At 38.8% G+C, this 72,089-nt stretch overlaps 3 protein-coding genes across 3 annotated transcripts in view; 1 reads left to right on the top strand and 2 right to left on the bottom strand.

Annotated features, from left to right (window-relative positions):
- The first annotated feature begins 24,021 nt into the window (after positions 1 to 24,021).
- On the top strand, positions 24,022 to 66,192 carry LOC110589264 (protein FRA10AC1). The gene is made up of 14 exons (XM_021699779.2): positions 24,022 to 24,092; positions 26,211 to 26,287; positions 27,809 to 27,904; positions 28,028 to 28,073; positions 31,839 to 31,915; positions 33,369 to 33,452; positions 34,044 to 34,128; positions 42,645 to 42,690; positions 44,712 to 44,825; positions 45,964 to 46,006; positions 49,863 to 49,981; positions 55,427 to 55,465; positions 60,790 to 60,868; positions 65,329 to 66,192. The coding sequence occupies exons 2-14, from the start codon at positions 26,211 to 26,213 to the stop codon at positions 65,369 to 65,371; spliced, it is 948 nt and encodes a 315-aa protein (XP_021555454.1). The 5' UTR covers positions 24,022 to 24,092; the 3' UTR covers positions 65,372 to 66,192.
- LOC110589262 (ATP synthase subunit g, mitochondrial-like) lies at positions 30,775 to 31,086 on the bottom strand. Its single transcript, XM_044916553.1, has one exon. It carries the CDS (start codon positions 31,084 to 31,086, stop codon positions 30,775 to 30,777), a length of 312 nt encoding a protein of 103 aa, XP_044772488.1.
- A 4,300-nt stretch (positions 66,193 to 70,492) lies between the features above and the next one.
- PDE6C (phosphodiesterase 6C) overlaps positions 70,493 to 72,089 on the bottom strand; it is a 48,345-nt gene continuing 46,748 nt past the window's right edge. The window contains exon 22 of the mRNA XM_021699800.2: positions 70,493 to 70,554. Within this exon, the coding sequence (XP_021555475.1) occupies positions 70,493 to 70,554 (62 nt within the window). The remainder of the gene's footprint in view (positions 70,555 to 72,089) is intronic.

The raw sequence follows: 72,089 nt of genomic DNA, 5'->3' as shown, positions 1-72,089 counted from the left end.
GTTGTGAAAATATTGGCCTAGTAGCCTCCTGCTTCCCCCTGGCTGCAACCGTTGGACCAGAGATGCCAACATCCTGAAACTCTTGGAACCTCCACACACAATGAAGAATTGTCTTGCCCCCAAGCTCTTAGCATTCCCACTGAAAAGGAATAAAAGAAGTTCTCACAGTGGGAACATAAAAAACTTCTCTGTGCATTTTTCTGAACATTAATCAATAACCCATTAGCCCAGGGAAGCTGAATGCTCTACATACAGAATCCAAAACAAACTGACAGATATCCTCTGGCAAGAACTGTGGAAGTGTTGTGTGGCCATGGACTGGCATTTCATTTCCTCAGGTCTCAGTTTCTCCAGCTTCATAACACTAACATTCTAGAACTTCCAAACTTCTCTCCTCAGGCAGGAGAAATACCTTGTCAAAACAGAGGCTTGAAAAGACTTTGTTTTCCTCATTTTGTGTATAGTAGATGCATGTACTACAGTTAACCAAAATGCACATGGCAAAGTTTATTTTATTTTGTTTTTTTAAAAGATTTTATTTATTTGAGAGAGAGAGAGAAAGCAAGGGACAGAGCGGGGCGGGGGGGGGGGAGGGAGAGGGAGGGGGAGAAGCAGACTCCCCGCTGAGCATGAAGCCTGATGCGGGGCTCAATCCTAGGATCCCGAGATCATGACCTGAACCAAAGGCAGACGCTTAACTGACTCAGCCACCCAGACATCCCACACATGGTGAAGTTTAAATCAAAATACAAAAGCATACTCTACTGAGTATATTGACTGTAGTTAACAATACCATATTGCATATTTGAAAGTTACTGGGAGAGTAGATCTTAAAAGCTCTCATCACAAGAAAAAAACCTCTTTTGTGGCTATATATGGTGACAGATGTTAATTAGATTAATTGTGGTGATCGTTTTGCAAAACTATATATGAATATCATTATGTTGTATGCTGGAAATCGGTGTAATATTATAGGTCAATTTTTAAAATAGTGTACAGAAGCAAGTGATCCAAGAATATTTTTGGTAATGTATGATTTTAATTATTTAGCATTTTCTCTAGAAATATATTTGAATTTTTCAGAGCCAAACACCAAAAATGCAGGGAAGGCCTTGGTAGGCTGCCTTTCAAGTGGCTAGACTTGAATAGCAAAAAAAAAAAAAAGAAGGTTGTTAGTGAATAAAACAAGCATAATTCTCAGTCATGGGCAAGGTGAACATAACTGAGCCAGAAATATGATTTGGGGTGGTCCTAAGGGAAAACAGTGCCTCTGAGAGGTGTTGCCCTAGGGAGGACTTGTTCATTGGAATGCAAAGCTGAAAATATGATTATTCTCCTTTCTTCTTCTTCTTCTACTTTATGCCTGAATCATTCCCACAGTAGTTATTAGCAGTCATTTTTTTCTTAAAAGAGACACTTCTTCACCATTTCAAGGAGACCATTAAGTGCTTTTTTGTTTGGTTATTTTGGTTTAAGATTCTGAAATTGAAGACGAAACCTGCAACTAGACTGTTCTGCTTTGGAAACGTGAACTTCATGATGTTGGATTTCAAGCTTGTTGCTTTTGCCTTATCCCTTTAGAAAGGCCCTGTTTTGTTTTGTTTGGCTTTGTACTCTCATTCTGGAAGAACTAAGAGCTTTCCACTGCTGCCTGTGACTTGTGGCCTGTACTACACCCATTAAGTTTTCATAGGAATGATGATCCCAGAAGCTTGGAATTTAACCCCGGAACATGGCAAGGGAATGATGGAACTGGGTATGACCATAGGATTAGTGCCCTGCTGGTCTGGAGCAGGGAGAAACATGGACAGCAGGGGAGTGTCAGGCCCCTGCACCAGCCCCTCTCTTGGCCACATGCTTGGCACTGCCTCGACTGCTCCCAGCGGTGGAGCCAGGGAGCTGGAAGAACCAATACTTGCTGGACCAATTGATCATCTCACCTGCTCTGCAGGCCAGGCATTAGCATCCTCACCCTGCGGGTGAGGAAACACAAGCTCCGAGAGGTTCAGTGACTTGCCCAAGGCCATTTAGTTTGGCTTCAAACTGACTTCGGTCTGTTTCCAAAATGTTTATCATGTGATTCCTTATTTTTGATGTGTATGAAATTATGGGCAGTTCTTGAGGCCTTGTCTGTATACTGTATGGCATTTGGGGCATGGAAATAACTGAGGCTGATCCAGCCCTGGCTCTGGAGGCTCTCAGGGGAAGCCTGGGGGAACCCTTGGGTCATCCCAATCCAGTAGGATGCAGTATAGCATGATGGTTGTGGCTCAGCTCCTGGCATTGGCATTTACTAGCTGCATGACCTTGGGAAAAATTTTAAACTTTCTTATCCTCAGTTTTCTCACCTGTAAAATGAAGATATCAGTACTCACCTCACAGGATCCTTATGAAGAGGAAATGAGATAAGGTAAGAAAGTGCTTAGCACATAGCAAGCTATTATTATTCGGATCAAGAGTGCCCCTCCTGAAGCCATCAGAATGAGTGAGTGGAGAAGCCAGGCCTGGCCATGGGGGAGAACAGCCTGGATCGGCTGCCTTCCTGGCCCAGACTATACCCTCAACCCCAGGCTTCTGTGATGGGTACCCTCCATCTAGTCTGAGGATAGATCCCAGGACCCTGAAGAAACATAGTCCAGGGGTGGCATTCCCTACTCTCCCCACCCCAGAGAGCAGCCAGATCTCAGAGGGGCTTTCAAAGGACGGCATCAACACTCTAAGATGATTGTTCAGGTTTTTCCAGGAAAACACCACTTTCCCCTTTTGTCACTTTTCTGGACCAACATTGAAGTGAGTTGTGATGGACATAGGCCCTCCTTAAATGGAGTGTTCATCATCTGGCATTTGACTGTAATCATGCCACTCAGATTAGAACTAAGTAAATGCTGGATTTTTATTTATTTATTTATTCATTTTACTTTGAACAGTTTTATCTTAGTTCTTACTCAGCATAGTTATCTAAGTTCATTCATTCAACAAATGTGTGTTTTCCATGTGAGGCACAGCCTAGCACTGGACATTCAGTACAGGGCAAGACCCGCAGAGCTCCTGCCTTTGAGCATCATAGTCTAGAGGAGGAGTCAAGAATTAAATAAGAGGAAGCACAAGGTGGGAGAAGACTGTTAGGGGACAAGCAGGTTGGTGGAGCAGCGATAACAGCACAGAGTCTCAACTGGGGGGTCAGGAAAATTTAAACTAAACCCAGAGGGCTCCATTTCTGTTTCAGTCCATCCTGGCAGCCTCCTCAAGGTCCCCAGATTGCCTGTGGATGTCAGGTGGCTGCACCAGTAGAGAGTGTCCCACTGTAGTCTCTCTGCTCCCCAAGATCTGGGAAACTTCCTCATGCCTTTGCCTCTGACTTCTCCCCACAATAGGCAAGGCTTCTGAGAAATGGTTTCTAGGGTAAACCAGGGAACACAGAGTATAATGTGAAACAAGAAAAAAGTACAAGAAGAAAAAGGTTTTGTGCCTCTGTAGGGAAGGAAAATTTTTTCTCTTCTACTCTTAGATTCCCTGCCTGAGCCCCGCAAATTAAACTGACAAAGGGCAGCTTAACAAGAGTTTTTTAAAAACAGGATTTAATTATATACTTATGCACAGGAGTTCACAAAGAAACATGACTGAAGAAGGTGTTACAATCTGGGCCTCATATATCACCTTAACAAGGGGTGACACTGTGTGGAGAGGAGGCTAGACAAAGGGAAAGGGGTTTGGGGCTTTTGGAATGTGGGTAAGTTATGAGAAGGTGACTAGGAAACATGGTAAATAAGAGTTGTTTAGGGGCGCCTGGGGGGTTCAGTTGGTTAAGTGTCTGCCTTCGGCTCAGGTCATGATCCCAAAGCCCCCCACATTGTTCAGCAGGGAGCCTGCTTCTCCCTCTTCTGCTGCCCCTCCCCCACCTTGTGCTTGCTCTCTCTCTCTCTGTCTCTCTCTCTCTCTCTGGCTCTCTACTCAAATAAATAAATAAAATCTAAAAAAAAGGTTTCTTAAGGTTTATTATGTAGATAAGAGTCCTCTCAGGTGATAAGAATTGTCTCAGAGCAGTTCTTTTCCTGGTACTGGAGAGGTAGGCACATTCACAAATGAAAATTTTATTACATTTACAAAGGGAAAGGTGTGCCCTGCATTTAGACAGGAAGGGAAAGGGCAAAGAACCAATCCCTTTCAGCTCCAAACCACCTTATTCCAAAGTGGCATATTTTGCGGTGACATACTCTGATCTCTTTCACCGGGCCCTGTGTGGGTTTTGAGCACTGGTCTAAGAACCTTTTACATATATTTCATTCTATCATTTATTTCTCATTACAACTCTATGAGGTAGGTGTTCTTATGCCCATTTTTCAGGTCAGGGAACTAAAGCTAGACAGGTGCAATAAATAGGTCATAGAGCCAGCCAACCGCAGAGCTAGGATTTGAGCCCAGGAAAATGAGAAAATTAATTGATCCTTTTTCAGTAAAGGCAAGTTTTTGCAGGAGTGAGGGTGGGAAACACCATTGTTCCTGAAAAGGGGGCATTTAAAAAGAATTAAGGAAGGGATTCTTGGTAGGAACTGTAAATCCTCCAGCACCTGGGAGTGCGGGCCACGAAGAGCTCCATCAGCATGAACTGAGTACAGCAGAGAGGGAAGGCTTGAAGAAGGGAGTAAGGGTAGGAGGGAAGCCCCTCAGTTAGCCTCTCCCAACTTATCAGGACCCATCCAGGCTCTTCTCCCACCAATCCCAATCACAGTCCAGCTGCCTGCACCCTCCTCTCTTGTATCTGCCTGCTCCCAGGAATTTGGAGAGCGTGGGTGGCTGGTTTCTATCACTCTCCCTGGTCCCTAAAATCCTGATTCTCATGGCACTTGACAAAATACAAGGAATACTTTAAAGTATTAGCTTTAAACATCAATGTTCTAAAAGAACAACAATCTATTAGCAGCAGCAGAATTTGATTCCCTCCACAGGCAGAGTAAACCTGAAGCAAAATGTAAAGTTGGTTTTCATCCTTTATTGTATTCCTTCTCTCCTTCCCGCCTGGCCACACACCAACAGGATCCTTCAACCTGGGTTTGCTATTCTATCTCCCTGTCTCAGCTACTAAGAAATTATCTGATAGGATACAATGTATGAATGACACTAAGTGGTTCCTCCAAGGCCATTTGTATCAAAATAGGGCACAGACGCTTTAAGCTAGTGGCTTTTAGACTGTATTTCTTGGACTTTGCATTGAATTCCCTTAACTTTCTCTCTCCCTGCCTCTCCTCCCCATAAATACACTTTGACCAGAACAACTCCACTCGTGCATTAAGATTCAGGTGAGATTTCATTTGAATGATCAGTTACTTAGAAGATGCACCGAGCCCAAAGAAGTGAAGCTTTGACAATGACAGAGGCAGTTTGGTGTCGTGGGAAGAACTCTGAAGCCACCAAACACGTGAAGAGTCCCCATTCTGCTATTTCCAGCTGTGCAGTCTTGTGCAAATCGCTTGCTTTCGTGGAGCCATGGGGTCCATATTTATACCCCGACCTTGCTGGAGAATTGGGAGCAGTAAGAGAGATCCTGTAAAGTGAAATGTAATTGTGAAAAGTTGCTATGAACCACTTTTTAGGCATTGCCGACATGCTACGGAGGAGATGTTTGGGGGCCACAGGGGGAGCCCCTGGAACTCCTCAAATCAAGCTGATTAAGTGGCTACCTAGTCACATGACTATTGATTTTACCCTTAGTGTAGGAGCACTTGCTTCCTCAATAACTTAAACTCCTTATATTTGTCAAAATTCCTTTGCTGCCCATCTGGGTCTCCAGTGTCTAATTAAAATTTGGAAGGTTTGTGAAAACTCAGCAGGAACACTTTTTATGGAATGTTTTCTCCAGTGGAGGCAATAATGCTGCCCCTCTGGGTTAGTCCTCAAACGAATTCAACTCTCGGCCCTGTAGCCTTCACGCGGAAAGGCAGGGAAAGCAGAGCTGAGCTGTGGAGAACGGTGCCAATTGGACTTCCTCATGCTTCTGACTCATTAGCATGTCAACAGAAGCATCTCCTCTCTCCCCATATTTTTTGCAAGGAAATGCTATTAGTGAAGCAAGGTCCAGGCAGAAGTATTGCATTGACATTGTGATCAGGCGTAAAGACAAAGCAGAGAGAGACATCCAGATATGCCTTGGTCACTGGATCAAAGGGAAGAAATAACATTAGAAAAAAAATGGGAAGGGAAAGTCTAGGTACCCAAAGCAGGGCAAATACCACATAATAATAGATAGCTATTACTTACTAAACCTTTGCTGTTCTTGACATTGTGCTTCTAAGGAAATTAACTTGTTTGATCTATGATTACTGTATAAGTCAGGGTAGGCTAATGGCCATCACAAACATTCCCCAAATCTCAGTGACTTAATACAGTAGAGGCTGATTGCTTACTCCTAGCCCACCCTCCTCAGGACCTTGGAGTCCTCCACTGGACTCTGCCTCCCAGCAGCAGATGAGGGGAAAGGGAGAGAGTGCCCATGCGGAGGTTCTCAAGCGAGGTTTTCTTCACTTCTGCCCGCATTCCATTGGTCAGAACTCAATCTCATCGTCCTTTACCAGGAGAAAAAGGAGACAAGATTTGGGGACTACATAGTGTGCCATAATAACCATGGCACCCTTTCTCAAAGATTCTTTAAGATTCCCTTTTTAAATAGCCTCTGCTGTGATAGGGCTACAGCAACATCTACCACATTTTAGACTTGGGGACAGGGAATTAAAACCTACACCATTATTTCCATGTCCCACTGAACAGTGGTGGCCCCAGTGTGTCACCTGATGCTTCATTTCCCTATTCTGTGTTCCAGGCATGTAGACCTGTAAATATCCCCGTAAATTTATCCTGTTCTCCAGGCCTTCCCACTCATTGTTCCTTCAGCTCAGATGGGTCTGGAATCACTGGTATGGGCCTAGACATTGGGAATTTTTTTTAAGGATTTTTATTTATTTATTTGAGAGAGAGAGAGAGACATGGGGAGAGAGAGAGAGTACGATTCAGGGGAGCGGCAGAGGGAGAAGGAGAAGCAGACTCCCCGCTGAGCACAGAGCCTGACATCAGGCTCAGTCCCAGGACCTGAGATCAGGATTTGAGTCAAAGTCAGACGCTGAACCCACTAAACCACCAGGTGCCCCGGGAATTTTTTAAGGCCCCTAGGTGGATCTATTTTATGGCCAGGGAAGAGGACCAATGAAAGGATTTGTTGAATGAATGTACTCCTTACCAATCAAGATTGGTAAGATTTTGAGGAGTCCACTCTCATGACCAGGATTATTTCTCTGATTACTCTAGGCTGACTTGGGTATATTTTCAAGAGCTTTTAACACCTTTAATCTATTCCTCTCATAGAGCTAATTAGTCCATGTTAGGTGATAGGGCCATGTCACCTTAACGATTTGGAAGACTGGCTATTCCCAATGTGCTGTCATAGCTTGTTAGGCCTCCTTGGGGTCACCACTGCTCTACAGGACACTGAAGTGATGGCGGTGGGTTCTGGGTTTTGCCCCAAGTCTAAATGTGGTACAAAGAGCACCTTTCAAGATATCTCTGTATTCCAAAGAAAGAATGAATGCTTCTTTAAATCTTGTTGCCTCTGTACTCCACCACCCTGCAATTGTAGATCCCCAAAACGGCCTTGCCTTCCTATGACATTTCCTACCTCCCTACCCTTGCATGAATTCTGTGTCCAGACACATGAAGGTTGCTTGAGGCTGAGACCACTCAGTTCCTCACCAAGGAGAAGGCCCAGATGGCCGTGGGCAGCCCCCCGCTGCAGCACCATCATGTACATAGGGCTCACAGTTTTCAAGCCTCGCTACCAGATTGGCGCCACCATGATGAGTCACTAGGGGAAAACGATGATAGTGTGATGGAAAACGCTACTGTGAGTGCTGGGCCAGGTACGGCGTCTTCATCAAGCCATCAGTTGTGATAGTGGGGACTTCCCCCAAGGAAGACTATGGGTTGGATGAGATGTGATGCCCAAAGAAGGGCATCCCCCTGCTCCAGATCCTAACTTGTCCACTTCTTGCCCCTCCCTGTGTGTACCCATTGCCCTCTTCCCTGACCCCATTTTTATTTTATTCACCTTTCCTTTGCCATTGAGTTTTGAGTGTTGTGCATTAAATTTGCTAGAAACCTAAGGAAAACAAAAACAAAACAAAACAAAAGACTGCTCTGTTGGTGATACTGTTTGCTTTCCTAGGATGCCTATCTGCTCCTCTCCTTCCCATCCTTGAAGGTTCTGCTCAAGTGTTACCGCCTTGAACTCAAGCTCAGGGTTTCTAGGCTCTCCAGGGGAGAGATCAGTCAAGACAAGGGTTCTCAGCATGGTGTCAGGCTGATGCTGGACTTGCTGGTCCAGCCACCCAGGCACACAGACATACCTAAGGATAGGCTCTGTGTGTATGAGTGTGTATAAACCGGCCAGTGATATAACGCTGGAAGCACAGATCTGTTTGATGCAGAATCTCTTAGGATTGTCAGTGGCTGTCTGTCTTGGTGCTGTAGCAATATCTAAAAAAAAAAAAAAAAATAGAGGTTTGTTCTACACAACTTCATTTCTTTTGTACCAATGTAAATCTGTACCAACAGCAGATGACAGAGCCCTTAGGTAGACTGACCAGACTTTCTGGCTTCTTCTTCTTGGAGGCCATAATAACTAATTAACAATGAACAGGTTGCTCTTGCTCTTAATGATGGGCTGAGCACACTAGTAAGAAGAGTACGGTGGACCCTTGATCAAGAATGAAACTTCAGAATCATTATGTTTCTCTTTTATCGAAGTATAATGGACTAATGACATTGTATTTCTTCCAAGGGCACAACATAATGATTCAATATTTGTACATATTGGGAAATGAACACCACAGTAAGTCTAGCTCCATCCATTACCATGCGGAGTTATGAATTGTTACGGTCTGAGCCCTAACACAAATGTGGCCTCATTCTGAACCAAAGGCTAAGGAAGCAAGGCTACCAATTAAATTGTGGAAACAGAGACCTCTAATCTGATATCTCATTTTCTTCCTCACATCTCTGATGTGCTGAACTCCTTCAGTGAATGTGCCCTGAGGCCTCGTGACATGCTGGGCACTCGTCACGCCAGGTCACGCTGGGTCCGTGGCAGGAAATGGAGCAGGGAGGTCCCTGATCTCAAGGAGCTGCTGGTCTGCAGCCGAAGGTCTTGTCTCATTCTCAGAATCTCTCTTTTGTGGGTGTCTGGCTGTGTTAGAGGGACTTCTTAACCAGCGTTAACATTTCCCCCTGGAGAACAGAGTGGTAATAATCAGTATGGGAAGAAAGGAATTGTTGCTACTCTGGTACGCACGAACTGGAGCATAAACGTCTTGGTTTCATGTCTCTTTTTTCCATGTGAGAAGCAGTTAGCTTCCCTGATTCCATACTGTTGAGGGTGACTTTTCCATTCTTCTTTCTTGGAAACATAATTTAATGGGAAGTGTCTATTGGTGGGCTGCAGGTATGAGGAATTCTCAGGATAATATATCTGATATCCCCCTTGAAATCAAGTCACATTTATTAAGTGTCTTTTTTATATAGGAGGCACGGAGCAAGGTGCTTCCCATACATTATATCACTTAGTCTCCTGTAAGCCTCCCAATCGCCAGGTGAGTGAGGCATCATTAGCCAGCTTTCACAAAGAAGATAAAAGGGGAAGGAGGAAATGGTAGCTCAGGGCTCTGAAAAGTGCTAATTCACTTCCAGGGGATGAATACGCTTAACTGTCTAGTTTCTATTCGATGGATTTCAATAAGCATGTTTAATATTAATACCTGCTGCACATTTGCATAATCTTTTCAACTTTCCAAAGCACCATTACCTCTTTCGTATCTGGTTTGATGCTCATGCTAGCTCTGCGCTGTTATAACAGTCTAGAACTACTTGATGGCGTCTCTTTTCAAGCCTGAATCTCTGCAGAGAAACTTGCTTTTTAAGCCAATAGAAACCTTGCTCCCAGAAATCAAATCTACATCTTCATCTGCAGGGTCTCCCTGGGATGGTGTAGTCGGCTGCTTAGTATAAGCAGAAGACAACAGCACTCATAGCAGGGCTGATTGCTATGGTTACATCTGCCCCCAACATTCTCAAAAACTCCAGATTTTAGAAATTTAAGTACCTTTACTACCCTGCCTTTGTCCAGATCTTCCTGCCACTCAGTTTGCCCCAGTTAATGACAGTCAAAGAAAAAAGAAAGAAAGAAAAAGAAAGGAAAAGCACATTTGTGTGCTTGTGCACTGAGGTGCATTTATTCTCAAAAAAAGCCCCCCAGAAACCAGCCTAAATGAAGCAGGGAGGGGGGTGATGGGAGATGAAACATAAAGCAGGTGCTTACTTAATTGCTGCAGCTGGTGTCAAGTGTTTGACATAATTTTTCTCCTCGTTTTATTGGCTCTAGTGTTCATTTAACTTTTTAGCTGAAGCATCTGAGAGGAGTCTAAGAACTCACTCTGTTCTTGGTTTTACAGAAAAGCAAGCAAGGCGGTTTTCTTTTTAGATTTTATTTATTTATTTGTCAGAGAGAGAGAGAGAGAGCACAAGCAGCGGGAGCAGCAGAGGAAGAGGGAGAAGCAGGCTTCCCACTGAGCAGGGAGCCCGATGCGGGGCTCGATCCCAGAACCCTGGGACCATGACCTGAGCCGAAGGCAGCAGCTCAACTGACTGAGCCACTCAGGCATCCCACAAACCAGTTTTCTTAAAATATTGTAAGTAAACATAATCCTGAGGATTTTTTTTTTTTTTGCTTCAAAACAACTCATTGATTATAGAAAGGGAAATTGGCTTAAATGCCATTTGACATCTTATTTGATTCTGCCCTAATTGCCATGGTCAAAATTTTAATTTGTTACCAAAGACTTGATTCAACTTGTTCAGACTCATCTGTGTGATGTGGATTTCAGAATTGTATGTGTGAGCCCAAAGCTTCCTAAGGTGTTTTCTTTGGAAAGACAAGTTGTTAAATTCTCCAGTTGATGTGGCACATTCATTTTGCTGTTTGACTTTTCTCCTTTACATAGTGAAGGGACAAGTCGCAAAAATATTGGCTGCGAGTTACTTTATGCGCTGTCATTCCACAAATGTTTATAAAACATAAACACCGTGCCAAAACCTTTTGAAGAATAAACACCATGCCAAAAACAATACAAAGAATCATGAGGCATGCAAAGATAAGATCTTTTCCTTTCAGCAGACTGGGTCATGGAAGGAAAGGGAAACAAGTACCAGGAATAACATAATGTAGTTCCAAGGGAAGTAACAGTAACACGCCAAGGAGAAGCACATGTAGACCAGTTACTTCTGATGGCAGATCTAATTTAAAGGAAAAAATTCTTCTTTTTCCTTTCTTAAAGTAATTCAATTTAAAGAATGCTGTTCAATTACTGCATTTAAGGTGATATTTGAATTTCTCCACATTTACCATAACTTTTTTTTAAAGATTCTATTTATTTGACAGAGAGATAGATAGAGCCAGGGAGCACAAGGGGCAGGGGGGTGGGGGAGTGGCAGAGGGAGAAAGAGAAGCAGACTCCCCACTGAGCAGAGAGCCTGATGCGGGGCTCGATCCCAGGACCCTGGGATCAGGGCCTGGGCTGAAGGCAGATGCTTAACTGACTGAGCCACCCAGGCGCCCCCCCATTTACCATAACTTTATTGCCTTCTATTGACTCTAATCTGTATATATATGATATATATTTGTATATTTACATATTTAAATATAAATATATAATTATATTGGGCACCTGGGTATCTCAGTTGGTTGGGCAGCTGCCTTCGGCTCAGGTCATGATCCTGGAGTCCTGGGATCGAGTCCCGCGTCGGGCTCCCTGCTCGGCGGGGCGTCTGCTTCTCCCTCTGACCCTCCCCACTCTCATGTGCTGTCTCTCTCTCTCTCTCAAATAAATAAAATCTTAAAAATATATATATAATTATATTTCATATAAATATATTTGTATTTTATATATTCTATATATATAATTAATACTGAAAAAACTTTTTTATTTTGGAACTTTATTTCAGGGTGCATTTCATGGAGGGGGAAAGACAGGTTGTAGTGCAGAGAGAGCTTTAAGAGACCTGGGCTGGTCTTGTTTTCTCCTTCACCACTTGTGTTCTGAGTCTGTGAGGGCTTATCCCAGAACCTGTCCTTTCAGTCCTAACGTTAGCGTGATGCCTCCCGTTGTCCCATAGCAGTGAAGGAAGCTGGAGGCGTGAGGGAGGAGCAGAGATGCTGGAAGCGGGACAGGAAGTACCGGACTTGGGGGGGAGACATTCCAGTGCCTTTCTGCTCTGTCAGCCTTCTCTTTAAATACCACAGTATTTGTAGAAGGCCACGAGGTCAGGGCCACTTGCAATTTGTGGTGGGTCTGATTCCTTTTAATTATCAGTTGGTATAGCACTGGCTCTGGAAGATGGGGAGCATGGTCTATCGAAAAATATCAGAAAGATCTACAGGGTGGCTAACGTCTGTGCTGAGTTGTGTCCACAAAGCCTTGAAGGCAAAAGAAATGAGTTCTAAGGAACAGACGGAAGGAAATTGGGGACAGTGTGGAGTGAGAGAGGAATGCCGTGTCTCTTTGTGGTTCTTTACTAATGGCATAGCCAGCAATTTGTCCAGGCCCTAGTTAACCACATGCCTAGAGGTTGCTGCTGGTCCCCCAGCGATCCCTACCTTCACACGTCACTGTCCTTCCTCAAACACTCCACTCACCATGTTGCTACCTGGGCCATGATTTCTCATGAATCTCTGTGACCTGTCACATTCATCTCGACTTTTCAGCTTAGGTTTGTTATTTTAGCTCAGGAAGCATGGTAATAAAATAGGAGATCTAGCTTTTGCCTTGGTCTTTGCAGCTTTCAAGCTGTGTGATCCTGGGCATGTCCTTCAACTTCCCTTGCCTTCATTTACCTGATCTATAAAATGACTGGGGACTCCAGATGTAAATGGTCTCCTAGAAATGCTCATCCACCATGACTGCCCTGGTCTTACATTTCCCAGGGATGCCCAGATTCAGATATGCTGGCCCACACTCCCGATAGCATCTATGCTCCCAAGCCAGCCTTGGATCCCAAGTTTGAGTTTTAAAAATGTCATCGCCCTGGCTTGTCAAGACCATCTGCTGTTATTCTCTACGGCATTCTTCTACTCCAGACGCATGGGTAGCCTCAAGGACTCTGAACAAACTCAACTGATTCCGTCCTAGCTGCTCTGGCCCTGAGTGGCTGCAGCTGTCAGAAACCAGCTCCTGGTCCCTGCACCGCCCCCCACCCCCATATGGCTGTTAACTCCCAGATTAAAGCTCATCTTACCCCGAAGCCCTCGCTGACTAACTCTCCCTACCAATGGCCACTGCTTCTGCCATGGCAAGTGTAATAGCCATGTTCTTGGCCCCGGTGGCCTTCGGCAGTCTATTTTAAAATTCCAATCATCCCTTCAAAAGTGCTTTTTTAAAAAAAAAACAAAAAACCATGATCGTTATTATACATATGTACACTATTGGAGGCTTTCCCCCCATTGTATCATAGATGTTTTCTCTCATTGCCTCGAAGTCTGCACCAGGCGTTAATGAATGCCTTGGGACTCTGTTAACGCTTCCCCTCATGTTGGGCAATTAAGTGTTTAGTTTTTCGATATTATACATACCTCAGTACATGTTGCTTTTGAATTATTTTTTTTTTGGTCAACTGAGATGTGTTATTATTGTAGGACAGAAACATTCTTACCTGTTTATGGCATCTTGTAGTTTGGAAACCCCTGCATAGGTCTTACTGACTCTCTAGCATGCACCCAGGACTGTTGTCCCAGCCTCCTTCTCCGCTCCTTCAGCCTCCCCGTGTGCCCACACTCAGTGGATGGCCTGCCCAGGGCACCACATAGCTTGGTCTCAAAGATCCCTGCCTCTTCAGCTCTTGCCTAATCCAGTGGTTCTCCAGCTTCGGGTACATTGGAATCGCCTGGGGGGCTCGTTAAAGCAAAGATTGCCCCATCCTCCAGAGTTTCTGATGGAGTAGGTCTGCAGTGGAGCAGGAAAATTGTGTTTCTAACCCATTCCTAGTGGTACTGATGCTGCTGGGACAGGGTCCACACTTGGCGAACTCGGGCTGTAATTCTTTTCTCTGATGTCAGGGGAAATGGTTCAGCTTCTCTAACTCGTACCCACCCAACTATCCATCCTCTGAAACTCCTTCTCATCTTCTCCGAGACTGGACTCCTATTCTTGTTTTCTTTTAGTGCCTCCTATATCTGTGCCATTGAAACTTTCCTTACTTTGTCCTTCAAGCTCCCTCCCATCCCTGCTCTTTCAATAGTCACCTTTCTCTTACCAACATTACCTGGTTCTAACTACCAACCCCAATGGCTTTCCTTCTGCTGCACGTTTTTTTGAACTTGACCTTGATCTTCACTTGCTACTTCTACTTCTTATCCATGTATTTGCTTTCAAATTACCAGAAATGTCCCAAGCTGCTCTATGGAGACTATCTGGAAAATTGAAAATCACCCTTCTTCCCAAATCCGATGGCCTTTCTTTATTATGTAACAATAGCAATTTACATTCATTGACTTCCGACTGTGTTCCAGGCATTGTGCTAAGCACTGAATATATAGCTTGTATATATAAATATAATCTCATTGTGAAGATTATCCTCATATCAACCCTATGGAGTAGGTATTATTTTATAGATTTAAAAAACTAGGCTCTGAGAAGTTAAATAACTTGCCCAACAGCTTAAGTGAAGGAACCAGAATCAGACCCAGTTCTGATTCCACATCCCATGTATTACACATTACTCCAGAACATGCATCAATGTCCCTGAGCACCTATTAAAATGCCAATTCCTGGTTGCAGGGCCAGAGATTCCAAACCAGGTGTGGCAGAGGCCTGGGAATCTGAATTCTTAATAATGGCCCAAGTGATTCTGATGTGGGCATTCCCAGAACCACACACATTTTGAGAAACAGTCCCTCAGTATTGACATAATTGGCCACTTCCTTTCTTTAAACATTTCCTTTGGTTGCTATGATACAACATTCTTTTTGGTTCTGTGGGCTCTCTGAGTCTGTTGTTCTCCATCTCCTTCTTCCTCTCCTGGCCGGATCAGTGGCCCCAGATTCTGCCCCCACCTTCTCCTCCCTCTGCTGTCTGTCCCCATGCGCCCATCCACTTGCAGCACTCCCAACTCAGGCAGATGGTCCCCAATCCAGCCATTCTGGTGCCAGCATCCTGGTGAGAGTCATGGAGCAGCATGATAGGATTTTGGAACAGCAATGAACTATTGCCCAGGCTCTGGACAAAATCGTGAGGCAGATGATACATTGATTTGGGTGCCCCACCACCACACACAACCCTTGGGTCTTTCCCCTTGCCTATAAGAACCCTGTGCTTGCAGCTTTGTAATCAAATGAGTTCAGCAAAAGGCTGATAATTGTACACAGTCACACTAATGTGTTAATTCTCATTTGCCACTCATTTGCATTTTTAAAAGCCTTTTATCTTTTTTTGTGGGTTCAACCGTTGTTCACAAGTTGAAGACATTTCAGGCTTCATTTAGCAGATGGGGGTAGTTCAGAGGGGAACTGGGTCAGAGGAGGAAGGAGGGCAAGCTGATTTGGGAGGGACCCTTCTCTTCTCCTTGACATTTTTTGAAGCTTAGACTCAAAGACAGCCATTTTACCACCACTGGGAAGGCAAGACCTGGCCTTTGTTGCCTCCTGAGCACTGGGGCAGGGATAAGCAGTAACTATAGCTGCTGCAGACCTGTCACTAGAAGCACAGAGGATGAGCACAGACTGTAGAGTTGGCTGCTCTGCTGGCTTCCTGCCACCCTCCACCTTGGAGTAGCTGGCTCCTCTTCATTTTTCAAGTCTCAGCTGAAATGTTCTCTTCAGTGCAACCATCCTGACCACTCTACTTACCTAAGCCCCTCTTGGTGATTCTCTGTGTTGGCAGCTACTTTCCTTCATTGCATTTATCAGTTTGTAATTATTTTATTTGTCTATTTACTATTCTTCCTGTCCCCATTTGGACAGTAAGGCTCCAAAGGACAGGAATCAGTCCGCCTGATCCCATAGTGCTCATAGCATAGTGCTGGCTCAGGGTAGATAGTATTTGTAGCAGGAATGGCTGGATAGCTGTACCTCCACTACACGGCACCCAATGAGCAGTGCTTGAGCTGAAATAACCGTCGCCAGGAGCCATCACAGTGCTGACGGACTTCAGGCAACCTGAGAGCAGCTGGTGCACTTCACTGGTGGGAGAGTGGTGCTGGGGGTGCTCTGAGAGCGGCATCAGGAAAAATTACGAAAGACATTGAAATAGGCAAAAAAGGGTTTCTAGACTGGCACCCTTTTGAGTTATTGGGACTTTCATCATCTTTGAGCTATTTTACAACTTTTTAGGTTGTATAAAACCGATAGCATACAAATGATTCTTGTCAATAGAGACACAAACTCGTTTTGTCTGGTGGAAGCGCAATTGATTATTGCCCTTGGATACTGACCAGTTTTGCATCTATTTGTAAATTCCTGTTAGCTTTCCTGATTGCCTTTATGTCTGGGTTCTTTGAATTTTTCTTTGAACTGATGGTAAACTCTTGCTGGTTGTCTCATGAATTAGGTAAATAAAATCTCTGATATGTGTTTTTATATTTGTAGAAGAGTCATGATTTTGGCTTTTAAAAAAGTCTAATAGAAAACAAATCAGGGGCGCCTGGGTGGCTCAGTCGTTAAGCGTCTGCCTTTGGCTCAGGTCATGATCCCAGGGTCCTGGGATCGAGTCCCACATCGGGCTCCCTGCTCTGCGGGAAGCCTGCTTCTCCCTCTCCCACTCCCCCTGCTTGTGTTCCTGCTCTCGCTATGTCTCTCTCTGTCAAAAAAAATAAATAAAAAATCTTTAAAAAAAAAAAGAAAGAAAGAAAGAAAGAAAACAAATCAGGATGTAGTTAGGAGAGGCTTTTATTCAAAGATGTTTACAAGGGAGGAAAGGGACTATTGCAAGAGGGGGAACCTGCAAGTGTCTCAGGGGTCAGGGCACATAAAGGTGGTCTTTTGCACAGAGGCATGAGCAGGGCTGGAAAGAACTGAGTGTGGGGAAAATGGAATGAAAGGGTAGCATGATCAGATGGTAGATCAGAGAAGATTTTATGCTAAGGCCAGTCTGTTCTCAGGAGGGGCTCAGTGCTGGCCCAGGCTGTTGGTGGGCCAAAGTTCAGGGGCTTGGAAGACGGAAAGAAGCTTACCCAAAGTTTGGTTAACATTGCGTTCCAATCGATCAGTGGAGTAAGCAGTTCAGCTCATCATTTATGAGGCAAAGAATGGGAATTTGGAAGGTCTGTATGTAGCTTTGTCATTGGTTAAACAGGGGTCATCTGAGTCTTATCTAAGTCTTACGGGAAAGAATGGTTCTTTGCAGTAAGCTGTTTTCCAGAACACAAAAATGAGGGAATTCCTTTAATCATCCCTGTTTTCTAGGAGTGAAGAGCTCAGGTAAAATTCAACATTGTCAGCATGCTCTGGGATGTGAGTTCCATCCCCCCAGTCTGGGGGTCACCCTGATCTTCTCAGTCAGCATAGATATTCCTGCCCAGGAACTTAGGGACCATCCCTGGCTGTGGCCCATGCTGTGACCTCTCTAAGCCCCCTTTCCGGAGTGTTTATTTAAGGCTTTGATTCCTCCTGCTTGACTTGCCAAGAGCCTGTCTTATCCCCAAGAGACAAACCCAAGATAGCTTCATAATCTTTGTTTCCAAATCACCACCTCCAAAGAGGATAATGGACCACCCCTTGGAAATTGGCATCCTTTGGGCTGAATGCAGGTCACAGAAGTGTTTTATTCCAAGTGGTGTTTTGCTCTGATTTTTAAACTTGAATTAGATGCCAATATTAGCAATCAGAATATTGAATCTAAAAATCCAGATTTTCAACTTCTCTGGAAAAATGGATTGCTCTGGCAATTCTGGCCTGCATTTCTATTGTATGCCATCCTACAGTATTTAACAGAATTCCTGACAATAAAGTGTGTCATTGAAAAAGTTCTATTTCTGGATCCAAATATGACTTTGGGTGCTGTTGCTTTTTTACAGCCTGAGGAAGGAGAGGCATGAGCTCTCCATCTCCTGTTTACCGCTGCTCCTCTGAGCCTGCTCAGTCATTTAGGTTATTGTGTGTGTTGAAGTATTTCTATTTCCTTCCACCAATGATCACTTTCAGTACCTGAACAACTAGTCAAAGAGGTTTTACTTTCAAGAGATTATGTAATTAAGGCATCATTTAGGAAAACTGCTTACTATTTACATATAATTGCCTGACCACATAACACTACTGAGATGTGTCCTTAACATGCAGCAGACCTATTTCACTGGACATTTCACTCGGCTACACCAGCATGCTCTCTACATGGTCAACTTGTGTTCATACACTGTGAAATCATGGAATTTGGTCAACTCCTACTTGGTTCTTGCTTATGTCTTATAAAGAAAGAGGCTGTTGGTGGTCACTGGTGAACGTGGGAGGCCTGGAAAGACATACTGACCTTTCCTTTGGATGCAAAGTCAGTGCAGTGTGTAGCATAGAGTTAAATCTGTGGTTTGAGCATTTGGAACATAAACATTAAGTCCTCTGTCTCCTAAGCATTTCCAGTCTTCCTATTCTCAGGACTAGAGGCCCCTCCCTGGTACTTTCCACAGCCTTTTGGGTCTCTCCCTATCACTTCTAATGACCTGTGTCTGTGTCTGTGTCCCACAGAGAGCCTCGGCCTTGATGGGGAAATTATGTATTTTCCATGATGATAGGCCCAGGCCTAGCCAGCCCTTGAGGCAGGATCCAGAGATACGACACCCATCAACCTTCATTAGTCTAGTGAATCTCTCTACTTTGCACGTGCCTGAGTGAGGCATGAAATCTTTAGACACACAGATATTATATGACAAAAAATAAGTGCATCAGTTTTCCGGTGACATTTAGTGTTCCTGGTGTCTGTTTCCCATCTCGTCTGATCTGGTGTCTCCCTATCTCTTAATCACAAGGCTCCCTACCCATGACTGCCTCAGAGAGGGGCTTTATAGACATCCTGTCTCTGTTCTTGCCTCCTGGGAGCAGGCCTAAAGATGACAAACAATTCATTTGGTAATTGGTATATTGCTGTCTCTCCACTTAACTTCCTAACATCCATCCAACCACAGTGTTCATGCTCTGGTAGTTTCCTTTGCACATTTTACAAGCAAGTGCCTGACCTTTGACCAGCTTGCACAAGATACCTATTGGACTGTGTCTGTATTCATGGACTGAACTCTATCATGGAAGTTGTAGAGCTACCTTCTGCCAGATCCTGACTTGTAAATGTTCAGGAAGCACAGGCTGACCTTGCCAAGGGTTCTAGGCCTGGGTGCTTTCCATCCTCTGGGTGCTGACTAAGCACTTACAGAGCACCCCCCCCAACCCCCCAGCTGCCCCCATCTCAGTGCTTAGGAAATTTGTCTTTGACTATGTAGCATTTATATGGCATGATTTCCCAGGAAATCCCATCTCTCTATTCCCCAAACTATTCTGTTATGCCTGACACTGCTTTAATCACCAACACTTCCATTTACCCGTTAGAGCCAAAGTTTTTAAAAACCTCTAGGAATAGTTCAATTTTTTTAATGTAAACTTTTTATTGAAGTGTAACATTCATACATAAAAGTACACAAACCAGGGGCACCTGGGTGGCTCAGTCGGTTAAGTGTCCGACTTTTGATTTCGGCTCAGGTCATGATCTCAGGATCTTGAGATCGAGCCCTGCATCAGGCTCCATGGGGAGTCTGCTTGAGATTCTCTGTCTCCCTCTCCGTCTGCCCCCCCCCCTTGCTCTCTCTCTCTAAAATAAATAAAGCCTTAAAAAAAAAAGTACACAAACCATAGGTGCAAATGAACCACTAATGTAATGAATGCAAGGATCAAGAAATAGAATATTGCCATCTCCCCCAGAAGCCCTCCCCACCACTGCCTTGTGTTCCCTTCCAGTCACCTCCTCTTCACCCACCAGGGAAACCATTATCTTGACTCATAAGAGATTACTTTTGCTTTTGTTCTTTATATAGATGGGATTGTATTATATGTATTCTTTTGCATATACAATGTTTCTTTTGCTCAGTATTATATTTATGAGATTCATCTATGTTGTTGCATATAGTTGTGGTTTATTTGCTTTTATTGGTGTATGATCTCCCATTGTGTGAATAAGCTACAATTTACTTAACTATTCTAATGCTGATGGACATTTGGATTGCTTCCAGTTTTTTACTTATAAATAGTGCTATTATTTGTAAATAGTGTTTCCTAGTTCAGGTCTTTCAATGAACATATGCACACTTTTCTGTTGAAAATACACTGAGGAACGGAATATATGCAACACAGGATATATTCATCAGTACTAGATCCATTCTTTCCATTTAGCCATTCTGGAGGGTGTGTAATGGTGTACATTGTGTTCTTCATTCCCATTTCTCTGATAACTAGTAAAGATGAGCACTTTGTTTTCTATGCATTGGCCATTTGGGTATCTTTTTTTGTGAGTTGTTTGTTTGAGACTTTGGCTAAATTTTCTATTAGGTTTCCACCTTTTACTTAATGGTTTTTAAAGTTCTTTGTATAATCTGATAATTTGTTAAATATGCATACTGCAATATTTTTTCCCACTTCATGAATTAACTTTTCATTGTTTAATTGTCTTCAAAATAAACAGAAGTCTTTATTTTTTTTCCTTTATGGTTAGCCCTTTGTGTGTCCTGTCTAGGAAAATTTTTTATGCCCTAAGGAAGATATCATGAAATATCATGAAGATGTTTTCCTGTTTTCTTTGAAACTGACTTTTATGTAAAGTGTAAAGTGGGAATCAGTATTTTTTTTTTCCATATTATTCAATTGACCCAGAACTACTTATTGAAAAGTCCACACTTAAAACTATGCATTTAATTATGGGATTATGTATGTGTGGATCTGTTTCTGGGCTATATTCAAGAAGCAGTTAATTGTTAAACTTATTCTCAAGAAAGAGTGCCTGTAATCTGCTTCTTTCCTCAAGTAGCATTCATTACATACTCATTATGAACTAGGCATCATGCTAAGAATTTTTGCTGCATCATTTCATTTTAAACCTCATTAACCCTCTGTAAGATAGCTACTAGTGTAATCTCCATTTTGTAGATGAAGAAATTAAGACTCAGAGAATTAAATAATTTGCTCAAGATCTCCCAGCTAGTAAGTGGAAGAAAGTCTAGCTAACTTTGAAATGTGGTTCTTTATTATACTGTCTCCCAAAGCAGCTTTTTGAGTGGGCAATAAGAGTATGTATGTTGACAGTGAAAGGTAATGCAGAGGAGTGAGACCAACTTCCCTCACCTCCACCTATCATAGCATTTTGTTGCTTTATTTGAGTCATATGGCATGTGGCAGTGGTGTACATTTAAATTTTCACATTCATTGAAATAACACATTTTATAGCTTAGGAACCATAGGTTTATGCCATTTACTAGGTACTTGGCGTATGATAGAATATATTGTTCTTTTTTTTAAAGATTTTATTTTTAAAGTAGTCTCTATACCCAATGTGGGGCTCAAACTCACAACCCCAAAATGAAGAGTCACACGCTCTACTGACTGAGCCAGCCAGGCGCCCCCATAGAATATATTGCTGTTATTATACTATTCATTTTTTCTTTATTACTTGTCAACCTTTTACATATTTGTAACCCTGATGAACAGAAGGGTACTCTGCCCAGAGCAAGGACTTAATAAATATTTGTGTTTTTATAGTTGTTGAGCTCTGATTGCTAACTTGAGGTTTTCTGTTCAGGTAGGTTTTCTATCCTGTACAAATTGTTTTTAGTTCAGATCATGTGATCTATCCCTAACATATATTTCCTATTTTTTCTCTTTTTTTTTTTTTAAATATTTTTTCTCTTTCAATAACTGCTGCCTCAAAGGGAAAAAAATGCAGATCTTTGGCTGCATGGTCTGGCAGCAACAGATGTGAAATTCTTAAAACATTAGAACCAGGAACTACTTTCCACACAATCAATGGGTTAAAAAGAGAGGGAGAAATTGACAGAGACACAGAGACAGAGAGAAAATAGAGTCTTGTAGAGAGACAAGCACTCCTAGTTCTAGACCTTTACCAGGTCTGTGGCTTTAAGTTCTGTGCTTTAATTTCTCATGTGCAAAATGGGGCTGATAACAGGACTTGTTTTAAGAGTAAAATGAAGCAGTGGACAAAAACATACCAAGAATGGTAGAAAAATGCTATTAGATGTCAAATACTGGTAGAAAGTAAATTGAATACAAGGTACAGATGTGCTTGGTTTTAGTAATAAAAGAACTAAATATAGATTTTAGATATTTACTAAAAAAGGAACTGCTTGACAAAGTAATTCAGTATAGTATAATGTTAAACTGTGGTGTATTATTACTTTACATTTTTTGAGTTAATGTTTTTATTGAAGTATAATCTGGGGCGCCTGGGTGGCTCGGTCAGTCTAGCATTGGTTTCGATTTCAACTCAGGTCATGATCTCAGGGTCCTGAGATCAAACCCTGCATATGGCTCTGCGCCCTTGTGGAAGCTGCTTAAGACTCTTTCTCTCCTTCCTCCTCTGCCCCTCCCCCTCAAAAAAAAGTATAATCTGAGTGTATTTTGAAATAATCGAATTGACATTAACTTACAGATTTTTAAGATCACATTCACTGCATTCAGTAAAACAGGATTTATCTATAATTTACTGTCAGGAATAGAAGGGGGCCTTGAATATCGTTATCTTCTGTTTAGTGCAAAAGATGTAAAATGATATGCATGTTAAGTGCCAAGGTTTTCTCTAAAATGGGCCCACTGTAAAAGTCAGTGGCGTGCCAGTTCAATTCACCAAATACTTAATTAGCGCTTCTGATTTCCAAGGAATTGTGTTGGGTACTGAGGAAGCAGCAAGGATGAATAGCATCAGATGAAGGCAGACAAGACCTGAACCCAGTAACTAGTCCGCAAAACAGATTGGGGCATCATAACATTGAAAAGGTAAAACACAGGGAGAACCTGGTGGAGCTCAAATAATTTAAAATTTCCTGCCTACGTTTTTTTTTTTTCTTCTTTTTTTAAAAAAGGAAATCTTTTGGATTCCTTTTCACATGTGCCAGGTTGTTGTCTGCAGAGAAGCTGCGACCCTGTTAAATCTCCCCTATTCCGGGTTCTTCCTTTCCTCCCATATTCCATGAGCTCCTCTGCCACCAGCACTGCATTTGGAATGGCATCTATTGTGTGGGTGGTGAAACGATGGAAAGTTATTTTTGTTCTAATTATGAGAACTGTTTTATGGAGGGGGGAGGAGAGGCAGATCACAGACGCTCAACGAGGATGCTCCGAGGAGGCGTTACTAAGGTTACTAGAAAGAGGACGGCAGGTGATATTTAGGCAGGGCTTTTTCTAAAACAAAACATTTTCAAACGATGGGCGTGGGCGTAGTGTGAGCAGTGCCACACGACATTAGATGACGGGCTCCGAGCGGAAGGAAAAAATTGAGGGCTGAGACTTGAGAAAGTAGGAAGCCTCTCCCTCCCCTCCCGGCCCTATTCTCCGCTGCCTTTGTTTCCCGGGGCTGTTCTGGCTGTAGCACAAGGTCGCCGCGCCCGAGGACGGTGTCATTTAAATGTGACACGCGGCTGCGCCGGACCGGAAGCGGCGCCCAGTCGGGACCCGTAGGAAGAGGCGGGAGCGGGCGGCGGCGGTAGTCGCTGTGACTAGGCTGAGCGGCCGGCGCGAACGGGACGAGCCCTGCAGCGGCTCGCTCAGGCCGTGGGTCGTCGCTGCAGCCGCCGGGAAAAAGGAAAAGGACTCTGCGGGCGTACTTGGCAGAGCAGGGAGGAGGAAAGGGGTGTGTCATAAGGGCCTTGAGTGTATTTGGGGTTGGGGAGAACGACTTCCAAACTTGTTCCTCATATGCTACTAGTTGATTACCTTTTTGTTGTTGTTGTTGTTTGGTAGGTTCTAAAGACACCCGGCGTCTCTCTTCTCGAATTTCTCTCGGCCCTTGTCAGTTGATTCGTAGCTCGAAGTGAGTGAGAGCTTTTTATTTTTCTTTTGAGATGGGTATGGGATGGATGAAGACGCCAGAGAGAAAGGGCGAGGGGGAGCAAGGATAGGAGGTGGTGTCGCGGTTTGTGGGAACAAGATGACGTTAATAATAGTCAACATTTACAGGATTTTACCATACTGGACTCCGTCTAAAACTCTTTATATGCTGTAACTCATTTAACGTCCAGTCCTATGAGACCGGTACTTTTATAGCCTGATTTTATAGAAGGGGAAACTGAGACTCAGAGAGAGGTTAAGGAACGTGCACAACGAAGGACAGATGGAAATTTCAGAGCCTGGATTTGCACTCTGGTAGGCTGATGCTAGAATATATCTCTAAGCTCCACACAGTGGTTGACCCCCATCAGGATGTAAAGAAAATGAGGACATAAAGGGTAAGAAGCTGGTATGGCTTGAACAGATGTCATAAGATAGCTGGAGCAAGGAGTTGACATGATAAAGGGTGTGAGATCTGCAGGTGATGACAGATGTAAGAGAGGATAGAGTTGGAACTGTGGCCTTCTAACCTTTACCTCCAACCTAGGCTAGGACCTTCCTCTCTAGAATTCTGTGGGACAGGGAAGAGAGGTGTACACCCACACACTTAAGTTTGAAAAAGATCACAGACTTTATTTATTCAGGGTAGCCAGGACTAGAAACGTACCTTGTCTTAGGTCCAGTGCAATAAAGTTTAGGGAGTTATTTCTTCTTTTTCCTGCTGCACTTGTAATAGTAAATCTAGTTTAAAAATTTGGATATGTCATTTGACTGGGACTAGTTCCTTGTAGCCATATGAATTGAGTATGACTTCAAAAGTCAAATCATCCACTGATTCCCCATTAATGTGTGTCCCAAATTCAGTATAATGCTGTAACCAGAGGCTTCCAACACAACTGAGTGACAACTGAGATCTTTCAGTATTTCTAAGAATTTCAGTTAAAAAAAAATGAATTGGAACAAGATAAAGTTAACTAGGTCAAAGAGCAAGATTGTTTACCTTGAAGAAAGAAGGTTTAAAAGAAAAAGAAAATCTCAGGGCACCTGGGTGGCTCAGTCGTTTAAGTGTCTGCCTTTGGCTCAGATCATGATCCCAGGGTCCTGGGATTAAGCCCCACATCGGGCTCTCTGCTCAGCGGGAAGCCTGCTTCTCTGTCTCCCACTCCCCCTGCTTATGTTCCCTCTTCCCCTGTCTCTCTGTCAAATAAATAAAATCTTTAAAAAAAAGAAAAAGAAAAAGGAAATCTCAACATATGTTAAAGATAGGAAAGTTTTAATGAATTGATAGTGTACTATTCACAAATACAGTAAGTCTAATGGAATATAATTATGTTAGCATATTCCAGAGGCAATTTGGAGTAGTTGAAATCAATGAGCTTAAGAATCAAGTAGTTCAGTTTAGCTGCCTATTTGCTCTATAATTGATTTTTTTTTTTAAGATTTTATTTATTTATTTGACAGAGAGATAGACAGAAGAGCACAAGCAGAGGGAATGGCAGAGGGAGAGGGAGAAGCAGGCTCTGCACTGAGCAGGGAGCCCGATGCGGGACTTGATCCCAGGACCCTGGGATCATGACCTGAGTTGAAGGCAGACGCTTAACCATCTGAGCCACCCAGGCACCCTGCTCTATAATTGATTTACTTAACTTTGTTTGTCCTTGATTTCTTCATCTGTAAAATGGAGATAATAGTTCCTAACTTGCAGAATTAGAAGCGGTGTTTGTTAAGGACCTACCATAATGTCTGGAACAAAGTTGATGATAAATACACAGCAACTTCTAGTAATCTGAGTCAAAAGTGAAGCATCACTGAACCTTATGTGCAGTCACACAGTAGCTTCTAGATCTTGTTTTCAATGAGAAGGTCAAAGAGTATCCTAATAATTAAGGTGGAAAGTGTTGATTCATTTTCTGAAGGGTAAGTCTGTTATTTCAAAGTGAATGAAAGTTTTAGGTGGCTGGATAGCCATGAACAGTGATATACTCACCATGATCCTTTACAATTATTATGGCTCTGAAAGATAATTTATTTTTGAACTATTCTGTTTCCTGAACTATGGGCAACTTAGGTTCTAAGTAACCAATCTTATATTCCTTTACAGATGCATGGTCATGGAGGCTATGACTCTGATTTTAGTGATGATGAACACGGTGGAGAATCTAACAAAAGGAAAAAAAGGTAAGTAATTTTTTATTCATTTGTGTTTCAGATCCTTTCTAGATTGCGATGAGGTATAAATAAATAATATTGAAAGTGTTTGGATTTTGTTTGCATATGAAGACAATGATGCTCTATTGAATGAATTTTCGTTTATTAAACTAGAATGAATTGACTCGAGAATTTGAGAACAGTTATGTGAAAAATAAAATAATGTTTATGCTGTGAAGGGATTTATGGAAAGGGAAGTCGGGGGCAAAAGAAATCAATTAAAACTCTTGGATTTCTCTGATGCATCTATTTTTCATTCAGCTGTTAAGGACTTTACTTGGGAACATCATAGCTAAGAGAAGGGGCTTGGTTGGTGGTCCCTTTGCAAGTACGTGACTTCAAAATGAGGTTAACATGGAGGGTAAAATTGTGATACAGTGCAGTTTTATGGTTTTGTGAGTGAGCAGACTAAGTGCTCAAAGGAAGGAGCTCATAGAATTTTTTATTGAATTGGAAGGGACAAGAACTGTCAGCAAATAAAGTCTGGGCCTTATAAGAAGGTCACATCTTGGTGATGTTGCTGTGTGAAGGGGCATTGTTTTCAGCTCTTAGTGCTTAGAAACTGATTTTATCTGTTAACTTAGGAGTGGTTGACTGATTCATATTAACCAAACTTATAAAAATTGCTTTATTATTTCACACAGAGAGCAATATATTAGGCATACTAAATGGGACTGAACATTTTTGTTGGGTACTTAGTCTTCATGGATAACCAAAAGAATAGAAATAATTATAATAAATTATATTGTTTGGTTCTTTACATTTTCAAGATTTTTCATTCAAAAATACTACTTTATAAGAATAGAATTTGAGCAAATCTAGATGAATAGTTTCTATTCTAGGGTTATATCTATCTTCATAACTAGGGCTGATCATCTATAGTCTGTATCACTTATAGTCAGCCCTTATTTTTTATATTATTGATTACCAAAAGCTTCAATAGCTCTACAAACAGGAAAAGTGTGCAACAGAGAGATTAAGTAAGTTAATCTTACTTAAGGTTAAGATAGTGAATGACAGAGCCCAAGTTTGGATCTCAGAACCTGGGTGGTCTGACACTAGAACCCATTCATTTGTTAGTTTCATTTTCTCCATTTTATAAGTATTAAATAAAGTTCAGATATTAATTAAGCTATTTAAGGAGACATAAAATGTCTTATTAAAGATCAGTGAGTCTTTTTTAAGACTTGAATTTTTTTTTTTTTTTTTAAAGATTTTATTTATTTGAGAGCGAGAATGAGAGCATGAGAGGGAGGAGGGTCAGAGGGAGAAGCAGGCTCCCCGCCGAGCAGGGAGCCCGATGCGGGACTCGATCCCGGGACTCCAGGATCACGACCTGAGCCGAAGGCAGTCGCTTAACCGACTGAGCCACCCAGGCGCCCAAGACTTGAATTTTTAAAAAACATGTTCCAGTTATGAAAATACGAAGAAACAAGAAACATCCTTTGAGAAAAATGAACTCTTTAGTAATTTTTCTTCTTCACAAACCAGGACAGTTGAAGATGATTTATTGCTCAAAAAGCCATTTCAGAAAGAAAAACATGGAAAAGTGGCCCATAAACAAGTTGCAGCAGAATTGCTGGATAGGTATGTACCTCTGTAAATTACTTTTTTTGGTTTAAGATGTTTTTATAAGCTCAGGGACTTGGGGATTTAATTCTATTAATTAGAATAAAGACAGTTGAATTTGCTTAAAATTTGTCTTTACAGGGAAGAAGCAAGAAATAGAAGGTTTCACCTCATAGCCATGGATGCTGTATCCTTTTTATATTTCTAGATTTTTCTAACTAATAGAATAATTTAAAATCTACTTTTTTATTTTAATAAAATCTTGTGAAGTCCGGTAGACCCATATTATATTTTTAAAGGTAACTGTTTATTGATGTGCAGTCTTGTCATTTATACTTTTGAGTACAATTCTCTTTTATTAACACATAAGAAAGACTCAGAGACAGAAATAATAAAACATATTACGAATGATCTATAAATAGGTTTACAAAGTCCATGAACTTGCAGATGTTTTTCCAACGTGTTTTTGCCAAGCTCTCAACATTTCTCATTTTAATACTGCTCTTATCTTTAGTCTGATTTTAACTCTTACTCTCTTACTACCTGGTTCTGGGCTGTTTAAGGTCTTTGTAAAACTTGTATCTAGAAGTAGAATGTGTCTGTGGGCTATCCTCAGGCCTGTTGTGGCTTCATCTCTCAGGCATGACTTGGGGTTGTCGTCAAGCTATATTGTACTTCCCTATTATGGCCACGTCTCATCTCAACTTTTTGGTAAGATTGTGGCTCGTTACACTAACTGTTACCACTGGCCATCCATATTACTGTTGGGAATATTGTAGAATGGAAGAGAAGCCAAGCAAGACCTGAAGTGTTTCTGGGTATTTATTACTACAGTCAGGATTAAGAGAAGGAGACAATGGCAAGTAGATACATCCCCTACCTATTGACATCTGTTTCACTTTGTTATCATTTCCTAATCCTTTTCTTTAAGTTATAGAAATTCTCTTACCACCAATTTATTCCTCTTATCTTCTAACCCAATAGCTGAACTTTCCCATGGATCTCATCTGCCTTGTTCCTTTGGCATTTCAACATCTATTGTGCCTCCTATGACACCACTTATTTGGGGGTGTTGGGGTATCTAGTTACAGCCTGGTGAGGGTGAAAGTGTAGGTCCCCTTTTCTGGCATGGGTGGAGGTGGGGCCACAGTTATTTCTAGAATTTTTGGCTGGAGTAGAGTAGGTATTGTCTAAAGATTACCTGTCTTGTTAGGCTGCCCTCTATCTTGGTTATTCAGTTAGAGAGAGCAGACTTTGTTGGGACTTTTCTTGTCTGTGCTTGTTGGCATTTTCAGCTTGCCAGCTTCTTCATTTTCAAGTCTGAGTTTATGAGTCAAAAAGAAAACCTGAGGAGCTTACCGCCGTGTCATACCATGGGTCTTGAGCTCCCTAGCTGTTAGGACTTCTTCTTCACCTTTCAGAATCTTCTTATATTTGTTTTAGATATAAGTTCCAAGGTTTTTAGTTGTTCTTAGTGGGAAGAATAAGGAGAGGTACATCTTTGTCTACTCCATCTTCCTGGAAGCAAGGTCCCACTCAGTACCTGCTTTTGTAAATAAAGCTTTATTGGCACATACCTGTGCTTACTCATTGAGGTGCTAACTGTGCCTACTTTTGTGCTAAAATGACAGAACTGAGCTGTTGTGACTGGTACCATATTGCCTGCATATTGACCATTGACAGAAGAAGTTTGTTAACCTAAAAGATTGAAGTGACTTGCCATGGTCATATGACCAGTTAGAGATAGACCAAGAACTAGAAAGAACCCAAATCTCTGGATATCCATCTTTTCTCTTTTTTCTTTTCTGAAAGGTTAGCTGCTTTGTTGCCAGTCTTGGAAGTATCATATTCTGATTCAGTATTCTGTTAGAACATACTGTGATGAATTAAGTCATTATTTACCTTTGATATAATAGGGTGTAGTCAGACAGTATTATGGATGAGGTCAGTTATGTTATTTGCATGTTCAGCTCTGGAGAGAATACTGTTGAGCTTTTTAAAACAAAAAGTAAAATGCTCATATATCTTGTTATATTGCATTAAAAATAAACATGACTAAATTCTTAAATATTAAAAGAAAGTAAAATCTGATTTCTTATATTTACAGGTTTGGTTTTTTTTTTTTTGATAGCAAGCATTTCTTTTTATTTCAGGACATAATGTACTATTTAGAACCATGGAGGATACTAAATTTATAACTATTTAAATATCCATAGGGTATTTTATTTTTGTAAAGATAGGCTCTAAAAATCATAAACTGAATAGATTAATAATATAACACACATCAAAATTATATTTAAAAAGGAGGTGGTGGCTCTTAGTAGCTCTGTCCTGGTGTTAAAGATGGTATAAAGATACTTACTTAAAATACTACCAAGTACTCTAACGTTTGTAAATGCAGGTGTTATCAAAGTCTATCTCTGATTCTAGCAAAGAGAAACCATCCAAATTTTATTCTTTATATTACAGACATGATTTAACTATATCACTTTGGCATGTGGTATTACTATTTTTCCTACTGTAGCAAGTCCTAGTTTTCCTAAGACCTTTCCCCTGACTATTCTGGAAATCAAATAAATTTATCATGTATTTCAAACCTTCAAATTAGAATGTTATCCTCATAAATGTATTTGCCAGGTTGGTATATTCACATATATCCTTTCCAATTTTAGGCTAAGCAAAAGACATGCCCTTAGAGCTTTATTAATGTATTAAAGGATGACAACCCATCTTATTATCAAGAGAAACTGTGATCCATGTAGCATCGGATAGAGAAAACATTGATTTTGATACGTTATCTTCTTTTATTCAAATACCAGTCTGATCACACATGGTCCAAGAACACTCAAATAATAAGCCACATATAAACAGATGTTAAAGATTGGTCTTCAAACATTATAGCCAGTGATGCCACGCTTGCCTATGATCTCACCGACATAAAACCACATCCACACCTCGGTGGCCACTAAACCATTCAGCAGAGCTTCCTTAACTGTGAGCTGTTTGAAGCTACCAATTTGAGCACTCTTGACTATTTTTTTCAAGCTCTGAATAGCTGTAGGGATCTCAGCAGGGGTTGGAGGAACCAGCTCAACCTTGGCATAGTGCCAAAATGTGGCCATTCGAGACTTTGAGTAAGTCACAGCAGTGTTCACCAGTGCCAGGGCCTTCTCCGTGAGATTACAGACAAACTGGACCATGGTTCCATGCTGGAAGGTCATATTTACAGGTTTTTGAAAGCCTAACGTTAGGATTTAATATTATAAAAGTTGTATATTCTATTTTAGAGGCTTTATCATTATTGGAATAACTAAATTATATGTTATAGTAATAAAAGGTAAATTATACTCCTTATCTTTAATTTTAGAAACTATAATTTATTTCTCATATTATGATTAAAATGAATATTGGTGTGAGGCTGTTTGTATTTCAGCAATAGAATAGGAAGCTCTCTTTTTCCCCAGGTAGAGCTATATTTTATCACAACAGTAGTATTTGCTTGAAAAATGTTCAAAACAGCAGAAACAGTATTCAGTAGAAAGTGAAAGCCTCTCTGCTCTATAGTATTGACTCCCAACAATTAATATTTACCCTTTTAGATATATTTTTTTAAAGATTTATTTATTTCAGAGAAAGAGCACGTGAGTGGGGGGGGAGGGGCAGAGAGAGAGGGAGACAAGCAGACTCACTACTGGGCATGGAGCCCCACGTGGGGCTCGATCCCAGGACCCTGAGATGGTGACCTGAGCTGAAACCAAGAGTCAGATGGGTGTTCAACCAGTTGAGCCACCGAGGCACCCCCTTTTAGATACTTTTTTAATTCGTAAGCATGTAGAGTAGGTTTTGCATATTTAAAAAACTAAGTAGACTTATACTGTTTTTCTTTACTTACTCATATATCATAGACACAGAACAACTGAGCAAATCAAATCCTTAATTTTTTGCATTTCAGTATCAAAGGCACACAAAGTTTGTAAATGACTATATTTTATACTATGGTGGCAAAAAAGAAGACTTTAGGCGATTGGGGTAAGTGTCATGAAATTTACATAGAATGGGAGGAAATTATGGATGTCTTTAAAGACCCACAGCTACTGTGTCTTCTGATTCTGTCATTCTCTCCTGCTTTCCATTCCAGTTTCCTTATAATATCCTCAAGTGGAGAGGCTATCTATAACTTCTTGCTAAGTACCTCATGAACCCCATTTCTCTGGCAACAGGCCTCAGGTAGCCTGCTGAGCCAGATCTGTGCTTGGTGATACAGGTTATGTGAGGAATATTCATGTGCCTGATTATGCAGTAAATTTTTTTTTTTTTTAATTTTTGGGCAAGGATCTTTGAAATAATTAACTTTTTAGACCTCAGTGTTTGGGATTGCTTTTTAAAAGGTAGGGCAAACAGGAAAAAAGCCAACTCCTTCCTAATATTTGAGGCTCTTCTATCAGAGCCTCTTAGTTATGTGTGGGTTTTTTTCTCTGACTTAATAATTTTCTGAGTTTGGTAGAGCCTTAAAACTTTATATGATCTCATCTACCCCAAATTTATCTCCCCTCTCAATTTAACCTGTATTCTCCAACAAATCCCTTGTTCTACCCCCAAACTGTTAGCATCTTAAAATACCATCCCTTCCCCCCATTCTCTTCTGCCCTTACTTAGTCTTTCTAGGAAGCCGTAGTAAAATGAGGTATGGAAAACTCTTCATACAGGTTTGTTTTTATTTTGTTTTTTTTAAAGATTTTATTTTTTTTTTTGACAGAGAGACACCGAGAGAGAGGGAACACAAGCAGGGGGAGTGGGAGAGGGAGAAGCAGGCTTCCCACGGAGCAGGGGCTCGATCCCAAGACCCTAGGATCATGACCTGAGCCGAAGGCAGACGCTTAATGACTGAGCCACCCAGGCGCCCCTTCATACAGTTTTTAAATGTGATCTCAGTGGGTTGGGGTTACTGACATTTTTTAGATTCTAAAACTTACTTTCATTATTTTTTCTTATCCATTTAGTGTTTATTCAGGTTTCTCATCCTGGCTTTGGTGATTTAGCACCATCTGTATAATTGAAGCCAGTATGAAAGGTGGATGGATGCCTTATCCATTTAACTTGCTTCTGTAGCAGCACTCTTTATAAGTGTCTTTTGAAAATATGGAAATTGTTGTGTTTTTTTTTTTAAAGATTTATTTATTTATTTGAGAGATAGAGAGCGAGAGAGAGCAGGAGTGGAGAGGAGAGGGAGAAGCAGGCTGGATCCCAGAACCCTGGGATCATGACCTGAGCAGAAGGCAAACGCTTAACCAGCTGAGCCACCCAGGTGCCCCAATATGGAAATTGTTTTTATAAGTATATGTACATATGTATATATTCACACATAAAACTATCTTTATTTTCATGTATTTTTTCTCAAATGTTAAAAAGATCTCACAGAACTAACCTCGTAAATTTGACTAATTTTGTGTTCATATGTAATTGAAATAGTTTTATTTTCCAGGGAAAATGACAAGACAGACATGGATGTTATACGAGAAAATCATAGATTCCTATGGAATGAGGAGGATGAAATGGACATGAATTGGTAATTTTCGCCATCTGAGACGTAATGCATAAACAGCTTTAGTCCTGTCTCTCCTGCTCTCTCCATGTTTTCTTACCCTGTCAGCTGTCCGGGGCATTCAGCCCCGGCATGGAGGAGCTCTGAATGGAGGACATAAAAACATGCCTCAGAGTATTTGTGTCTGGTTTGGTTCTTTCGGTAATTCTTAGCAATTCTAACGGACTTCTCGTTGCTTGACTTTGTCTTGAAAAGAAAATGTATTACATTTTTACTGTATTGTTTGTTGTCCTGTTATAGGCTTTTTAAAAAACTTTTAAAATATTTTGGGGAAAAGTAATACCTGAGAGTGGTTTTAAGAATGCAAACCATGCAAAAGGTGAAAAATGAGGAGTAAGACTCCTGTCCTCTGACTGTCAATCTTCCAGTTTCCCTCCCTGAGAAAGCCACTATTAGTAGTTAATATTCAGGTATTCTATGCACATGTAAGTAATAGACCTCTTTTAAAACATTAATATTTATATCATATATGTTATTTATTTGACATTGCTTCCAAGTAGCAAACTGTGGTTGAATTTCTAAATGTAAAAAATTTATGTTTTTTTATGGATCTAGGGAGAAGAAACTTGCAAAGAAATACTATGATAAATTATTCAAGGAATACTGCATAGCAGATCTCAGTAGATACAAAGAAAATAAGGTATGCCTTCCAAATATTTATAGAAGGTTCTTATTTAAGTACAGTATTACTTTTTGTTATACTGTGACACCCCACATTATTCTTTTAAAGGTACTAAATGAGCTAGGTTGTCCTGCATCTATGAAATATCATTTGGACCATTTAACCTCTGCAGCTATGAAATTTACAAAGGGCCCCTTAGTCAGGGGTGCTTTGTGAACTGAGGCATGAATAGTCTAAAATTAAACACAAGTGGCTACTGGATCCTGTTTCCTCCTGACTCTGGCCTAGAGCCCCTACTGACTATAATGAATGATTTGACACTGCAGAATGATGTCTTGTTTCATAGATGGTGTTTGAAAATGATAGGCTTTTTTTTCAAATAAATTACCATCTGTAAAGAGGCAGATGCACATCTTCTTTTATACCATTGTCTATTCTAGTAGAATTAACTCTTATCAGTGCTATTTACTAATGGCAGATTTCCGTTCCTGCGTTACATCTTACTTTAGTTGATACTAAAGTGATTTTTATTTCTATCTCAAATTTCACATTTGCAGCTAGAGAAGGTGACCTTGAACAGATAATCTCAGTTTGAAATTGGGGAGGGAATGTTGCATAAATCTGTATGTTTTGGTTAGTGTACATTTGTATTAAGACAGTCTATTTAAAAAGTTGTCTTAGATTTATTTATTATAAGAATTTCTTTTTCATTTAATTAGTTAAATCTCAGAACCATGATTGGTTTAATATTTTTTTCCGTAGTGCCTTTAATATGTGGGTTGCTTTACAATATTCTTATAGATAAGAGTGTCTAGTTTTACAACCCTATTTACAAACGCATGCACATCATGTATCCCAAAGACTTCCTCGGTTTCTTAGGAGCTAGCTCTCCTCTCTGTACTAGTTATTGATCACATCAAATCCAAAAAGCACCACAAGGAGTTACTTGAAGTTACTACACTGCAAGTTGAGTATGAAATACAGATCTTTCTAGGAGCACATAATAAAGCAGCTTTTTCAATGCTGGCTCATTTGTTGATTGCTTTTCAGTATTAAGGACTGGGCGGGGTGCTGTGAATTAAAACATGACTGCCCTTCAGAAAAAAACAAAACTATAATCTAGTTGAGGGGAGGAAGTGTACATAAAACAATTAAATATTTGTATTCTCCATTCAAAAAACATAATATATTACTGCAAAAAACAAAATATATTAAAGAGGATAATCTTGAAACAAATTATATTTTCTTATTAGAACATGATGAGTAATTAGATACGAGGGTAAATCCAAGTAAGAAATCAGAAATAGGAAATGTGGAATGAGGCAGATGCTTTTTTTGTTTGTTTGTTTTTTGTTTTTTAGGGGTAGTTTTAAGTTCACAGCAAAATTGAGGAGAGGGTACAGAGATTTCCCATATACCCTTTACCCCATACATATGAAGGGTATCGTTTCTAAGGGAAAAGATGACTTTTTTGGCATACCATGTTTGAGTTAAGAATGGTGCCTTTGATTTCCTTGCTAGGATGCATTTTCTCATAGTTTTATTTATACAAAGACAGTGTTTTATTCACTTTTTATTAATCAGCTCCTTGCTCACTGCCTATTACTTGGGGCATTTTTAGTGAATGCCAGCCTTTGTCCCACATACCTATCCCCTTCCTTATTACTTCTTCCCTTTCATCATTGAGAATTTGGTTGAATTGTTGCATCAGTTAGGATTAGAATCAGCTGCAAGAACTGAAGCACTCCTAAATAATACTGACTTAAATGAGCTAGAAGTTTATTTTTCTTCTACATAGAAGTCCGAGTAGATGGTGATGGAACTTTGTGTTTTCAGGAAGTTAGGATCTGTTTGTCTTATTGCTTGAATGTGTGATCTCTGTGCTAGAAGGTAAAGTAAGAGAAGGAGGCTTAGCACCAAATCCTGAGTAACTCCAGTATCTAATCTGGCCTATCAGCAGGAAAATGTATGTCAGGAAAGAATATAAAAACTCACTGAGGCAAAACCTCTATACAACCTTTAACTAGTAGGACATACTGTATTTGTTTGTTATATTTCTTATCCCCTATAAGATTATAACCTTCTTAACAATAGACACTATTTTCACAATCATCTTATATGTGATGTGCCAAGAGTGCCAAGCCCAGTAAGTAGTTGCTTAATACTTATTTGTTGAATAGGTTAATGAATGGAGGAAGAAGTTGGGAAACTATTGCTGTACACATTTGTCTGTGCTTCAGTGGATATCCCAACATATATGTTGGATGGCAAGCAATACTTACAAGTGTAGGCTTAAAAATAGAACTAAACAGAGTTATTTTGGATGTTTTATTTTTTTTTCCTAGACTGGAGGGGGTTTTATTTTTATTGGATTTTAATCATAATATTTTCAAATATTTGAGCCCCCAGTTGCATTTAAACTACAAAATTGCCTAATTCAAATAATAGACGATAAAATAAAAATAGACCATTAACTAGGCATTGAACATTTCATCTGAATTATCTGTCTTAATACAACAACCTTTAAGATTGGGGTTTTTATACATAAAAAGGAAGTAGACTGAGAAGTTATTAAGAGACTTTCCAAGGGCGCAGAGCTAGTTAATGAATGGTAGAGCTTACATTGGTTCTGCATGATTCTAGAGCTGAGCTTTTAACTATTATAATAAACTGAATAGAAAATGAAATCATTTACTAAACCTACAGAAAATTAGCATATGAATATGAAAGATCTTAAAAAGGCAGTGGAGAAAAATTATTTTTGGCCAAAAAACAAAGTTACGTTTAGGAATCTGGAGGGAAGTTTAACAACTTTCCACTTTAGGGCTCCAGAGGGTCCCCTTTCTCTTTCATGTTCATCACTTTGCCAGTGGGGAAAGAGCCATACATGAATGAATGATTGTGGTTGTGTTCCAAGAAAACTTTATAAAATAGGCAGCAGGCCATAGTTTGCTAATCCCTGGGATACTATGTACCGGGTACTATTCTAAGTACTATTCTATTCTCAGGTACTATTCTATTATGTGTATTATCCCATTTGAACCTCTTAGTCCAAAGAAGTAGGTATTGTATTATCTTTACATTACATATGAGGAAACTGAGGCACAAGAACATTAAATACCTTGTCCAGTATTATAGAGCTGTTAAGTGGTGGAGCTAAGATGTAAACCCAGACAATCCAGCTCTTTTGCACTATAGTATATTGCCTCTTTACTGGACCATAACCTCTTTTTTTTTCTGTCAGTATCATAAAACAAGATACATATTTTTTATTAATTTAGGTATTGTGCCCTTGTATCTTTTATTAGGTAGTTTAAAAGTAAAGAAGAGGGGCACCTGGGTGGCTCAGTCGGTTAAGCATCTGCCTTCAGCTCACGTCATGATCCCAGGGTCCTGGGATCGAGCCCTGCATTGGGCTCCCTGCTCAGCAGGGAGCCTGCTTCTCCCTCTCCTCCTGGGCTTGTGCTCTCTGTTGCTCTCTCTGTCTCAATCTCTCGAATAAATAAATAAAAATCTTCAATAAAAAAATAAATAAAAGTAAAGAAGATTATTCCTTAACAGAAAAGTTGGTAATTGTTCAAATGTATTTTTAAATACCTGGAATCCTATAAGGAGAAAAAAAGCCATCACAATGAGAATTAGGTTTGCTTCTTTTTTTTTTTTTAACTTTTTATTTTAATCACCCGGTGCTCATTACAAGTACACTCAAAATCCGCATCACCTATTTAACCATACCCCACCTCACCTCCCTGCTGGTAACCATCAGTTCTCTAAAGAGTCTGTTTTTTAGTTTGTCTTTCTCTTTTTTCCCTTTGCTCATTTGTTTTGTTTCTTAAATTCCACATGTGAGTGAAATCATACAGTATTTGTCTTTCTTTGACTGACTTACTTCACTTAGCATTATACTGTAGCTCCATCCATGTTGTTGCAAATGGCAAGACTTAATTTTTTATGGCTAAATAATACTCCATTGTATGTGTGTGTGTGTGTGTGTGTATTACATCTTTATCCATTCATCAGTTGATGGATACTTGGGTTGCTCTCATATCTTGACTATTGTAAATAATGCTGCTGTAAACCAAGGGGGGCATGTATCCCTTTGAATTAGTGTTTTTGTTTCTTTGGGTAAATACCCAAATAGTGCCATTGCTAGATTGTAGAGTAGTTCTATTTTTAACTTTTTGAGGAACCTCCATACTGTTTTCCAGAGTGGCCATACCAGTTTGCATTCCCACCAATGGTGCGTGAGGGTTCCCCTTTCTCCACATCCTCACTAAAACTTGTGTTGTTTTTAGCCATTCTGACAGGTGTGATATGATATCTCCCTGTAGTTTTATTTGCATTTCCTTCATAATAAATGATGATGAGCATCTTTTCATGTGTCTGTTGCCCATCTGTATGTCTTCTTTAGAGAAATGTTTGTTCGTGTCTTCTGCCCATGTTTTAATTGGATTATTTGTTTTTTGGGTGTTGAGTTGTGTAAGTTCTTTATATATTTCGGATACTAACCCTTTATCAGACATGTCTTTGGCACATATCTTCTCTTGTTCTATAGATTGCCTTTTAGTTTTGTTGATTGTTTCCTTTACTGTGCAAAAGCTTTTTATTTTGATGTAGTCCCAATAGTTTATTTTTGCTTTTGTTTCCCTTGCCTCAAAGGACCTATCTAGAAAAAAGTTGCTATGGCCAATGTTGGAGAAATTATTGCCTGCTTTTTTCTAGGATTTGTATGGTTTCAGGTCTTTAATCCATTTTGAATGTATTTCTGTGTATGATATAGGAAAGTGGCGCGGTTTCATTCTTTGGCTTGTTGCAGGCCAGTTTTCCCAACACCATTTGTTGAAAAGACTGTCTTTTTCCCATTAGGTATTCTTATCTGCTTTTTCAAAGATTAATTTACCATATAATTGTGGGTTCATTTCTGGTTTTCTGTTCTGTTCCGTTGATCTATGTGTCTGTTTTTGTGCCAGTACTGTACTGTTTTGATTACTACAGCTTTGTAATGTACTTGGAAGTGTGGAATTGTGATGCCTCCAGCTTTTCTTTTTCAAGATTGCTTTGGCTAGGGGCGCCTGGGTGGCTCAGTTGGTAAAGCGGCTGCCTTCGGCTCAGGTCATGATCCCAGGGTCCTGGGATCGAGCCCCACATCAGGCTTCTTGCTCCACAGGAAGCCTGCTTCTCCCTCTCCCACTCCTCCTGCTTGTGTTCCCTCTCTTGCTGTGTCTCTCTCTGTCAAATAAATAAATAAAATCTTTAAAAAAAAGAAAAAAAGATTGCTTTGGCTATTCAGGGTCTTTTGCAGTTCCACACAAATTTTAGGATTGTTTGTTCTAGTTCTATGATAAATGCTGTTGGTATTTTGATAGGGATTGCATTAAATGTGTAGATTTCTTTGGGTAGTATAGACATTTTAACAATATTTGTTCTTCCAGTCCATGAGCATGGAATGTCTTTCCATTTCCTTGTGTTTCTTCACTTTATTTCATCAGTGTTTTAGTTTTCAGAGTACAGGTCTTTCACCTCTTTGGTTAGGTTTATTCTTAGGTATCATATTATTTTGGTGCAATTGTAAATGGGATTGCTTTTGTAATATCTCTTTCTCTTGCTTCATTATTGGTGTATAGAAATGCAACAGATTCTGTACTTTGATTTTATATCCTGGGACTTGATTGAATTTGTTGATCAGTTAGTCATTTTTTGGTAAAGTCTTTCAGATTTTCTATATATAGTATCATGTCATTGCAAATAGTGAAAATTTTACTTCTTCCTTACCGATTTGGATGCCTTTTATTTCTTTTTGTCATCTGCTGTGGCTATTTTGTGAGTTGCTTGACTGGTGTTTGACAGAAATAGTCATTTTTACTGCTTTTGTGTTTCCTACCTTCATACTCTCATTTTTGGTTTTTCATTTCCTCTCAAGGAGTCCCCCTTTATTTATTTATTTATTTTTTAAAAGATTTTATTTATTTGACAGAGAGAGAGAGAGAGACAGTGAGAGAGGGAACACAAGCAGGGGGAGTGGGAGAGGGAGAAGCAGGCTTCCCACTGAGCAGGGAGCCCAATGCAGGGCTCGATCCCAGGACCCTGGGATCATGACCTGAGCCGAAGGCAGACGCTTAACAACTGAGCCACCCAGGCGCCTCAAGTCCTCTTTATTTTATTTTATTTTTTTAAACTCTTTTTTTTTCCCCAGATTTTATTTATTTATTTATCAGAGAGAGAGAGAGAGTGCACAAGCAGGGGAATGGCAGGCAGAGGGAGAAGCAGGCTCCCTGCTGAGCAAGGAGTCCGATTTGGGACTCTATCCCAGAACCCCAGGATCATGACCTGAGCCGAAGGCAGACGCTCAACTGACTGAGCCACCAGGCGTCCCTCAAAGAGTCCCCTTTAATATTCCTTGCAGGGCTGATTGAGTGGTCATGAACTCCTTTAGTTTTTGTTTGCCTGGGAAACTCTTTATCTCTCCTTCTATTCTGAATGGTAGCCTTGCTGGATAGAGTATTTTTGGCTGCAGGTTTTTCCTATTCAATACTTTGAATAGATCATGCTATTCCTTTCTGGCTTGGAAAGTTTCTGCTGAAAAATCTGCTGATAGCCTTATGGGGTTTCCTTTGTGTGTAACTGTCTTGTCTTGCTGCTTTTAATATTTTTTCTTTATCAGTCTGTCATTTTAATTATAATATGTCTCGGTGTGGGTTTGCTTTTGTTGATTTTGTTGGGGGTTCTCTTTGCCTCCTGGATGTGGGTAACTGTTTCTTTTCCCAGATTAGGGAAGTTTTCAGATTAGGGAAGTATTATTTCTTCTAATAAATTCTCTGCTCCCTTTTCTCTTCTTCTAGGACTCTACTATAATACAAATGTTACTACATTTGATGGAGTCACTGAGTTCCCTAAGTCTATTATCACTTTGCATAATTTTTTTTCTCTCTTTTGTTCATCTTGATTACCTTCCACTACTCTGTCCTCTAGGTCATTAATTCGTTCCTCTGCTTCTTCTTGCCTGTTGTTTATTCTGTGGAGAATATTTCTCGTTTCATTTATTGAGCCCTTTATCTCTGCTATGTTATTCCTTATCTCTGTGTTAATGGTTTCACTGATGCCTTCCACTCTTTTCTCAAGTCCAGTGACTTTCCTTATGATCATTGCTTTAAATTCTCCATCAGGCATGTTACTTATATCTGTTTTGCTTAGATCTCTAGCCATGACCTTGTCCTGTTCTTTCATTTAGGACAAATTCCTTTGTCTTCTCATTTTGTCTAAGTCTCTGTGCTTGTTTGTGTGTTAGGAAAGTCAGCTTTGTCTCCTGTTCTTGAGGGTACTGGCTTTATGAAGAAGAGGTCCTGTAGTGCCCTGCAGTGTAGTGACCCCTATTCTCCAGGGCTTGGTGCTTCTGGGAGTGTCTCCTATGTGTGTACTACATGCACTCTGCTTTTGTGTCCTGGCCGCTTTATCCTTCAGGCCAGTCGTCTGCAAAGGTTCTCTTTGCCTGTCATAGGCAGTGTTTGGTCTCTGGCCTGAATGTGGTGTGTTTTAACTAGGTGTGCTCTGGTCTGCTTGTGAAATGAGACCTCTCACTGATACTACCAGAACCAAGGCCTTGCAAGACTCCCGGGTAGGGAGACATGGTGTGGAAGGGGTTTGGGCTAGTCGTCTGGGGGAGGGGGCCCACTGTGCTGGGACCAAGGCAAGTGTACCTGGGAAGCAGGGATTCTCTGGAGCATGGGGACGGACAGGGCTTGGTGTAAGCAGGTTAGGTAGTGAGTGTCAGCACTGCGCTGGTTTCCACAGGTGGCCCTGTGTTTATGCTGAGGGGCAGGGAAGGGAAATGGTGCTGGCCAGTTTATCCCCACAGGGGTCTTTCTGTGAACACTGCCTTTCTGGGACATGCTCGGAGATGAGCAACTGACCTCTGCACTGTGTGCCCCAGGCACTCTTCAGATCACTGTTTCTATGCTGTATATCCATGGGGTGTTTGACCTGCCTTTTGTCCAAGAGCAGCCCCAGTGTCCTCCAAGTTGTCCCAGAGCCAAGAATGCTGACCTTTAAAACTCCAGGCTTTTGGAGTTGCAAGAACTCACCAAATTTTGCCTCTCTTGTTTTCCAAGCCAATTGCTATGTGGATTCATTTGCCCCAAGCACTCCCCCGTGGGCTAGTCTGTCTCTCGCCCTTCTCCCTGACCTTAGCTCCCTCCCCACCAGCCACAACCTATTTCTCTCCAAAGCCACATCTCCACACTTTCTACTTACTTTGATGTGGCCTCTTCTCTAACCTTTAGTTGTGAAGTTTGTTCTGCCAGTCTACAGATGGATTTCTGGGGTATTTAGGATACCTTGATAGTTACCTAGTTGTATTCATGAGACAAGTCAAGCCTAGGGTCCTCCTACTGTGCTGCGATCTTCCCTTCCTGGTGAATTAGGTTTGCTTTTTAGATTGGTAAATGTCATGTCAATTGTTGGCTCTATGTTTAGGTGTATATACAGTTTAAATAGTGTTTAAATTTACACTGGCATAAATGTAATTTTTTTCTCATCAGTTTGGATTTAGGTGGCGAATAGAAAAAGAAGTAATTTCAGGAAAAGGTAATTCTTTCTTGAAATTTTACTTTTTAATAGGATAAGGTTATTTTGTTATATTATTGAATTGAAGTCATTGGGTAAGATTATTCCTCATTATACAATAAATGGTTATCTATAAAAGTAAAATTAGAGACAATGTATTCATGATATTTTACTATCAAAAGTCAAAATGTAATGCTTTAGTGATTTTTACCTTTATATTTTTGCTTTTAGAGCATTCAATGGAGATTAAGTAGAAAATGTTTAAAGAGTTAAAGCAAACTAATGAAGAATGAATGCTTGAGTTTTTCTTTTTATCAACTTTTGGAATAATGAGTTGGTATTACTGTATTCCAGTCTAATCACATTTTGAATGTAGAGATTAAATATCACTTTGAACCTAATAGAATTTTTGGACAGGCTAGTTCTTACTTTGGGATGGCATTGAGATTGAGCCCAAATATTTAGTCTTATGGCAAAAGATCAAACATTTGGTAGGCAATCAATAAATGCTTTTTATATGCATTGTTGTAATCTACTCATAAATCTCTGAAAAATTAATATCTTTGTACTGTCTTATGATATAAAAGCTCTTTATTGATAATTGCATTTTAAAGTGTTAATGCTTCTGAAAACTACAAAAGAGCATTTAGGAAATAATTTTAAACTAATAAAGAACCTTTAAACTGAAAATAAAGGCACTTTAAAATGATTAAACATTGAGGCCATCATTGTGGATCATCTACATCTTCCATAAATTGGATGTCTATGTAAAGTATAAAACTGGATTTGCAGTAAAATAAAATTAAGGATTAGGAATTTTTTTTTTTTAGATGAAGGATCAGCCCTGAAGATACTCTAAAGGAGAAGGAAAAAGAATAAATTTAAAGCTAGTTTTAACTTTTCTTAGTATTACATTTTAGTTTGTGTTTTTATCTAAACAATGAGAAATTTTGAAATGTCTCACAGTTTTAAAATTTCATACTTTTATTAAATGGAATTTTCAGGTGATGGTAAGTAATGCTGCCTTTAAAAAAATTGATCAGCATTCTTTAAGTTACTATAACTGAAGAAAGGATTAGTTGGTAAGAGAAAGCTATTGCTCTGATTTAGAATCATAATTTTGTTGCTGTTTTAAAAATAGAGCCGTTACTGAACATGCACAGATTTCATGAACTATTCATTTGGAATGAGTAAAAAAAATGCCAGTTTAGAAAAGTTATAGGCTGTTTGGACTGATAATTTTCAAAATTCATTTTGATGATTTCTTTTTTATGAAAAGTTTAGATTTGTCTCTGTTGGTGCAAATTATTGAGATAAAAATTCTTTTTTGTACAAATACAAGGTTCATCTTCTGTGAAAGTAAATAGTTGTTGAGTAGTTTCTTTTATTTTTTCTCGTAGATCATCAGTGTTAGTCCTTTTTTGCAGAATGTTTTAATATACAGTGGACATGATAATGTGTTGATTTTAGTGTCAGGTAACTCTAAAGTTTAGAGCATTGGGTTTAATTACTTACTCTACTTCATTTCAGAGTGCTACTATTTTAAAATGTGCTTTAAGTGCCATTTTATGCTGGTACTTAAAATAGAAACCATAATGTTAATACTTAAAATAAGAATTTTAATCAATTTAAAAATTATTATTAAATATTAAAAGGATTCACCCAGGTGTAAGTACATGTACTATGGAAATATATTTATTCTTTTTGGGTATTATTGAGTATGTATTTTTAGTACTTCCATTTTCCAAAGTATAAGATTTCCTAACCAGGGAGTCGCTGAAACCCTGATCTATATGGTGTATCTATTGGGCAAGAATTCTGTGACTGATTTTTTTAATAACCTTTTCTTCGGCTCTTTGATTTAATACTTGTATATGCATTTGTTGAGCATACTATAGATATTATGCTCAGTTATTTTTTAATGCTGACTACCTAGAACTAAGAATTTATGTGGTTAAGAGTAAATTTTAGTAGTAACTCCAGATTGTACAGATAAACATTGTCACCAACTATCATAGCTAATATTCCTTTCTTTATTGCAGGCCAGTTTTTCTGTGGAAATAAATGTTGTGATAAAAAAGAAGACTTGAAGAGTTGGGAAGTTAATTTTGGTTATATTGAGCATGGTGAAAAGAGAAATGCACTTGTTAAATTAAGTAAGTTGACTTTAGGTGGGATATAATCGATTTCTTCAAAGTTTATCTAGTAGTTTAGATTTAAAAATATACAGAGTAAAATTTAATTTAAAAAATTTAATGTATCTTTCTGGAAGTGCTCTTTTTTCTGAGAGTTTCCCAAAGTGACAAATGACTTTTTAGCCTACAATTTTTATATTCTCTGAATTATGGTTACATTTAGGTGAAACAGTTCTAATGCCAAACGTAAACCTATAATATGTAAAGTGAAGACCTCTTCCCGCTAACATGGGAATGTCACCAATGCAGAATGAGATGCAGAGTATCAGAAAAGGCAACATAAAATCTCATGTTACCTGGTAGCCATATTGTTGTGGTGTGGACAATAAATATACTCTCTTTGTGTCAATAAAGAAAAAAGTTTTAGGATGGCATAATTGTTCTTGATATCAGTCTTAAAAGCTTATTAAGGTTATACCCCAGAGTGCAGCAGCTTCTGTTAATACGCATGTTTTAGAATCTGTTGTTTCTTTTTTTTTTTTTTTCCATAAATTAAGCTAGTCTTACTGTGTCAGCTTCTTCGGTCCATCATGTTAGCAACCTTCTCTGGGTCCTAAATAAATGTGCTTCAGAGTTTTCTGCCTACTCCCTATAGGAGTCAAGAATTTCCTCATGTGCTCCTTAATGCACACCAATGCAGAAGTTCCTCCTAGAAGTGCTCATGAGGAAAAGTCAATTGGTGTGACTGAGATTAAGGCAAAAGAAGAGGCCACAGCTGTGAAACTTTTTGAAAAGCTCTTTTCTATTTGAAAACTCTGAAAGCACTTCAGAGGAAGTGACTATACCCACACTGTTGTTACTAGATATCTTTGATGTGAGACACACATTAATGCTGTATATGAAAGAGTTTGCTTTTAGGGTAAATTGACAGCACTTTTTTCTAAAGTAATGGTAGAATATTTTTAATTCCTCAAGCGTTCTGTTACCCTTTTTATTATGCATATGCATTTTTTGAGGTGGAGAGAATCAGATTTTTTTTTTTCAGATAATCTGAAAAAGGGATATAAGGAATAATAAGAATGTATGATATTAAAGGTAGAGTAGCAGTACAGTTAATTCAAATTCAGCCTTTAAGTGGTGTCACTTTTTTTTTTTTTAGGGTTATGCCAAGAATGTTCCTTTAAATTAAATTTTCATCACAGGTAATATTATCTTTTAAAATGCTGTTGTTAATGTTTAGTAGTCTTGGACATAGTCACTTACCTGCACTGAATGTCTGCTGAGCAGGGAGCCTGATGCGGGGCTCGATCTCAGGACCCTGGGATCATGACCTGAGCCGAAGGCAGACACTTAACAACTGAGCCACCCAGGCGCCCCCTAGCCAAGCAGTTTTAAATGTGACGGCCTGTGCAGGGTGGTAGATAGATGCTAGAATTTTTAGTTTGGAGTCAATGTTCAGAAGCCATAATATTCTTGGAAATTGTATTGTAAAGCAGATCTTCATAAAGTGATTCTTATGTCTCATTTCTTTTTTTTTAATTTAAATTCAGTTAATTAACATATATTATTTGTTTCAGGGGTACAGGTCTGTGATTCATCAGTCTTATATAATACCCAGTGCTCATTACAACACATACCCTCCCCAATGTCATCACCCAGTTACCCCATCCCTCTAGGCCCCTCCTCTCCAGCAACCCTCAGTTTGTTTCCTAAGATTTGTCTCCCTCGCTGGTTTTGTCTTGTTTCATTTTTTCCTTTCTTCCCCTATGATCCTCTGCCTTGTTTCTTAAATTCCGCATATGAGTAAGATCATAAGATAATTGTCTTTCTCTGATTGACTTACTCCCTTAGCATAATACCCTCTAGTTCCATCCACATTGTTGCAAATGGCAAGATTTCATTTTTTGATGGCTGCATAATATTCCATTGTGTGTGTGTGTGTATATATATATATATATATATATATATATATATATATATATATATATACACACACACCACATCTTCTTTATCCATTCATCTGTCAGTGGACATCTGGGCTCTTTCCATAGTTTGGCTATTGTGGACATGGCTGCTATAAACATTGGGGTGCAGGTGCCCTTTCGGATCACTACATTTGTATCCTTGGGGTAAATACCAGTAGTGCAGTTGCTGGGTCGTAAGGGTAGCTCTACTTTCAACTTTTTGAGGAACCTCCATACTGTTTTCCAGAGTGGCTGCACCAACTTGCATTCCCACCAACAGTGTAGGAGGGTTCCCCTTTCTCTGCATCCTCACCAACATCTGTCGTTTACTGACTTGTTAATTTTAGCCATTCTGGCTGGTGTGAGGTGCTATCTCATTGTGGTTTATTTTTGTATTTCCCTGATGCCAGGTGATGTTGAGCACTTTTTCATGTGTCTGTTGGCCATTTGGATGTCTTCTTTGCAGAAATGTCTGTTCATGTCTTCTGCCCGTTTCTTGATTAGATTATTTGTTCTTTGGGTTTTGAGTTTGTTAAGTTCTTCATAGATTTTGGATACTAGCCCTTTATCTGATATGTCATTTGCAAATACCTTCTCCCATTCTGTCAGTTGTCTTTTGGTTTTGTTGACTGTTTCCTTTGCTGTGCAAAAGCTTTTTATCTTGATGAAGTCCCAAGAGTTCATTTTGCCTTTGTTTCCCTTGCCTTTGGAAACATGTGTAGCAAGAAGTTGCTGTGGCTGAGATCGAAGAGATTGCTGCCTGTGTTCTCCTCAAGGATTTTGATGGATTCCTGTCTCACATTGAGGTCTTGCATCCATTTTGTGTCTAGTTTTGTGTATGGTGTAAGGAAATGGTCCAGTTTCATGCTTCTACATGTGGCTGTCCAATTTTCCCAACACCATTTGTTGAAGAGACTGTCATTTTTCCATTGGATATTCTTTCCTGCTTTGTTGAAGATTAATTGACCATAGATAGAGTTGAGGGTCCATTTCTGGGTTCTCTGTTCTGTTCCATTGATCTATGTGTCTGTTGCCAGTACCATACTGTCTTGATGATGACAGCTTTGTAATAGAGCTTGAAGTCCAGAATTGTGATGCCACCAGCTTTGGTTTTCTTTTTCAACATTCCTTTGGCTATTCAGGGTCTTTTCTGGTTCCATACAAATTTTAGGATTATTTGTTCCAGTTCTGTGAAAAAAGTTGATAGTATTTTAATGGGATTGCTTTGAATGTGTAGATTGCTCTAGGTAGCATAGACATTTTCACAATATTTGTTCTTCTAATCCATGAGCATGGAACGTTTTTCCATTTCTTTGTGCCTTCCTCAATTTCTTTCATGAGTATTCTATAGTTTTCTGAGTACAGATCCTTTGCCTCTTTGGTGAGGTTTATTCCTAGGTATCTTATGGTTTTGGGTGCAATTGTAAATAGGATCGACTCCTTAATTTCTCTTTCTTCTGTCTTGGTGTATAGAAATGCAACTGATTTCTGTGCATTGATTTTATATCCTGCCACGTTGCTGAATTCCTGTTTGAGTTCTAGCAATTTGGGGGTGGAGTCTTCTGGGTTTTCCACATAGAGTATCACTTATGTCTCATTTTAACAGTGTTTTATTTGGAGTTTGTCATTCTTACATGGAATTATATACCTTTATTCTCATTTCAGATGTTAAAATCAGGCTCCTGTCAAGTGAGCTAGAATGTGTCTGTCATGTTGAGTGGGGGAGGAATATCAGTGTTCTGCAATGTGCAGTATATATAAATAAGATCATGGGCTTTGAAACCAGACACCTGTGTGTTCCTCTCAGCTTCACCACTTACTAGTTGTCTTCTTTGGGCAAGGTACTTAAACTCTGTAGAACTCAATTTTATCACCTCTAAAAATGAGGATGCCAAGGTTATCGTGGGGATTAATGAAAGTGCATGTAAAGTGCTTGACATAGTGCCTGGCATATGGGAAGTTAAGCATAATGGGGTCCCTGGCATTGAAGATGTTCAGACAAAATCTGTGACCTGCCATTATTGTGATAACAGTGAGATTCTGCAACTTTATAAAATATGTTTGTCAGTATGTTAATTTTAAAAATCAGCTATGTTATAAATATGCTAGATAAAGTATAAAGTATTTTAGTTATTAAAAATAAAAAGTAATTAATAGTTTTTAAATTCTTGAAACTAGCAAAGTTTTTTAGATTACTTGGATAGCCTAACCTTTATTTCCCCTCTCCATCAGTGATACTGAAAGGTACCAGAGAGTTTTTTTGACCTTGACTTTCAAGCTTCATTTCAAAATTGAAATGATTCTTATGAGAGGCAGAAAGTGGTTACTACCTTAAATAATCTTACAGCATTTGGTATAAGTACCTTAATTTGGGAAGTCTGATGAACAAGTTTCTTGAAACTGAACCTCTTTGTTGTCTCTTCATTCTCTTTCCTGGTCCTAATTTCAGCATTATCACCTTTTCCTATCTAGTATTTCCTTTCTTAACCAGTTAAAATCAATTACTTGCCAACCATGGTACTGGCAGCATTGTAAACCTGGCCTAGAAGAGAAAGCTACAGCAGTAAAAGGACAAATGGTCTAAAGTAGACATTTAACAGTGAGCCCGTCCATCCTCATTCCTTTATGCCTTTTTACTGTATTCTTTTATTCTTAACAGAAGAATTTTCTACTTAGTGGTGGTTTAGAGCTGTTACAGTGTTTCTTCTTATTTTATGTATTTTTTCAAGTATAGGTAGCTATGAATTACATGAAGGGAAATGACATTTGTTTTTGTAATTTAAAAAAATGGCTAAATGATAGAAAATAAAAAGGAGGAAATGAGTAAAACTATGATTTATATTTACTAAGGTTTTATATAGAACTTACAAAAAATAATTTGTCTCAGAATTTTAGGCTTCATTATCTTACAGAATTGTCTTTAATTAATATACTAACCTAAATATTTACAGACTCATTTAAGGCTTTCTTATGTAAATTACATTGTAAAAATGAGGTACTTTAACTGATTTGACTTTTTTGCTTATTGGTTCCTTATTTTTCATAAAGGTCAGTTGAAAAAGTTAACTTTAATTTTATGTTGTTCAACATAAAGGAGAAAAGAAGTCAAGTCAAAAAAAAGAAAGGATAAAACCAAAAAAGATTATGAAGAGTCAACACATAAAAAATCCAGATTATCTTCTGCAGAAGAGACCTCTAAGAAAAAGGAAAAAGGTACAAGGGAATTAAAATATAATAACCTACTCACATTTTTTTTTTTTTTTAAGATCTTATTTACTCATTTGACAGAGAGAGACATAGCAAGAGAGGGAACACGAGCAGGGGGAGTGGGAGAGGGAGAAGCAGGCTTCCTGCTGAGCAGGGAGCCTGATGCGGGGCTCCACCCCAGGACCCTGGGACCATGACCTGAGCCGAAGGCAGACGCTTAATGACTGAGCCACCCAGGCGCCCCCCTAGTCACATTTTTTAACATGAAATGTAATCTGCTATATGTGTCAAATGTAGGATTTAATTGGTGAATGCATTTAGATTTCTGTTTTATACTAGATGAAAGGGGGGGAGCGCCTCGGTGGCTCAGTTGGTTAAGCGTCCAACTTTTGATTTTGGCTCAGGTCATGATCCTGGGGTCGTGAGATTGAACCCCAAGTCAGGCTTGTGCAGGGCATGGAGCCTGCTAAAGTTTCTCTCTCTCCACCCCCCCCCCCCCCCCCCCCCACTCGCTCGTTCTCTCTCTCAAATAAAAAATATATAAATCTCGTAGTAGCTGAAACTGGTTGGGGAATTTTAAAGATTTTTTTTTTAAGAGAAGAGGGGAAGAACAGAGGGAGAGGGAGAGAATCTTAAGCAGGCTCCATGCCCAGCGTGGAGCCGGAGCCCAGCACAGAGCATGATGCAGGGCTTGATCTCAGGATCCTGAGATCATAACCTGAGCCAAAATCAAGAGTTAGACACTTAACCAACTGAGCCACCTGGTTGGGGAATTTAGATATAAATTTACAGCAGCTTATAAGAGTTTCAAGAACAAGGTTGGTTTTAATTCATTTTGGGTAGATAGTAATAATATTGCAAACAACTTTCTCCTTCCTCACTTTGTCTCTTATAGACTCATTACCTTGAGCAAGTCCCTGAACTTCTTCAGTTTTATATTCCTCATATAAGTAGGGGTGATGTGAATATCTGGCTTCTGTACTGTTTGAGCTTATTGTGGAGAACCAAATAAGAATGTGAAAGGCATTTTGAACACTGTAAAACAGTACGTAATCTATAAGTCAGTATGAAATTATAACACTGGGATTTCATTACCATGGCCTATGTGATTTTCTCACTAGCTTATGAGTTTGAAATCATGGAGCTTGATATACATATGTCCTCAGAACCTAGCATGGTGCTGTGCACATACACTTAGTAAATAATTGTTAAATTCAAATCCATCAGTCACTTCTTCAGTAGTGCTTAAGCTCTCTTAAGCCGTAATTTCTTCATGTGTAAAATGTTTATGCTCACATTTCCTAGCTCATAGGATTGCTCAGAAGTTGAAAGGAGATAAAGGATATAAGCAGTTTGCATGGTGCTTGGTGCATAGTTAGCTATTATGAAGGTTACTGCTAGTTTCTTTTTCAGTCCATAATAGAGTCAAATTGGCTATAACTTAGAGTGAATCAAACTTAAATTATGTAATTAATGGTAGATTACATTAGATTCAGCCAAATGTTAACACAGTATTTGGACAGGAGAGGGCTCCCTTGCTCCAGCTATGAAGATTATTAGCTAGGTTTCATTCTTACATATACTTTTTTTCTAGTGAATCAAACCTATTCAAGCATATAGTATCACCAAGTTTTCGACTTGGTGAAACTGATAGATGGTGAGAGGAAAATGCTGTTCTTGTTTATTGAGAAATGGTATTTGAAGCAGAATGCCTTTTTGTGTCTAAATCATTTCCCAACTCTAAAATATATGTTAATTAATAAATGTGAAAATTCCATTCGAGTTTGAAAAATTTTTGTTCTATTTTGTTTTATTTTTTATTTTTTTAAAGATTTTATTTATTTGAGAAAGCGTGAGAGACAGATCACAAGCAGGAGGGAGGGGTAGAGGGAGAACCAGACTCCCCACTGAGCAGGGAGCCTGATGCGGGACTTGATCCCAGGACCCTGGGATCATGACCTGAACTGAAGGCAGAAGCTTAACCGACTGAGCCACCCAGGTGCCCGAAAAATTTTTGTTTTAAAAATGTTTAATGTATCATACTTGAGAGTTTTGTATTCGTTATTGTATTATATAATATTGTATTCTTATAGTATGATACCATGTGAATCATTACATATTCCAAATTAAAGAATAATTCCTACCTTGTAAAATCTTGTTTAGTACCTTCAAAGCAGACAATTAAGTAGCTGGATACTCAGGATTGGGTATGGGGTTGGAACCCTCAGATTATACATACATATGCATGTGATCTTCCTTATAGATGTTTTCCCTGTAGTGTTCCATATTTCAGTAGATGACACCTCTGTCAACCTAAAACCTAATCAGATATCTGGAAATTATCCTTGACGTCTTATTTCTCATTATTTATGTTTAATTTGTCACCAAATCCTGTCAATTTTACCCCCAGAGTATATATTTCTTGAATTCTCTCCACCCTAATTCAAACCACCATGTTTTCTGATCTAGACTACTGCTATATTGTCCTTCTAGTTCTGCCACTGTCTTGTCATCCCACCTACTCTCCCCTTAAGGCATTCTCAATAAAGCGGTGATTGCCTGTTGTTCTTAGGATATTACCAAAATTCGCACAAAGCCCAGGTGCTCTATATGATCTGTCATACAACACTTGTTTCTCACCACACTCCACCTCGCTTTCACACTCCATGCTCACAGCCTTTCAGTATCTAGAAAATGCCAAACTTCTTTCCATTTAGGGACTATGTAGATGCTGCTTCCTCTCTTTCCATCCCCCTCCCCCCACTGCCAGGTTCCAACCTAACTCATCCTCTGGGTCTAAGTTTAAATGTCACTGATCATTTCTTGATTCCATCCCTCACCATGAATTTAAATTAGTACTTCTAATTAGTATCCCCAGCACCCCACTAGCACATGTAAGGTATAAGTAATAAAGAATGAGGAAATGAAAGACTTTGAATGAAGTTTGTTTCAGGACAACTTCAGGGATAGAGAACTAAAGCAGAGTGGAATTGAGATAACTGTTTGTCATTTATTCTTTATTTAGAGCACCTTTGATAGAGAGTACAGGATAAAGTTCTTCTTTTCAACTTCTATGGTGTAAAGCAAATGACATTTTAGCAAACTTAAGAAAACCATGTGGAACTCTGTAATATCTTTGTATCTGGGATCATCTGGAACTAGCTTGATTTTGATGTGATACTTTATAGTCAGACTACCTTAATTTGTCCCAAACTTGAATAGTAATTAATAAATGCTTAATATCTCAGCTGCATTTGAACTGTTGACAAAACTAAAAACAATCTACTTTCTTGATTTCCTTCCTATCTTTGTGGCCTCTCCTCTGCCTCTTGATTACAGGTCCTCCTCAGTCTTACCCTTAGATGCTGGAGTTGCCCAAGGCTCTTACTTAACATCTGTTCTTTCTCTCTGTTCTCCCTGTATGATCCCCCTACTCCTGTAGTGTCAGTTTACAACCATACAAAAAGTAAGTGGGTGGATGGATGGATAATTGGAGAGCTAGATGGCTGAATGAATGGATAGAGAGAAACTGTAAGAAAGACCAATAGCTTGACTTTGAGGACCAGTCTGCTTTGGCAGGTCTGAGCAGAACAAGGTACTTAGGTAACCTGAGTGTCTTGGCCAAAAGTTGAAGATCTTATCACTCCCACCACTACCACTGCATCCCCAAGCTCACTTCCTTGGGAAGGCCTTTGCTGACACCCTTCAGCCCACTCCTCCAGGCAAGGTTAGGTCCCTGTTACACATTCCAGTAGTACCCTGCACTTACTTAGAGATACATAATCAATCACCCTTGGAATAATTTGCTAATTTTCTGTTAAGGAAGGGACTGTGTGACTTATTTAATTCTTTATCTCCAGTTTCTAAGCACAGTGCTTTCTCCACATAGTAGGTGTTCAATAAATGTTAGGTGAGTGAGTGAATCAGTGAAACAACAGTTTCTCAACGTTGAAAGGAACATCAGAGATCAATTCTGGGATCATGATCAAAAAGATATTCTGTGGTTTTGCTTTTCAAAGTATGGTCGTCTGGCATTGTCATCACTTGGGAACTTGTTAGAAATGCACCATCTTAGACCCTTCCCCAATCTCCTGAGTTACAATTGCATTTTAAGTTCTGGGATGATTCATATGCACCATAAAGTTGAGATGTACTGCTCTATATCAGGTACTTGTTCTGCTTTTGCTTCAGCACCTCCAGGGAAGAGGAACTTAACTACCATCCTGAATATTCTTTTACATTTCAGTTAGTTGTAATTGGTAGCAGATGTCTCTTTAATTTAGCCCAAATCTACAATTTCTTCCCTTTGGTTCCAGTTATGTCGTTAGGTCTCCAAAGTAAACCTAACCTCTTTTTTACCTATAGACATTTGGAAACGGGTATTATGTTCCTCATATGACAGAGAAGAATTTGTAACCAGCTTAGCTATATTTTTATTTGCTTTCTGATGAGTAGGAAATTGGAGTGAAGAAACAATAAGCTAAAAACAAAACAAAAAAGAAACAATGACCTAAAGCTGCAGTCCAGGCCCTGGCTTCCTTTACCCTGTGGCTCTGATACCCTCTTCATTGGGCCTGAAAGGGGCCATGTATGCACCAGCTTTGGTTTATGAGATCTCCAGTCCAAGGAAGTTGGAGGAATTGGTACTCTCCATCTGTTATCTGTAATTTTTTTGATTTATTAGCCTTCAAAATCATTTCCCTTGTGGTCTTATTACAGGAGACTCTGTAGAGTGATGATTTTTTAAAATTACGCTAGTAGATTTTTAGTACTTTTTTCTTTTTATCTGACTGGATAACTTGTGGAACTGAAACTTTGTGAAGTAATATTTTGTGTGAATTTTAGTTACTAAGAATTCTCATCTGTATATGAAAAAATATTGTGAAAAATGAGTATTTACAAACTGCTTTCAGATGTTGAACATCTATAGATAAAATATGGTTAAATTGCAACTAATCTATGAGGTTTTTTTTTTTAGCAACGTGAGATTTTTTTTACAGGTGTTCATATTTTTTTTTTTAAGATTTTATTTATTTATTTGAGAGAGAGAGAATGAGAGAGCACATGAGAGGGGGGAGGGTCAGAGGGCAAAGCAGACTCCCTGCTGAGCAGGGAGCCCGATGCGGGACTCGATCCCGGGACTCCAGGATCATGACCTGAGCCGAAGGCAGTCGCTTAACCAACTGAGCCACCCAGGCGCCCCAGGTGTTCATATTTTTTAAGCTGCACGTTGTGCTATGTATTCCAGGCATAAAATACCTCTGCCTAAGAGAACCTAACATTTTAATTAGAGAGGTAAGTCTGAGGAACATGAAAGATTAGAAGACAGTGAGGTGCTTTTCTGTAAGACTATAAAGTAAACTAGACTCTTAGGAAGAATTCTAGTTACAGCTATAACTGTTGCACCATTGCAAAATGATTTTTAACAAAACAATGCTATTTTCTTTTCAGGGCATTCATCCTCAAAGAAATCAGAAAATTCTGTAAACAGTAAGTATCTAGTATTTCTTTAATAAAAATACGTAGATTCAAGTTATTCATAGTTTGGGTTTCCCATCAATTGTGACTTGCTCTGATATATTATTTTTTGGTTTGGTACTATGTAAAAAAATCATAGAAAAAAATACCAAAAGTGTACGATTTCTTTCCCAATTTTGAACATTTTAAACTTTCTTATTTTAAAATAGAAGAGTGTAAAATTTCTTCTTCAGTAAATACAATGGATACACAATTTCACTTTATAGAATATGAAGGACGAAAAGTAGAAGGATGAGGTTGGAATGGGAAAAGAATTGGGGAAGTGGGTTAATATTTAAGTAATGTTGCTTATATTGTATACTGAGTAATCTCTGTTATTTGCTGATCTTGATTGATAAAATGAAATGTGTGGTTTGTATACGAACAATAAAATGTTGGCAACTGGTTATTACTGGTTAGTTTTTTTAATAAGTACTGTGGTTTTCACCAGATTGTATCAAACCAGATTGATTTTATTGGATATTTGCCACAGATTTTATTACTATTTTTTCCCCTGCAACATTCCAAAAAACATTCAAATAACTTATAAATACAATAAAATAAGATTTTAAAAAGTAAAATCAGGATAATGGAAAAATAAGATAGAATAGCAAAGTAAAGCTTGAGGTAAAATTAACACAGACAAATGTTTACTAAAAAGTCCTGCATAGTTACAAAGGTAGATCACACATTTGTCACTGTTCTTCTAAGCAACCAAACCAAAGAGGGAAACCACCAGTAGAATGATTAATTGTACCCATATGATCATATGCAGGGTATTCATCTTTTTCCGGTCAGAGTTCTGAGAGCAGACTCTCCTGTGGGCTCATAAAAGGGGCATCCACCTGTGAGATAACAAACAGTAGCCTTGCATCTCAATAGTAATACAATGTCAAATTTCTTAAAGACCTTGCAGTAGGGTTAGGGCTAATGATAAAGTGTAGTTCAATAGCCTTTCTAATTCATTTTATAATATCTGGACTTATTTTATGAGACTTCTAGGCTTGGAAGTTTGTAAACTTAAGCATTAATTTTTGTTCTGATTTAAAGTAATATACATTTACTGTGGCAAACTCAGGGAAAAAAAATTAGTAATTCCTCTAAATCCCACCATTCAAAGAGAAACATTATTAGCATTTTAATATAATTCTTAAGAAGAATTTCTCAGTAGTCAGTAATCAGAAATTTTGCACTGTGAGAAATAGAAAAAGAGACGTTTTAAGATATTTACTGTTTAAAGATTTAATGGAGAGGGAGGTGTCATTGGAGGCATTCGTCTAGTTTAAGGATACAGCATGTTCCTTATAAATTCTTTTGCTCATACCAATTTTGTTTTCAGCATATTTGAAGTGTCCTAAAGCACTGATACTTTGTTTCTTCCCATGTGAATCCTAATTGATCTGTAGCTCCTTTTCCTAAATTAGGTGAAGTGTAATGACAATTTCTAGAACATAGCCGGAGTCTATCAGTCCCATGCTATCTGGGCTGAAGTTGTGTGTGTGTGTGTGTATATCTTTTTTTTTTTTTTTTAAAGATTTTATTTATTTATTTGAGAGAAAGAATGAGATAGAGAGAGCATGAGAGGGGGGAGGGTCAGAGGGAGAAGCAGACTCCCTGCTGAGCAGGGAGCCTGACGTGGGACTCGATCCCGGGACTCCAGGATCATGACCTGAGCCGAAGGCAGTCGCTTAACCAACTGAGCCACCCAGGCGCCCGTGTGTATATCTTTCATATCACTTGGATAATGTTCGGTTACTCTTTTACCACCATTTAATGTATGGATTATTAAAACTAAATCTATGACGAAAAACCCAGTTTCTGTGGGGAAAAGAATTTTAACTTGGATTTGTTGACTATTTACTCTATCAGCCAAAATGGCAAGTGGTTTACTTGTATTACCTCATTTAGTCTTAATAATGGGCATATAATATCCCATTTTGCAGACAGGAGAACTGAGACCCAGAGAATTTACATAAAATGCCAAAGATCTAGTAGTTGGTTAATAGCAGTGTGTGGATGAAACACAGATTTATAATTCCACAAAGTCTGTGCCCCTTTACCTATATCATCAATAACTGTTCAGTGAATCAAATGTAAGTCTACTCTTTATACCCCAATTTTGGCAGATACATTCTATAAATCTACATTAAATGATTTGATCTGTGTCTCAGTTCTATATGTAAGATAGGTATAAAGAGACTTAACTTTTTTTTATTATCAGAGCCAAATGAGACAATATATATGTATAGCATGTGTCCAACACAAAGTAAGTTCTTGATAACTTGTAACTATTATCATTGTTCCAGAAAGGAAAAAAAAAACCAGACATTAAACAGATTCTGTGTTTTGTTCTCTAGAATTGGTCAAATCAAAAGTTAAGTCTGTAAAAGTTTGGCCCATCCATTTGTAATCATAATTGGAGACTTGCCACTTCTTCAGTAAGCCCAAGTTATTTAGATATCATATAATATCTAGAAAAACCAAGGTGACAGACTGTTTTCATTATTCAAACATATAGGGAAAATTATATGCAGTTTGCATTTTAGAAAGGAACATTGAAAACTTAAAGCAGGTCAAGAATGGAATAACCAAGGCATTGACAGAACTTGAAAATTTGTGTCGTAGGAAGAAGGTAGAAGGAAATACAGGTGTTTAGTTTGGAGAAACTTGTAGGGATGGGAGGGAAGGGATAAGGAGGTAGACATGGAAACTAGATGTTTGTAAGACTGCTTTTGTGTAGGAGACTTATTTTTGATGACTATTTGGCAGAACTAGAGTCTCTGGATAAAAATTGCCCAGAGACAGATTTTTGCCTTAATTTAAGGAAAAACTTGTCACTTAGAACTATCTGAAGAAAAGGATGGCGGAATGGGCTACTTCAGGAAGTAGTGAGGTGTTTAAGCATAGATTGGACAGCCACTTGTCCTGGGAGATGTTGCGGTAAGAGATTTAATCATTGGATAAGGGCTACATTAAAGACCTGCAAGATCCCACACGGAGTCAGTGATGTCCATTCCGATCCCTACTGTCTAATAACTGCTGCGTGGCTTTGACACTGATGCCAGGGCACCCGTTGGTATTGCCTGTTCTGCTTATTGTGATTTCCTTAGCAGTGCCTCCGGCTGGCTGCAGTAGTTACCATAGGAATGGTTTCTCTTCATTGCCGCTCTCAGGGGACTAGGATGCTATAGATTCACAATGTAGTCCAGTCTTCTAGATTTGAATCTCTGACAGTATTTGACTACTTTTTAAGCATATGATCTTTCAAAGAGAGTTATTTTATAATACTCTAAACTGATTCGATCTTTTAGTAAAAGTGGGTTGTCTAGTATCCGAAAACATGTAGGAAAGTTGGCATGTGGGAGGTACTCTTGAAAGGGAACAAGAGGACAGGTGGTTGTAAGGCCTTTTAAAATTAGCTGCCCACTTTCAAGACCTTACAGGTTTTGTTCTTTGACATCATTAACAGGGTAACACTGTCATGTTAACTATTAGGCCTCATTAGTTTTTCCGTGCTTTCTTTAGCTCATGTTAGTGAGTTTTCATAAAAATAAGAGTAGAACACTTTTATTCTCTCTTCTCACACATTCAGTTTGGGACACTGGCAGTTTCAGTGCTGGTTGTGATTGAGTGGGAATCTGGTTCCCAAGTCTTTATAATTTTATCTTTTATTGTCTTTGTATGTAGATCATTATAAATACAACCCTGGGGCGCCTGGGTGGCTCAGTTGGTTAAGTGTCAACTCTCGATTTCAGCTCAGGTCATGATCTTAGGGTTGTGAGATCAAGCCCCGTGTTGGGCTCTGCACTGGGCATGGGACCTGCTTAAGATTCTCTCTCTCCCCCTGTTCCGTCCCCCCGCAAAATACAACCCCTCTCCTTTTTTTTTCCCCCTGCCATTTTTGTTAGTTTTTGTGCCAGAATAGATGCAGTTAGGACCAAAGTTCAGACATGCATATTGATTCAAGGATCAAAGTCTAACGGGTAAAAGGCTAAAAACACTGTGGGCAAATCAATGTTGTTTTATTTTTTGTGTGTGTTTAAGGGACATTCTGTATTGACAGACTGAATTTGTGTCCGTTCTTTTTGAGACTAACTTACTGGAGAGGAACTATTTGCTAATATAATGACTTTATGGCATTTACTTTTATTGCCCTATAATATCTTTTTCAGTATTTGATAATTTTTAGTTCACTAATATAGGGTAATTTTTAAAACACGTCTGTTTTGTTATGTTTTAAAAATAGAAATATCTTTATTGTTTTGACTAATTTTTAAAGGCAATACATGATCATTGTCTAAAATAGAAGAAATTTGGAAATGCTTAAAGTAGAAAGTGAAAGTGTCGCAGGCCACAGGTAATATAATTACTGTTAAGTATGGTTGGTCCTTACAAACTTAACACATATGTAATCATAAATCGGATTATACCATGCATGCTTTCTGTAACTTAAAAAATTTGGAATAGCACAGACATTTTTCCATGGTAATACTATAGACATGCTAAGGTTTTTTTTAACAGCTATATAGTATTAATTTAACCAATCCTTGATCCCTAATTGTGGGGATATAGGTTTTCTTTTGTTGTTGTTGTTGTTATATAATGAACATCTTTGTACATGTATCTCAGGTGCTTATTTATTCTAAGTAAATAATTAAATTCTTAAAAGCAGCATTGCTGGTTAAGGATATGTATATTTTAAACTGATCTTTGTTGCTAGATTTTCCTCAAGAAAAAAGTTTACAGAATTTTTACTCCTCTAACAATGTATGAGTATGCCTATTTCTTTACTGAAATCAGCTTCTTCTGATTAATTTAATCAGCATCAATTTTTAAAAGCATCTGACAATATTTTTTCATGATTTAACTGGTCCTACATACTAGTTCAGTTCTTGAGTTCTTGATCCTAATGTAAATATACTCTACAAAAATCTTAACGTGCATGTCTTTTGTATGCCAACAGAAAGAAGAAACTAAATCAAAGGCAATTATATTGCAAGAGATCATTCCTTTATAAGAGTTAATACTGAAATTGCCACTTTAACTCAGTGTAACTTAGGGGAGTTTCCCATGAGACTCTCTTTGGTCTTTTTGCTGAGACTCTTTGGTATATCTCAACTTACTCATTTATTTTTAAGAAGAATTTATTGGTCTGAAAGAGTGAATTACATTTTTAGAGCCATAAAAGTTGAAACTAAACTGCAGTTAAATCTGAAGTTAATTTAATTGCATTGGTGGGTAGTTCAAAATATGTTTTAAATATAATACATTTTTAAAAATCTCTTTTAAATGAACAGGAAATTCTGATGAAGAAGAAGGTACTTCAGAATCTGAACTTTGGAAGGGCCCCCTACCAGAAACAGATGAAAAATCGCAGTGAGTCCTGATATTACTAGATAGTGCATACCCTTTGCATCAGTAGAGAAGCCACAGCCATTCTTGATAACAATTAATGAAAAAGCTTATCATCATGAATGTCTGTTTAATGCCAAGGACTGCCTAGCCTGGTAAGATCAGAGTTTATTCCCAGTCATTTTTGTGGCCATAAACGGCTAACTCATTCAGCTTCCACTCAGTGAGTAAATCTTTCTTCAGCTCACCTTGACAAGTGACCTTCTGGTCTTTGCTTAGAATCCTTCAGAGAAGGGCTGTTTACTGGTTCCAGAGCAGCCTATTCTTGATATTCTGATTATCATAAACATGTACAGGGAACCTGTTGAGGCTGTCTATGTACGGGTAAAAGTTTGCTTGCCAACAACTACCTTAACCCCGCAAAGACAGATAATTCAGTGTGCACATTGTTATCTGCCTTGGGTTGGAAGAGCTGTCTGGATGTGAGCTGGAATTTTATCAACTCTTGTCATATACTGGGATGTTCAGCACTTGAGCTTTATATGTTAAAAGAGGATAAAATAAATACCTACTGCATAGAGTTTATTGTGAAGAGTTAATGAAATAAAGAATGTAAAGCACTTGGTACAATACCTACAAATATAAGTGCTCAATAAATTTTAGTCCCATTTTGTTAGTCTTTAGGCAAATTGGTTCATAATATTGAATCAACCCTAATTCATTAATTTAGCCTGATTATGAAACATCTTGCTAATTATGGTATGTTCTCAGTGTAATGGAATTCAGGTGTGTTGGAAAGATTTTTTTTTGTGGATATTTTAAAAAGATTATTTGAGAGAGGTAAAGAGAGAGAGGGAGCAAGTGCAGGGTTGGGAAGGAGCAGAGGGAGAGGAAGAGGAAGAAAGAATCCTCAAGCCGACTCTCCACTGAGCACGGAGCCCGATGCAGGGCTCGATCCCACGACCCTGAGATCACGACCTGAGCCAAAATCAAGAGTCAGATGCTTCACTGACTGAGCCACCCAGGCGCCCCTGGATGATTCTTAATGTAGATTCTTTTTTTTTTTAATTTTTATTATGTTATGTTAGTCACCATACAATACATCATTAGTTTTTGATGTGGTGATCCACGATCCATTGTTTTCATATAACACCCAGTGCTCCATGCAGTACGTGCCCTCCTTGATACCCATCACCGGGCTAACCAATCCCCCCTCTCCCCTCTCCCTCTAAAAACCTGTTTGTTTCTCAGAGTCCATAGTCTCTCATGGTTCATCTCTCCCTCCAATTCCCGCCCCCCCCCGCGTTTTTCCCTTCCTTCTCCTAATGTCCTCCATGCTATTCCTTATGTTCCACAAATAAGTGAAACCATATGATAATTGACTTTCTCTGCTCGACTTATTTCACTTAGCATAATCTCCTCCAGTCCCATCCATGTTGATGTAAAAGTTGGGTATTCATCCTTTCTGATGGCTGAGTAATATTCCATTGTATATATGGACCACATCTTCTTTATCCATTCATCTGTTGAAGGGCATCTCGGCTCTTTCCACAGTTTGGCTATTGCGGACATTACTGCTACGAACATTGGGGTGCATATGGCCCTTCTTTGCACTACATCTGTGTCTTTGGGGTAAATACGCAGGAGTGCAATTGCTGGGTCATAGGGTAGCTCTATTTTTAAATTTTTGCGGAACCTCCACACTGTTTTCCAAAGTGGCTGTACCAACTTGCATTCCCACCAACAGTGTAAGAGGGTTCCCCTTTCTCCACAACCTCTCCAACATTTGTTGTTTCTTTCCCTGTCCATTTTTGCCATTCTAACTGATATAAGGTGGTATCTCAATGTGGTTTTGATTTGGATTTCCCTGATGGCTAATGATGATGAACATTTTTTCATGTGTCTGTTAGCCATTTGTATGTCTTCTTCGGAGAAGTGTCTTTTCATATCTTCTGCCCACTTTTTGACTTGATTATTTGTTTTTTGGGTATTGAGTTTGAGAAGTTCTTTATAGATCTTGGATACCAGCCCTTTATCTGTAGTGTCATTTGCAAGTATCTTCTCCCATTCTGTGGGCTGCCTCTTTGTTTTGTTGACTGTTTCCTTTGCTGTGCAGAAGCTTTTTATCTTGGTGAAGTCCCAAAAGTTCATTTCTGCTTTTGTTTCACTAGCTTTTGGAGATGTATCTTGAAAGAAGTTGCTGTGGGCGATGTCCAAGAGGTTACTGCCTATGTTCTCCTCTAGGATTTTGATGGATTCCTATCTCACATTGAGGTCTTTCATCCACTTTGAGTTTATCTTTGTGTAGGGTGTTAGAGAATGGTCGAGTTTCATTCTTCTGCATATGGCTGTCCAATTTTCCCAGCACCATTTATTGAAGAGACTGTCTTTTTTCCATTGCATGTTTTTTCCTGCTTTGTCAAAGATTATTTGACCATAGAGTTGAGGGTCCATATCTGGGTTCTCTCTTCTGTTCCATTGGTCTATATGTCTGTTTTTGTGCCAGTACCATGCTGTCTTGGTGATCACAGCTTTGTAATATAGCTTGAAATTGGGCAACGTGATGCCCCCCGCTTTGTTTTTCTTTTTCAACATTTCCTTGGTGATTCGGGGTCTTTTCTGATTCCATACAAATTTTAGGATTGTTTGTTCCAGCACTTTGAAAAATGTCATTGGAATTTTGATCGGGATGGCATTGAAGGTATAGATTGCTCTGGGTAGCATAGACATTTTAACAGTGTTTATTCTCCCGATCCATGAGCATGGAATATTTTTCCATCTTTTTGTGTGGAAAGAGGTTTTTTAAACAAGATCACTTTTTTTCTGCAACCTTTTTTTTTTTCCAGCCAAGTAAAGAATTCTTAGAAGTGTGGTCATTATAGATCAGATTATAAAAAAGTTATTACTGTAAATAAAGTATTGCTATCCTAGTTAAACTATGGACTAAACTTTTAATGGTATAACTTCCCATTGAAGAGCTTTATAGCTGAAATTGACAGAATAGGTCTTAGGATCAGCTCACCATTTTAGGCAGTGAAGATACTTGAGTAAATCCTTCTAAGAAGACTCTTATCAGGGGCGCCTGGGTGGCTCAGTCATTAAGCGACTGCCTTCAGCTCAGGTCATGATCCCAGGGTCCTGGAATCGAGTCCCACATCAGGCTCCCTGCTTGGCGGGAGGCCTGCTTCTCCCTCTCCCACTCCCCCTGCTTGTGTTCCTGCTCTCGCTGTCTCTCTCTCTGTCGAATAAATAAATAAAATCTTTAAAAAAAAAAGAAGACTCTTATCATCCAGAACTTTTTGTGACCTTATAAATACTTGACATTGATCAAGTGTGGAACATCTAAGCCTACACAGAGATTCAGTTAATTTCTTGTATTTAAGTTCTTACTACAGTTTTAAAAATTTTACTGCATTTCGCTGTCATGCTGGGGGAAAAGGGACAACAGCATGGGGAATACCAAATTGCAGATAATTTTTAAATCAACTTTATCTGATTCTGTAGTTTTGTTTTTTTTTTAATTTGAACATGGGTATAATGGCTTTGTGCATTCACAGTTATTTAAAACCAAGTAATGGAGTCCCATTGTGAATTTCTGATCTAAAAGAACTTTTTCTGAAGAGACTGGTAGACTGGATTTGACTTTTCCGCTTAATTCCCTGTCCCAGAGGAAGAAAAGCAACTGTGTGTGTGTGTGTGTGTGTATTTAATCCTCACAGCACCTGTGTAAGGAAATACAATGTTCTCCTTTGTACAGACAAGGAGACTGAGCCCAGAGAAATTAAGTAACCTGCTCATATAAGCTAATAAGTGACAGAGCTAGAACTTAAACACTGTCTGACTTGAAACCCTGTGGTATTTTTCTTTATCAGTCTGGTTCCTAGTGCTAATATTTATTTAGTACTTGACAGTTTTCATAGTATTTTAACACATTATAATACAATTTAGTATCTTCTTTCAGTCTTTGATTCATTGTTTTAGACATGATATTTACTGCTACAAATATATATTTACTATTCCCAGAGCAATAAAGACCTACAGCCTAAACAGATTTTCCCCATTTCTAGGAGTAGAACTTGTATTTTTCCTGAAAATAGTTTTCTTTTTCATTCATTTCTTGATCAGACTATAATTTGAAATGAGAATGAACAGAGAAGTTATAAAGTCAACCAGAAAAGTAGAGAAGCAGTAACATGTCACAAAGCATGTACTTTAAAGTAAAATCTTAGGTAATAAATACATTTAGGGAGAGGTGGCAACATATAAAACACTTTAAATTTAATCAATTTGGATATAGTTGTGATTATTCCAAAAGCTAAGAATTATTTGATGGCTGAATCATGAAAAATATCAATATATAGAAAAATTAGCAAATTATATTGAGTTAAAATATTTTATTTTCATTAATCACATATAATTGTCACCTAATTTTTTTTCTGTAATTGTTGATTTTAATCAATATATATACCTTTTCTTTTAAATAGAGAAGAAGAATTTGATGACTATTTTCAAGATTTATTTCTGTGAGATGGAAGAGAGAAGCCCACATTCCTTAATGTGAAAGTACACTTTGAAACTCTTCACAAAAATTTTATCTACAAGTTGCAGCTTGAGTGGTTTATCTTCAGAAATAAAAATCCAGCTACTCTCAAGATGTCAGCTGCTTTGGAAGTTTTTCAGTTCTATTGGAGACATGCTTCCCCATCCCTTTATATCTTTTCAGTTGCTTGTCGACGACTGCTCCATCTGTAGCTGCTGGAGGATGAAGCTAGTACACTGTACAGAGAGTCCATTGTGCCTGTATTTTGTAGGGGTTTTTGCTGTTGTTTTTACTCATTCATATTTATCTTCCCTTGCTTCAGTTAGTTTAAGTTATTAGAATTATTGGTGTCTCACAAAAATTATAAAATAGACTCATTATGTCTTTACCTTTCCTTTGATACACTGGCACCCCTCTTTTTAAGCACCTACTTTCCCATTACCACCTCTTGCGAGCTGCCTTTTTTTTCCCCTTTGCTTACCTTTCTCTTCCTTCTCACCTATCCTACTTAAGGGACTTTGTTATAATCAAATTTGACTTCCCAGTGTGTGAGAAGTTTATTACAAAGTAAATTAATACCATGGAGCAGCGGGGCACGGCAAATGAGGTCCCAGAAGTCTGAAACAGTAGATTAGGTTCACGAAAGTTGACTCTCCAACAGAGAGATTCTATAATAAGACAATTTAACTGAATAATAGTATGTGCTAGATCTTATCTCAGATACAGTCACACAAATATGGATATACTTATGTGCCAGGATATATTATAAAATGTAACTTTTACTGCATTTTGCTGTCATGCTGGGGGAAAAGGGACAACAGCATGGGGAATACCAAATTGCTGATAATTCTTAAATCAACTTTATCTGATTCTGTAGTTGTTTTTTTTTAATTTGATCATGGGTATAATGGCTTTGTGCATTCAGTTATTTAAAACCAAATAATGGAGTCCCATTGTGAATTTCTGATCTAAAAGAACTTTTTCTGAAGAGACTGGTAGACTGGATTTGACTTTCCCGCTTGGTTCCCTGTCCCAGAAGGAAGAAAAGCAACTGTGTGTGTATGTGTGTGTATATATCATACTTTGCTGATCATACCCCTCAGAGTCAATGGATGTGCTTTAGGAGATCTAAGCACTCCTAAAATCTGTGTGTAAACTTCTGTGATTATGTGTACTTATGGGGGAAAAGGGCCCATAGTTTTCATCAAATTTTCAAATGGATTTATTGATTTTTTTAAAAACGGTTTTAACCCATGTTTGTAAAGAGCAAAGAGATGGCTAAGAAGATGCATGATTTAGTGAAGAGAGGGCCTGTAGAAAGCAATCATAGCATTTCAATTATTTATTTATTTTTTTTAAAGATTTTATTTATTTGACAGAGACGCAGCGAGAGAGGGAACACAAGCAGGGGGAGTGGGAGCGGGAGAAGCAGGCTTCCCGCGGAGCAGGGAGCCCGATGTGGGGCTGGATCCCAGGACCCTGGGATTATGACCTTAGCCGAAGGCAGACGCTTAACGACTGAGCCACCCAGGCGCCCCATGAAAGTTGACTCTCCAACAGAGAGATTCTATAATAAGATAATTTAACTGAATAATAGTATGTGTTAGATCTTATCTCAGATACAGTCACACAAATATGGATATACTTATATGCCAGGATATATTATAAAATGTAACTTCTTACTTTGCTGATCATACCCCTCAGAGTCAGTGGATGTGCTTTAGGGGATCGAAGCACTCCTAGAATCTGTGTGTAAACTTCTGTAATTATGTGTATTTATGGGGGAAAAGGGTCCATAGTTTTCATCAAATTTTCAAATGGATTTATTGATTTTTTTAAAAAAAGGTTTTAACCCATGTTTGTAAAGAGCGAAGAGATGGCTAAGAAGATGCATGATTTAGTGAAGAGAGGCCTGTAGAAAGCAATCATAGCATTTCAATTATTTTAAGACTGTTTTAAAGGACATTTAAACATGGAATGATTGGCATTAAATTGCAGAATAAGTAGTTTAGTGTCTTATTTTTAAATGGTTAGTATCAGAGATATTCCTTTTATTAAATAGTTGTTATTCATTAATTCAAATATTTATCAGGCTTCTATTATATGTGAGGCACTATGCTGGATGTTGCTACAAAGGAACTATCTAGGAAATAATTATACAGTCATTTCTAAACCATCAAAAAAACAGTAAATCAGTATTGGTTTGTTAACATTGAACATTGTTTTTAAATCCCCTTATTTTCTTAAAAAATTGTATTTTTTTAAAATCTCCCAACTTACAGTGAATAAAAAGGAATCTTGGTTTCTAGGGAAAAAGTGCTGAAATGTCCAGCAGCAAACTGATATTAGTATATATGTAGCTAAAACATGTTTATGATAAAAATACATTCATAGTTTAGTGATCATCAGAAAATAAAATTCCTATAAAATTAAATGATAACTAAAAAGCTAGACTCCTTTAAAATAGATCCATGTATTTGGTATTAAAAGTATGGTTTATGGACATTAGGTTCATTAGTAAATTTAGGTCATTATATATAATCATAACACTTAATCCATTCATACATAACTGAAGTCATATTTTTAAGGAGTCTTTGAAAAGGCCTCAGGATGACGAGTTTAAAGAATAATTCTCCAATAGACCTATCTCCTATTTGGCTATAGTGCAGTCATTGGTGTTCAGTGGACCACCGTTTGGGATATGAAGTTAATGCTTTCTTCTACTCGCTGTTAAGCAAAGTTCCTATTTTTGCAGACCTTCAATAACAGCACATCTCTGCTCCTCAGTTTGCTTTCTAGTAAATGAGGAGGGGAAGTTGTTTGAGCTGATAATTTGGGGTCCAAAATTACATAAAGCTAAAGGAAGAGTTTTGGGTTTTTTTTAAGATTTTATTTATGTATTAGAATATGAGCAGGGGGAGGGACAGAGGGAGCAGCAGACTCCCCACTGAGCAGGGCTGGGTGGGGGCTTTCTGGGTTCATGACCTGAGCTGAAGGCAGATGCTTAACCGACTGAGCCACCCAGGAGCCCCTAAAGGAAGAGTTTCTTAAGCAGTTTCTAAAATAATCCTAAAAGTGGAGTTTCAAAATTATTTTAAGTAATGGAAACAAGGTGTACATGTATCACTTACTCAAGGTAATGACTTAATAGACAACACTCATGTTCATGTATATATTGAATGAGTTTTTCCCCCCTAAAGATATTTCGTTAACTTACAGGCACTCCTCATTTATAGCTGTTTGTTATGACATTTATTCAAAATACTATTCGTTCATATTCACTGAGAACCTACCTTGTACCAGGCGCTACTCTCTCTAGGTGCCAGGATAGAGTTAGGAACAAAATAGATGAAAATAGACAAAAATCTTTCCTTTCACACACCTACATTCTAATGTGAAAGCAGCAATCCTATGATTCTAAATCTTATAATTTTTACTTGTGAACATAAAACAAATGGTGATTTTTTTTTCCCCTGGCTGCTTAAAATTGAACGATATCTTCTGTATAACAAAACATTTGAGTTTCATAGTTTGTCAATTTGATTCGTTAAAATTTAGATACCTTTTGATAAAATCTGTGGCAGAATCTAGGGCATAATTATTATTATTTGGTCTGTGATTGTAGATAAGGAAGAAATCCTAAATTTCTCTGATGTCCAAATGTCCACCATGTAGTAATAGTTGATTGTCCTTAGTTTCTCTTGACAAAACTATTTAGAATGCATGGTAGATGGTTCTAGTAATCTTTTTTTTTTTAAATAACCTCTGTTGAAGTTCTTCTAAACTGCTTTTGATAGTAAAATTCTTGCATAATCAAATCACATGCTTCTTAATGCATAACATTTATTAGCTGATTTAATTTACGCTAGGACTATCCAGGGAATGTCTTATAAACTGATTATTCTTTCAATGAAAAGAATAGAATATTAAAAAATATTCTGTTATGCATAAAATAATTGCTTTCACACTTGCGGAGAGGGATGGGCATAGGATAAAGACATAAACTGCCAAAAGCAGTGTGGTCTTCATCCTTCCATTATCAAGGATAAAAAGTAGAGGAAAGAGATGATGAGCATTTCAGATGGAATAACATTTGACATCCTATTACTTGTTTTGTGTATAGTACTTACAGATATAAGTTCTATACTGTATTTACTCTTAAGATGTGTAGATGAGAGATTTTTAGTTTAGGAAGGAATTTGAGGTATGAATTACGATTATTAATGTTTTGGGCTGAATTATGTCAGCCCCCCCAAATTCATGTTGAAATTCAACCCCCCAGTACCTCAGAATGTGATTATATTTGGCGATAGGGTATTTAAAGAGTTAATTAGGGTAAAATGAAGTCATATGAATGGGCCCTAATCCAATATGATTGTGTCCTTATAAGAGGAAATTAGGACACAGACACACAAGAGGGAAGACTATGTGAGGGTAGGAGAGAAGATGGGCATCTACAAGCCAAGGGGAGAAGCCTCATAAGAAACCAATCCTGACAACACCGTGATCTTGGACTTCCAGCCTCCAGTAAGAAAGTAATTTCTGTGGTTTAAGCCACTCAGTCTGGTATTTTGTTATGGTAGCCCTAGCAAATGAATACCATTAATAAGAACCTTTAAAAAAAGAATTGGTGACTGGTTTCAGGATTGCATTTTTTTTTAATTTTTTTTTTTTAAGATTTTATTTATTTGCGAGAGAGAGAATGAGAGACAGAGAGCATGAGAGGGAGGAGGGTCAGAGGGAGAAGCAGACCCCCCGCTGAGCAGGGAGCCTGATGCGGGACTCGATCCCCGGACTCCAGAATCATCACCTGAGCCGAAGGCAGTCACTTAACCAACTGAGCCACCGAGGCGCCCAGGATTGCATATTTTTAATTTAAAACAACTTGGCTCCAAAAATGCACTTATTTTCATCTTATATTTTGAATTTTTGTTGAACTTTATTTTACTTTCAGGGTTTTCAGGCTAGCAATATATTTTCTTTTGGTGGTCAAAGATCCTCTTACTCTGTTAGTTGATGGTGTGCTGAATGAAGTTTGCTGAAGCTCTTTTGTTTCTTCTGTTTTTCTTCAAAAGTAGAAACAATATTTGAAATTTCAGCCAGTCAGATTATAACATGAGACAGGTTTTGGACTTTTTGTCATCACTGCCACCTCCTAAATCTTCTGTGGCTAGTAAAAAGGAGAAAAGCAGTAGTATTGGGAATCCGGGGACACACAGTGTTTTTATTCTAATACTCTCATAATGTTAGTATCAACTTTATAGCTAGTTAATAGTTTTAACACAAGTACTAGGGTTTTGACCATTTTAAAACTTGAATTAATGTTCAGAGTTGATACATTTAAACAATCTTATAAATGATTAACCATTTAACAACATCTGTTTCTCAAACCACTGAACTGCACAATCTGGGAATCTGAGTTGTTGCTTTGTGCCAACAAGCACAAAGCTTGTTGCCTGAAGATACAAAATAATGTTTTTAGTTCACAGAGACTTCTCAGGGTAGCAGGAGGAAAGTTCACAAGTAATTTTTATGCAAATGAACATAGAAGATCTATATCCGATATACTGAATACTAAAAGAAAGTATCAGGAGCCACTTAAAGAACCTGATATCCTGTTCATCATAAAATTGAGATAAAGATGAAATTTAATTGTACTAAGAAATACCTTTGCTTTCCACTTGCATTGTAAAATTGACCACTTTTGTTATCTTTTTTTTTTTTTTTAAGGTTATTTATTTGAGAGACAGAGCTTGAGCATGACGGGGAGAGCAGAGTGAGACTTGTTATCTTTTTGAAGTGCAAATCAGGTTATTGCTTTCCTATCTAAATCCCTTTAATGACCTCCCCTTGCTCCTCTAGAGGACAAATCCTCAAGCAAGGCCTTTAAGGCAGCACTATCTGGCCTAACTGCCTTACCAGCTTTATCTGGTATTTTGCCCTGCTTGTTCTCTAGACTCCAGCTACACCAGTTTCTACGTTCTTCAGTTGCACCAAGCTTATTTCCACTTCAAGGCCTTTGTGCATATTCTTTTTTTTTATTATGTTAATCACCATACATCATTAGTTTTTGATGTAGTGTTCCATGATTCATTGTTTGCATATAACACCCAGTGCTCCATTCAGTACGTGCTCTCTTTAATACCCATCACCAGGCTAACCCATCCCCCCACCCCAATACTTTAAGTGGAAAACCCAAAAGACTCCACCCCAAAACTGCTAGAACTCATACAGGAATTCAGTAAAGTGGCAGGATATAAAAATCAATGCACAGAAATCAGTGGCATTCCTATAGACCAACAAGAAGACAGAAGAAAGAGAAATTAAGGAGTCGATCCCATTTACACTTGTGCATATTCTTTTCCTTCCTTCTTCCCCAACCCCTCCCCCTTTCTTGGCTTAGCCAAAGCCACCTGTGTTCAGAGTTTAGCATAAGCATCCTTCTTCAGGAAAGCCTTCCCCATGCTTCCTCTGATAGTTACATAAATTGTTCATGATAGATAATTAATTGTTCATTTATTGGTTTAATGTCTAGCTCCCCGACCAGGGGGTAAGCTCTGTGAGGTAAGGACCCTAACTTTCCCCAGGCCCTGCTGAACCCAGGGCCTTGTACAGAATAGACACCCAATAAATACATTGGTGAATGGATTATCAAGAAGTCAAACTCCTACTTTTATTCTGTTGAAGGACATCCTTAACCTTTTA

This window comes from Neomonachus schauinslandi, chromosome 6 (genome assembly GCF_002201575.2).
Source record: "Neomonachus schauinslandi chromosome 6, ASM220157v2, whole genome shotgun sequence".
NCBI lineage: Eukaryota > Metazoa > Chordata > Mammalia > Carnivora > Phocidae > Neomonachus > Neomonachus schauinslandi.
This window is presented reverse-complemented; position numbering and strand designations above follow the sequence as displayed.

What these genes read in the sequence shown, in the direction of transcription:
- LOC110589264 (XM_021699779.2), top strand. Translation starts at nt 26,211, where the DNA reads ATGCATGGTCATGGAGGCTATGACTCTGATTTTAGTGATGATGAACAC. An exon ending in GTAGATACAAAGAAAATAAG is followed by an intron (nt 34,129 to 42,644) that starts GTATGCCTTCCA and finishes TTTTCTCATCAG; the next exon opens with TTTGGATTTAGGTGGCGAAT. An exon ending in AAATTAAATTTTCATCACAG is followed by an intron (nt 46,007 to 49,862) that starts GTAATATTATCT and finishes TTCAACATAAAG; the next exon opens with GAGAAAAGAAGTCAAGTCAA.
- LOC110589262 (XM_044916553.1), bottom strand. Translation starts at nt 31,086, where the DNA reads ATGGTCCAGTTTGTCTGTAATCTCACGGAGAAGGCCCTGGCACTGGTG.